We start from the raw sequence: 72,089 nt of genomic DNA, 5'->3' as shown, positions 1-72,089 counted from the left end.
TTAAATTATTTTTCTAAAATAACTAAAATATGAACCTGATTTGAACCTCTTTAATTAATTAAATATATAAAGAAGAGTACTTTTTTACCACCTTAATAAGTTTTAACAGCTAAACCAACCAATACGTACATAATTCATCACTTATTAAATTGAAAAACAATAACAATATTAATGAGTAATTTAATTAACTACTCACATGGCTAATCTGCAAAACGGAGATATTGTAGGGAAACTCAGCCACCGACTTAACGTAAGTAGCGTCAAGCTTGCCATCATTATCTTCGGCGCCAAACCCAACTTTGCCACCTTTAAGATCAGTAATATTCACATACCCAGAGGATCCCGGAGCCGAGCCGGTGGCCTGAAACATGCTCGACGTCAGGGCTGTGCCGTTGGTGACCTGGTGGAGCTTCTTGGAGCCGAAGTAGTCAGTGAGAACATGGAGAGAGAGCACGTTCCTGAGAGTGTAAACGGAGAGTTGTTTGGAGAGGAGTGATGACATGGCGGAGTTGTCGAGTGCGAGGACGGTGATGGTCTGGCGTCGGTTGATTTCTGCGGCGAGGTGGGTGACGGTGAGGTAGTGGTTGAAGGTTGAGAATTCGGGGTGTTTTGCGAGGATTCGGGTGATGTTGTGTGCATGGGAGGCGGTGGAGGAGAGGAGGAGGACGAGGAGTGGGAACAGGAGGAGGGTGGTGGTGAGCAGCGGCCGTTTTTCCATTGCGGCGGCGGCGACGGTGTCGGTGCTTTTGTGGACGAGTAATGGAGTGGAGTGGAGTGGAGTGGGTGTGTGGGCTTATCGTGCATGTTTTTATAAGTGGTGGGGGATTTTTGGAGTGTGTGTCGGATAATGTGGTGCCAGCTTGGCAGTTGGTGGAGGATAAGGGGCCCACCTTTTGATGGGCTCTCTCTTGTGGTCATTTTTTTTAATTTTTATTTTTGACAGTCATGATTCATAACGTTACATTGTGCCGTCGTTCTGATTTTCATGATGTTGACTTAAAGTCGGTTACTTCGATTTAATCGTTGCATTTTTAACAAATTTACATTACTTGAGCACTAATCTTACATCGTACTGAAACTTGGTAACAAAGTGAAGTGGCAGCCGGTTGCGTCAATAAGTATTGAGGGCGTGGCATTGGCATCCAGTTCTCCATAATTGTAGATGGGGATTGTATCATTTTAACTAAGGGATTAGGATTCATTCTTCCCCCCCCCCCCCCCCCCCCTCTCATTACCTATAGAATTTAGTGGAAAAAAAAATAGATTTATTGTAAATAAAGTGAAAAAAATAAATATAAAATTCAATCTTAATCACTTGATGAATAAAAAAGAGGTAGTGATTGAAAAAACAAAATAAAGAGAAAATCTTTGATCTTGAATATGGAAGTAGATGTCCCAATATCTCACTAATATTAATTAGTGTTGAATTTTCGAACTATTTTTTAAGTAGATTTTTGAAATGTATTGTAAGTAAATCAATTCAAATTATCAGTAGACCTAATATTATAATATTTGTAGATTGTAATAATTAGAGCAAAAAATTTGACGCGATGTAAGATAATATGGAGTCTGAAATGATGATGTTATTATTATTATTAATTTTTTCTTGTTGTATAGGCTTTTAGCTTTAATGTGGCTTCATTAGAAAGCAAAGAAAATTGCTTCGCACATGCTAGTGATCAATGTTTAGTATTAGCTCATTTTTGGCATGAAATTGTAAGTATCATGAAGAGACAAAGTTTCAGGTTAACGCCATGTGACTCGAAAAATTAAAGATGTGTCCTATTTATCTTGTCCTAGATGCTACAATTTACAAATTATTATGAGAGTTTTTTTTTTTTTTCCTTCTTTTTTCTACTAGAGGTTTTGACGATTGTGTTAGGAGTTTTTAAGTCAGCACTTCAACTTAAGTATTTGCTCTTAAAAAGATTTCAAGTTAATTTTATAATTTTACCGAGTACTTCAGATTGAACCGTTGCATAATGATATGTGTTTCTGTGATTTCTCATAATTAGTGGTTGGAATTTTTTTTTTTTTTCAACTATGAAGGGTGCGGGTGTAAAGTTTAAATTAATATTTTAACTCCATATCTAATTTATTTAAAACGATTGGTCACACTCCTGGAAGCAATTAGTGACTGAATTTTATTTCTTACGAGCTTCAAATCCTTCATCAGGCTATGAGATCCTTGTATTGATTAATAATTTTGAGATCCTTCACCATGCTATGAGAAATAATTGTCTATTTCAAATAATTGATGGGTCTTAACTCTACATTAAACAATTTAAACTGTAGGGCTACTTATAGATTGCTTACCATTTTGGTTACTCATTGAATTGATTGCCTAACAAAACAAAAGAAAAGACACAGCTGCGTAAGAAGTATGACCAACTAATTAATACCGTAATTAACAAGCTAATTATCACATTTTATGATTAATTTTTCAGTATTAAATATTTATGATTAAACTTTTTTAATATTAAATTCTAACTCAAACACTCTCTTAATTAGTTAAAGTAGCGTTTGTTTTTTTATTTAAAATCTGAATAGATCTGAATTTTTTTAAAGTCTGAATATATATATATATATATATATATATATATATAAAAGTGGCATCTTATTTATTTTTTTAAATAAAAAATATCTTAAACATGATTATAAATACCTGAAAATCAAACCTAAGTTAAAAAAATAAAGTTAAAAAAATTCTGAAATTAATCAAATTTTAAAACTTGAGACTTTTTAACAGATTAACCCAACCTTTGAATAAATAAACTAAATGGGGGGTCGGTTTTTCTCTTGTCAGCTTTGTTCAGTCGACACTATCTTTTCAACCTCTCACGAATAAACAAATCACGAACGATGTGTCCGTTTCTTCTACTTTATAATAATTTTTAATCAAAAGATTATTAAAGTGGTTAGGCTGTGGGAGCCACACGTGTCTGTCGCAACGCCCACCCAAGAGAAGCCAGTCTGGTTCCAAGAAGAAAGTGGACATGAGATGATGAGATGCCGTATCAAATGGGGCCACGTAGACATCGGTGATTCGAGGTGACATGTCAGCAGATACCTCCACCGACGATCTTCAAAATAATTTGAACGGTTGGGATTTTATTTTCAACTTATCTGTGTCCAGGCTGTTGTTGATTGTCCCTTATCCCAAATTGTCCACTTTCGAATTTTTTTTTTAATTTCTCCAACACTCTGCTAACTAAAGGAGTTAATTGATTTCCTGTTCCATATCATTCGATGAAAGATTTCGATATTTTTTTCTTTTAAATGATTTGAAATATCAATATTTTATAATATATTTTTTGGGTCCTATTTTGTCCATAAAATGTTTGGCGAACCTTTAGTTAATTAGTTTCGTGGCTTTCCTGTCAAATTACTACAAAGGTATTAACTGTTCCACATAAAAATCAAGAAAAAAAATAGGTTTATAATTAACGGTGTACGAGCCATGTTGTCGATACGCCGTTGGCCAACTTTCATTAGACTGAAGGTTTTCCTTTCCGGCCCGGCGCGTTTCTTTAAAAGGTAATAGTCAATTTGTCACTCACATTAAAATGAAAATCTATTTAGTGACGTGCAATATGTACATGTGTGATTACTATATTACAAGAGGTTAAGTGTGCGCTGTCGCGCACCTTGTTTTACGTGATAGCACGTGTCAAAGAGTTAAAATAAGGAGCTGTGGGCGCGCAGCATTGCTCCTTAATTCAAGATCTTAACATTCGTGCACTGTAACACGCACCTGATCACTTCCTATTATACATGTAAATACATAAATTCTTGGGTTGGGCGCTTTCATTTTTTTCGTGTCAAAACATTATTGTGGCACGTGGTTTAATAGAGTCAATGTTCAATATGAATAAGAGAAAGACTATATATATTGATCTTGTCCAGAATCTTAAATTTTATTAAAATTAAAAAAAGAAGCTATTAAACTATACGGTTTAATAACTTTCAAAGTCATTATAATATTAAATCACATATTTTAATATTTTTGTTGGATTTTAATAATATATATATACACACACACATATACATACATACTGTTCACGGCTATTATTCATCCACATCAAAAATATCAATTATCCAAAAACACAATAAATTACAGAAATTAAATGACACGAAGATTTTTAACGTGATCCAGATTAATTTATCCCACATCAACGAGGGCACGTTTAGATGAAAAGCAATTCACTAATATTGTGTTTACTTTCTAGAGTGGGAGTGGGAGTGTGGAGTGTGGATTCCTTCCACTCTAGTGTTTACTTACCATTTTTAAGGGGGGAGTGGGACTCCCACTCTGTGGGTCCCACCTAATTAAATAAATAAATAAATAATATTTAATAAAATAAATAATATCATATTTATTAAAAATAATAATTATAAACATATTTATTTTATTAAATTTAATAAAATAAATATTTTATTTATTTAAATAATAATATAATATTATTTTATAAATTAAATTCATTAAAAATAATAATATTAAACATTAATTTTAATAAATATTAATTAATTATTTAATTAATAATAATAAATATTTTATTCTAAGAAAATATTAATTTTGTACTATATTATCAATAATAATGTTTCATTTGTGTTGCTATTATTAATAATTTTTATTCACATAATTTAAATTAAAATTAATTAAAAAATTATGATTTACATAATTAAGAATATTAATAATTATTATTAATTTACAAATATAATAAAATATTTATTTTATTTTTTAAATATATTTTTTATTAATTTTTTAATTACAAATTATAATTCTTTAAATAAGGGTAAAATTGTAATTTAAAATTATTTACTCCCAATCCAAAATAATGTAAACACATAAATTGGGTTCTGGTTTCAATTCCATTCTCCCATTCCAATGTAAATAAACAGCCTACTCTCACTCCCACTCCACACTCCCAATCCTAGGATCCCCACTCCTCAAGATTCCCACTCCAATCCAAAATGTAAACGCTATCTAAGTTGAGATTGTACAACCTATAGATTTACAAAACTTAAGACTCTCGCTTACACTTTATCATCATACAATTTACTCAACCTTAAAGTTTCTCTTGAATAATTACTACCCCTCTTGATCAACGATCATCAAGGTATTTCGCAAAGTGATCAATAACAATTCTTCAATGCCTAGTGATCCAAGATCCACATAGACCTCCACATAGATGAAAAGAAGATAAGAAAATAAATCAACACAACATTATGCTCCAAATCTATATTCTCTATGGAGGAGACTGAATTTTGCTTCTCTGTTTTATGTTATGTGTTGTGTACCATCAATTGTGAATATCTATCTTTATATAGGCACTGGAGTTTCACAAGGTAGCGAGTCTTAAAAGACTTGGATTATTTTCAAATAAGAGTTTTTTTCTTTTTATAATTCCTATGGATTTGAATAGCAATAAATCTTATCTTCTTGTCTTACTTGTTTCCCAAGAAAAACTTAGAGCATTTAATAAACTTTCTATTTGAACTAACTTCTTACTCTAAATAGATCTCATGCGCCCATTATAAAATCTCATTATTAATTGACTTACTAAATTAGATATCTAACTAAATTGGGAAACAAATATTCCTAATAAATTGGAATCTCACTAAATTAATAAATTAATTCCTATTATAAGATATACAATAAATAAAATTTTAATTTAACTAAACTTGTCATAAGATGTCAACTCTATAAATAAATATACATGTGTGTGTGTGTGTGTGTGTGTGAAATGAATTATTTAATACGCAAATAGTATAGGCAAAAATAAAATTGACTTATTGACAATAAAAATTGAATTTTGATTACTTCTTTCCAAAGAATTTTGATCAATTCTTTGACATGAAAGTAGCAGAGCCAAATCCATTAAAGATGTTGAGTTCGTCTACTCCGTCTACTCCATCTTTCTTCCTTTTCTTGCCCTCACATAAGCATGCAAATGCGTTCCAGTAACATGAGAACGAGTTTTATTCCTTGATTGAATTCGTACAGTGAAACCAATGCTTCGACTAGGGGTGGGCATAAACCCATAATCCATGGGTTTAGCCAAACTCAAACCAAATAAAATAGTTTGGGTTGGATAAATCATCAAAATGAGTTGATTTGGGTTTTTATAGAGGAAACCATTTCATAACGGTTTGAGTATGGTTTACCCATGGGCTGGACAAATTCAAGGTGATCTGTGAGTGGAAAATAAATTAAATTAAATTAATTCCATTATTTTCACTTCCATTATCTCACATTCATCACTCCCTAGTTCATTAAAAATGTTGAATCTCGCTAACCTCACTCTATCTCCCACAATCTCTGTCAACAAAAGTGATGTCATGAATCTCTCAGTCGATTTTCATCAATTCTTGAAACCCCCACTTCGATTACAGCCTTTCTATTGATCTAAGGTGAGGTTTTATTGCAAAAGCTTCATTTTTTTTTCCATTCCGATTTGACATCATTAATTGAAAGTGGTGATGATATTGTTTTATCTAAAATGGCAACAAGCATGAAAAATAAATATGACAAATATTGGGGTTCAATTGATATGTTAAATAATTTGTTGCTTATTTCGGTTATTTTTTATCCACTTTATAAATTAAAATATGTGACATTTTACTTTAAAGACATTTTTGTTATTGATGAGGTTGGGAAGAAGTCTGAAGAGGTGAAAAATCTTTTAATACATCTTTATGAATACTATAAAGATCTTGACACTAAGATTGGTGGTTGTGGATCATCTAGTGGTGTTGGTAAGTCGTCAATTGTTGATAGTAGGAAATTTGATAAAAAGGCGGGGTTTTCTAAACTTTCAAGTGTTGCAAAGTTCAAACAAAGAATAAGAAATTATGATTGTATTGAGATGAAAAATGAAGTAGAGAGGTACTTGTTGGAGCCATGTGAACATGTTGATGATGAGGACTTTGAGATTTTGGCACGGTGGAAAATGAACTCAATAAAATATCGAGTTCTTTCACATATTGCAAAGGATGTGTTTGCAATTCCAATATCTATAGTAGCTTCAGAATCTGCATTTAGTATTGGAGGACGCATCATTGATTCATTTCGTAGTTCTTTAAGTCCAAAGATGGTGGAAGCTTTGATATGCTCACAAAATTGGTTACGTACCACTTTTGTCCCATTACAAGATGAACCAACGATGGAGGAGCTTGAGTTTTATGAAGCCATGATGTCAGGTAACTATTGTTTATCATAACAAGTGAAAAACAATTATATATTTGTTTATCACTAGTCCTTTTTTATTAATTTATTTTTATTTAATGTCGAGTTTGGATCAAGTGCAACAATGGAGGCAATGACTTTAGATTGATGTTATTCTTACGATTTTGGTATGAATCATGTTCCTTTTTAAATTTACTCATCTTTATAACTATTCAACATTATAAATTTTTTTTTGTTATTTATTTGTTGGCGAAGGAGTAGACTTAGTTGGTCATGGGATCTTTTGATTAAAGTGCTGCAGATGGAATGATTATGATGGATTGCTTTGATACTTGATTTGGATGTCTTTTCTTATTTTGATTTGTATTAACATTATTAGAATTTTTATTGTAATATGATTAATATTTAAGGACGAAGTTATTGTGAAATCTATTATTGATAATTTTTTGACTATATTTTCTCATATTTTAATATTAATTTAATAATTATTAATAATTATTGTAATTTTGATATAATTAAATTTATCAAAATAAAAAATATTTTGATTACAAAATTCAAACCAAACCCAAATGAGTTGGTTTGGATTGGGTTAAAAATATTTGGATTGATTTGAGTTGGGTTCAAATTTTTATAGTTTGGTTTGGGTTGACTTAAAATCCAATCCAAACCAACCCATGTCCACCCCTAGTTTCGACCATAATTGTATACATTCTTTTGCTTCGTGAGTAGGGGTGGATCCAGAATTTTAAAGTACTCCAGGCTAAATTTAAAAAAAAAAAGTTATATTATAAAGTGAACATAAAATTTTATAAGAACAAATAAAATACACATAATATGATGAGGACATTAAAAATCTTACACCAAATAGTAATTACTTTAGACAAAATAATTTTATAAAAATAGAAAATAAAAATGCAATTCAAAACAAAAATATAACTAAAGTTGTACTTTTCGCGGCTTCAAGCAATGGAATTCATCAATTATGAATTCTGAATCAATAGTACCTAACCACTTCGTAGCTACTATTGTGGTTTTTAGCCGCAACCTATTTTCTAATACTTGTTGTGAAGATTGTGCATTCATTCTTTTATCAATATGTTTAAATTGATCCTTTAAATTGCTCCATCTACTTTGGCAAAGAATGAAAGAAGAGTTTTCCTTGACTTGGATTTATTGGACATTATAACCTATAAATTACCATAACATGAAACTACATAAGAATTAATAAATTAATTAATAATTACAAGCTTAATTAGCATGCTTAAATAAATTAAACAATTCAAATTTTTTCATCTTTTCCATTTTAAAAAAATATTATTAGTGAAAAAATAACAATAATAAATCAACTCAAACTAATAAATTACAAAACTAATTACAAAAAAAAAGCCAATCAAACATTCAAAATAATAAATTAAAATAATATGTAAAATAAATCAATAAAATCTATCTAAGAAAAATAAATAATTTATGTAAGTTCTAAAAGTATAGTAACATATCAATAGAAAAATGTACATATTGCAAAGAAATTAGAAAATATGAACGAATGATGAATTATGATTTGTGAAGCAGTGAAGGTGAATTGATGAAGAATGAAGAATCGTGAAGGATTTGGATTTTTTTTTTCTAATGGTGTCGGTGGAAGTAAAGGAAAAGTAATAATGATGGATGGTATTTTGTAATTAACAATTGATGGTATTAAGATTAATAATTAATAGTATTTTCGTAATTTTAATCAAACTAATTGATTTTTTTTTCATATACACCAACATATGCGCCCCTGTTCGAGAGATGAATTAACGACACATTGATACCTTCATTATTCTTGTTTTGATTTGAAGCTAAGCTTCAGCTGCTTATGATAAAACTTTTGTACTTTTTTTTTTACTATAACTTTTGTACTTATTCCTATAAGAAAATTAATCTTTGCTTATCAATAAAATAAAGAAGACAACAAACTAAAGTACAAATGATAAAAACATACTTATTTACTTTTTTTTTTCATTTCGTGCGAATAATAATCCTTTTTTTTTTTTAACTTGCAAGAGTCAATGTACTCTCTATAATCTAGTTGAGGACACTATTAGAAAACTAACAATAGATAACTAAAAAAGACTATCATAAAAACGAGTGGATTGTAGAGAATTTATTTATCACATATGCACAGGTCACTCTTTTATTATAGAAAAATATCTATCATGCAATTTATGATAGTTTTTAGAAGTCACAAGTATGTCGTACCTTAATTTAGGGGAAATTTAAATTTATTTGAATTTCCTATATTTGTTTTGCACAAAAATTTCTATATTTTAATTAATATTGTTTAAAATATTATTAATGATATTGTTATTTTTAAAATTTATTATTATTGTTATTTGAATTGTATTATTATTATTATTTTGTAAATTCCCAAATTTTTGCAAATTTTATTTCAGAAAAAAGTTGTAAATCCAAAATAAATTTAAAATCTAATAAATAACAAAATATATGAAATTTAATATATATTAAAACTACAATATCCATTTAAACCACATTAAGTATAACAACTCCAATAATTGAAATATACAAACTACGTCAACACCAAATTCGGCAAAATATCCTAAGATAAGTAGTCACCCAAAACGCTTGCACCAAAGTCCAACATCTTCTATAGGTATACGTAAAACCTTCATTCAGCTACAAGATCCAAATTCAACAGTATCTAAAAGCAAAATTACACAAACAAATCAGATTACAGCACATGTAATTTAAAAATATAATTAACTATAGAATTGGCATTGGTATCTCCAACAAGTGTTGTACATCCAAAAATGTTCTGTGAATGATGCAAGTTTCATGCCATTCAATAAGAATGAAATTATTGAAATAGATAAAAGCACAAAACAAAAATTTCCAAGCATGGGTTGATCTTTTTATTAAACACAAAGGAGACTTTCTCTCCCTAATTTATAACTCGTATGCCAGAAAAGAAGGCAATCCATCTCAAAACATAAGCTTGAATGAGAAGCCACTAAAAGCTAGAGAGCATTTTTATCTCTGATCCTCTATATTTTCATGCTGCAAGCAACAGTAAAGTTATGGGAGTAATAAGATTAGAATCTATTGATTTAAGAATAATCATCACTAGTGCTCTCTCGTGATTACATGAGAGTAGATTCCAAAAGCATATTAGGAAAGCAAGTGTTTGTAAATATGCTCTTGAAAAGATCAACCGAAGAAAGAATGTTTTTCCACTTTCTTCCAAAGCACCGATTATTCTTTTGGCTAAATAAAACACTACCAACAACTTCAACTTTGCTTAAAAAAGCTACTCAATTTATAATTTCTAGTACAATTATGGTTCTTGAGATAAAATTTCAAATACTTAAAAAGAACCAATTATTTTTGGGTATTATTGAATAGAAAAGAGTGCTAAACATATATGCAAAAGGAAGAGAGAGGCGTTTAAAGAAGAGGACAAAAAGTTGGGAATTAAGATTGGATGCCACCTCATTTCTTAAGCATGACACTGTCCCATATTGAAGAAACTAACAGAATCACAGAGGCACCAAAAATCGAAAGCCAAAGAGTAAAAAATACAAAAATTTATTCCATATAAAAATCCAAAGCCAAATCCAAGTTAATAAGTTCCTGCAGTAACTATATGTATCCGATATAGAATACAACAATAGTAAGACACAAAACAAATCAAATAGCTTACTTATAATATGAGCTCCAGGTATAAAAAGAGACATTACATTATCTTACAAATGTTGGTTGGCGTATTCTAATTTCGAGCAGTTTTGGGGAAAATAATAAAGGTAATATTTGGACATGCTGCATAGATAACATGACAATTACAATAAACTTATGAAAGTGTTAATTAAAAATCTTTTAGTGTAGTCACTTTATCAAAGATGTAGGTTCAACTTACAAAAATAAAAAATAAAAATGAAAGATTCAACAGAATATGTTAAGACAATTCTTTTTCTTTAATGCATTCCATCAAACACCTAGCGGGCTTTGTTAGAAACTATTATTTCGTATAATCTTTTTTTTTTACAGTCCACCCCCCCCCCCACCCACACAAAAAAAAAGTGCTAAATATATCATCAAAATGCAAATTTCAAAAGTTGAAGATGCATTCGGCATAAACATAAGGACATGAATGTACATGAACATTTAATAGCTTAGCTTTAGAATGTCGGTGGAGATAACCATGAATCCAGCCCAAAGATCAGAAAAGGAAAAACAAATTGACAAAATTTAGAAGACCTAACAACTTAATCAATTTAAAATCTCACATAGTTCTCTAAGAATCTAAATACAAATCCACCAAAAAAAAAAAAAAAGAAATCTCTAACAAAATCTCAAAAAAAAAAACCAACATATATGAAAATTAATTTACTCAATGCGTTTACTTTTAGAATTAGAAAATCAGAATAATTAAGAGTGTTTATTTCGTAACATAGGGACACAATCGAAATCAAAACTGTGGAACCCACCTAAAATTGAGAATGGGGAACGAGAGATTAATTCCAAGAGGTGATGGAAATCAATTTCTCATTCCCATAATTGACCATTTTACCCCCCACATAAAATCAAGAATACCTATTTTATCCTCAATTAAAAATTACTATAATTAATTCATTATTATTATAATTAATGAATTAATATAATTATTCTAATTAATTTATATATTTTGACTTTTTAATGATGATCATTGTAGATCTTATTCTCAGAAAGATATTTCAGAGCACTGAAAAAGTAGTAAAGAGAGGGAGAGTTGAATTGTAATTGTGACTTTAATAGAAATTTTATTTTCTCTGCCCTTAGATGTAAAATGAAGGCCGAATTATGTTAATTCTCTATGTCTTTTTATTATAACACCCCCACCTAAATTAAATTCTCTAGTTAACCAAAAATCTGCGTCAACAATGATGATGATAATTATTAATTAATTAATATATTATAATTAATTAATTTAATTACTCTAAATAATTAATATATTAATGTTAATTATTATTATTGTTATTATTAATGATAAAAAAAATTTACAATTAGTTAATATATTAAATATTACTTAACAAAAATTATCGTTAATAATAATTTTTAATAAATTATCAAAATTATTAAAATACAAAATAATAATTATGACAATCATTCATTAAGTACATTTAAGTAATTTGTTAAAATGTAACTCATTCCAATTCCGATTCTAAGATAAAGTAAACACATTAATGGCAATCCAACTCATTCGGATTTCAATTCCTACAGTTCAAATAAACAACTTATTCTAATTTCTATTATTCATCCTCATTCCAGCCCATTCTCATTCCCGCCTATTTGGATTTCAGCCCATTCGATTCTAATTTAATAAACGCACCATAAGTGAGTTCGAAGATTTAAGAAAATTTTAGGTTGTAGTTTAATCAACCTTTTTTGATTTTATCATTTACATCTATTTTTTTAAAATTATTTGTCAGTCTAAAATGGGCCATTTTACTTTTCTTTTAATAAAATATTAATTTAAAATTTGATCAAACATGGTCAATATTAAAATTTTATCACAAAGTCTTTGATAGAGTATATTTCTATCACTATCCTTTCATAAATTCTTGATAGACACAAATTATATTACAAGTACATCATTAATCATTTAATAGAAAATAATTTTACCACAACTTTATCATACTTTTATGATATAGTAATTTTTATCATAAAGTGTCAGTCGTTTATTATCATTTTCTTTTAGTGGGAAGTTGTTGAAACAAAAGTTTTTGCTGATATAATCCCATTAAGAAAGGAAGTACATCAAGAGTTAGGATTCTATCTTTTTCTTTTTTTAATTTTAATATGCCACCTCAGCCTTTTTGTTTTTTGAGTTATATACTTAATAAAGTGCTAATGTCATATAAGCAATTACCTTAGCCATTAGATTGAACTAGTATATATATAATACACACACACACACACATATATATCTTGAATTTATTAAAGTTTGGAAAAACTATTAAACTGTGCGGTTTAGTAGTGTAATGATTATGAAAGTTATTAAATCACATGGTTAATAGTGTAATGACATTATATTATTAAACCACATGATTTAATAACTTTTCTGGATTTTAATAAAGTCTAGGATGTTAGACCATAGCAACATTACACACACACACACATGCATATACATATACATACACATACACTAATTGATAAAAAAACACATATTTCAATATACTAATACAAATAAAAAAATATAATTTCTAGTATATCAAAATATGTATTTTTTTTAATATTTTAGTGATATCCTCACTTTGTTAGAGTAAAGGTGTCCTCATTAAATATATATATATATATATATATATATATAGTAGTTTTCTGATCCGAGATCTTAAAGTGCGGGAAAAGTCTGAGAAAGCTTTAAAATTGCGGAGTTTCAGAGACTTACAATTTAGAGCACTTAAACCAGACTGTTTATGCGTTTTCTTGGACGTCCCCACACTTTATAATTCTAGATTAGAACATTTCTAATGGTTTAAGCTATTAAATTATATAATTTAATAACTGTCTCGAACTTAAATAAAGTTCAGGATCCTGAATTAGATTAGAAATTCTAAGATGGAGGTGTCCTCATTTTTTTAATGCAGACACACTATTAAATTGTGCGGCTTAATAGATTTAATTTTTAATATTTTATAAAATCATGCGATTTAATATCATTAAAAACTAATTCTACTGAACCATATGATTTAACTACGTGTTTGCATAAAAGAAAAAATAATTAGGATGCCCGTACTAGAGAAGGAGTGTGTATATGTATATATGTATATTGAGCAATTAGCCAAAAACGTGTGTATTGGTTTAACTAATGTTGAAATATTAAACCCCCACACGTTAGTGTCAATTGACTAATGTATATTTCAGTCAATCAATTAACCTCGGTTCATTTCTTGTCTTTTGACAAGATTTAAGTTTCCCGATAAAAAAATAGATCTCAATTTTTTTTCATTAAATTATTACATTCCATGTAAGAGCTTGAAATATTTGCCCTAAAGGCTTTCTTTTTTTCTGTCCCTCAAAATGATTTTGCTAAAATAATATTTGTGGGAGGAAAACTGAATCGAAATCTCACAAAATTTGGGTGGGCAGAAATAATTTACGTGATAAACAGCAGGATTTAAGATTCCCATCAGCAATGTTAAAACTTCCTATGACTAGATTCTTTTGCAATACGACTATAAAAATATCCACTAAGCTTATTTTATTTTCTAAAAATGAAGTCAGACTTGAATGGTAGTGATGTCATCATTTAATAGAATTATGCTGGATTTTCACTAGTTATTAAATTTAAAATTATCACAAATATAAATTAGAGTAATTTATGATTTAATTTTATATTAAGAAAATCTTTTATTTTGTTAAAAGTAAGAGACAAGTTAAAAGATAAAAAAAAATATAAACTTTAATACACTACAAAATTAATACACTATATTAAATTATGTGTTAATTTTTTAATTTATCCTTAGTTTAAATAAAAACAAAAAATATAAATTTTAATACACTAGAAAATAAATATAATATATTAAAAATGTGTGTTCTTTTGTCTTTTAATTTATACATTAATTTAATAAAAGTAAAAATTAAAAGACTTCCTCAAAATACTCGACAATACATGGGCCAAAAAAAAAAATTTAACTGCGTGCAGCTTGTACTTTGCCTCATTTCTCTTTTCTAACAAAAAGGGGAAAAAAATTGTAGAACAGAAGGCAAAACTCTACTCATGATCTTTGATGCTCAGTATTCAGAAACAATGCAAAATATGTTTTGAGTGCATGCCATGCATGCAGATTTGTAAATTTCAAGAATCTTTTGTTATTCTATAATAGGGTATGAAAATTGTGACGAAAACAGCCTTAAAAATCTTGCGAGTAATGATTTTTCTTCATATAGAAAGTTCAATTGTTATAATTTAACATTTAGACATAGTTTTAATTTTGAATTTTCTCCTTGTGAATTAAATATTTTCAAATCAGCCTATTATTTTTAAAATTCTCAATTTACTCTTATTTTTTGTTAAAAAAACCCAAAAAAAAATCATCAATTCATCCCCATTTTTATCTTATTTTTTGAAAAAAATATAAATAATTTTAAAATTTTAAAAAATAAAAAAAATAATTTAAAAATAATCAATTCATGATGTAGATATATATATATATATATATAATTTTTATCTAATAAAAACATATTTTTTAATAAAATAAAAATACTATTAACAGACAAAAAAAAAAAAACCGCTAATGCATTAAAATTTGTACTTTTTTATGAGGATGTCCTCAGAGAATAGAATGCCATGATGTGTTGATACCATTTATGATCGTGAAATATTGTTGACTACTTTTAAATAAATACAGAGAGCGATCAAGTGCACGACGTTGTGCGCCACATGGTAACTTTTCATTGGTCAAGGATCTACAACTTATCCAATAAAAAGCTGCCACGTAGCTTGTCGGTAACCTGATCCGACCCTCTAAATATTGTTACGGTGCTCGAAGGAAAGCAAAAACATGAGCTCAAAAATGACATCATGAAACAAAGTACACAAAGCTGCAGCAGCAAATCTACAATGGAAAGCTGAAAGTTAATATTACGCTTTCAGTGTCCTTCTCCATTTGGTAAAAAGAACAACTAAACATTGAGAATGAGCTTTGGACAAATGGCGGAACTAGAGGAGTCCTTTCCTAAAAAAAAAATTAAACATGTCCTCGACCTAAGTCAGTGCCTTTCTTAGACATTTGTCACTTGTCAGACCTCTCTCAAAGCAAAGCTATCATCAGCTCATCTATCTTTCCACAAAATTTACAACTTCCATGCACATAGCTAAAAACCCCTTTCATATATCATACAACAACAATTACATCAAGAGGCTATGAATGGAACATAGAATCTCACTCCCCTCAATTAGTACTTAACTATATATATATATATATATATATAATTCTTCACCCACAACTCACATAAATAAACATAGGAAAAAAAAGAATTACCTAATCATGTTCATATATAATTATAATATGATGTAACAATTTAAGGTCTATCTAAATTAAGCTATATAAGTCCCAGAACCTGATGCTCCAAAATAGACCTACCTTGACCTAATAGCTCCACTGCTGCCACCGCCGCCTCTGGCGGAGGCAGAAGCTGATGCAGCGGGGGACCCACTCTTTCCAGCACCCATCTGATGATGATGATGATGATGAAATCCACCAGAGCCATAAACGTGTCCTTGATGTCCCATCATCATCATCCCACCGTACATCCCTCCATTGTAACCCCCACCAGCACCGCCGCCACCACTGGCCCCACCACCAGCCGCTGCTCCGCCACCGGCTGATCCAGCGCCGCCTCCGCTACCACCGCCGTCCTTCTCCCTCCCCATGGAAGTCTTCTCTCCCTCCATCTCCCTATACTTTTGCAAATAGACCTTCAAGGGTTCCACGTACTCTTCGAAGCCTAAAGTCGTCATGGCCCACAACAAATCATCACCGTTGATCGTCTTCCGCTTCTCGCGCTGACACTTGTCAGAAGCTTCGCCAGTTATGAAACTTATAAACTCCGACACACACTCTTGCACTGTCTCTTTAGCGTCCTTTGATATCTTCGCATTCGCTGGCAAAGCCTTCTTCATTATCCTGCTTACATTAGCTATCGGCAAGAACCTATCCTGTTCTCTCGCCGACAGCTCGCTGTTTGCGTTGCTGTTGTTTTGCCCCCCAGAATCGTTGTCCGAATCAGCCATCACAATATTTAAAAAGAAAAAATTCTCAAAATACCCAGATCGAAAGATCGAATTTTGATTTTGTCAGATAATAAAGACTGGATTTTTCAGGAGAGTGGGGAATTGAGAATTATGAGAAAACAAGAGGGGTAAAATGGGAAGTTGATGGTATGCTAGGCAGGATGAAGCCTGAAGGCTGAAGGTGGTGGCCTTTTTTTTTTTTTTCCTCTTCTCCTTGCGGAAGGGAGGGAGAGGGAGGATGTTGGGTCCGTTGGATTAAGGGGGTAATAATGCATCGGACCCGACACGTGGATAATTTTAGGCCGTTTGTTTGTCGATAAGAGAGGAATACGTGGGAACCTTTGGATTGTTGGATTGGTAGTGGGGTCGGTGAATGGGCGGGTAAGATGCATACACGTGGTGGGAGAAGTTGGGTGAGTTTGTTGTTGTAGAATCTTATGGCGGCTCCTGCGGCTAGAAGCCAGTGGAGTCGAGCTGGCGCCGTTTAATCAGCTTTTCGTCATCCATATCTCATCTTTTTATACACGTGGCGTAGCGCGAGATATTTTATAATGGATATTAGCATGGCATCCAAAGCCATGTCGACACACACTTACACTCACCCGTAGAGCCTAAAGTATTTTAACTCTTATTTTTGTTTGACACATTTGTCCTTTGTAGATTTTTATTTTTATTTTCTTATTAATACTGACTACCAGATATTTATATTGTGTTTACTTTTTGAAGTAAGAGTGAGGAGTGTGAATTTTTCTCATTTCAATGTTTACTTCAATATTTTAAGGGAGAAATATGAATCTCACTCTATGAGCCCCACTGATTTTTAGAGTAGGGAGTGAAATTCACACTCCCACCTCTTCATTTTCTATCCTCTTTTTATTAAATTTAATATCTAATAAATTAAATAATATTATATTTATTTAAATAATATTATTATATTTAACTAAATAATAATTTACATTGATTCTAAGCTAAAATTACTTAAAAATAATATTATTATATTAATAGAGAATTAATAATATTACTATATACTATCTTTATTTGAAAATATAATATTATTATATTTATTTAAAAATAATAGTATTATATTTATTTAATATTAATAATTAATAATAATAAATAGTTTATTCTGAGAAAATATTAATTCCATACTATGTTAATAGTAAAAATGTTTCATTTATATTGTCATTATCAATAATTTTTAATTTACATAATTAAAATTAATTAAAAAAATTGTGATGTACATAGTTAAGAATATTAATAACTATTATAAATTTACAAATATAATAAAATAAAATTTTATTTATCAAATATATTTTTTATTAACTTTGTAATTAAAAGATATAATTCTTTAAATAAGGGTAAATTTGTAATTAGAAACTATTTACTCACAATTCAAGACAAAGTAAACACATAAATTAGATTCTAATATTTATTCAATGCTTTCATTCCAGTGTAAGTAAACAACATACTCTCACTCTCACTCCACATTGTCAATCCTAGGATTCTCACTCTCAATCCTAGTATTCTCACTTCAATCAAAAGTGTAAACACTTTTAAAATGAGTTTTACCAAATTATAATTAATGTAACTTATAATCTACCCAAAAAATTAGATTGATTCTATTATCATACTACTTATTTTTATATGTTTCAAATGAATCATGAATTACATTAATTATAACTTTATAAAACCCATTTTAAAATACTTCTTCCCAGCTAAAGTACCACAATAGCTCTTCCATTATCAAAAGAAAAAAAAAATCTCCCGCTATTCTAATTATCCAAAGCGTTCTCAATAAAAGTGTGGATAATATGGGTGTACTTTTCTCTCTTTCTTCTTTGTTTCATTTTTTTTCTTTATTCTTTTTTTTTTGGGAAAGAAAATGGATGTACTTTAATAAAACTTTCGAGCATAAAGGTAGTGAGAGTAAGAAAGAAGATCGAAATACATACCTTCTTTATCATTCAATATAATTTACCTACTTTAAGATTTATCTAAAAAAAGAAAAGAAAAGAAATAAGACTTAAAATGTACTTGGAGGTTGTCAATTTTATTATTAAAATTAATATATATCGCTAATTATCTCTTTATTATTTTCATAATAATATCCAATAACTCTCCTGATATAAAAATTTTAAGGGAAAAGAGAGATAAATGAGTTATTTACTTAATATTTGATATTGATAATGTAAAATATATATTTATTATAAAAAAATCTAAAAATAACAAAAAGTACATGAAAAATAATTTTTTTATTCGCAAAACTTCTATTTCTTATTTTTAATATTTACATTTTTTATTTTGATTTAATTTATATGACTTATTTAATTTATAATAATTATGAATAAAATTATATTTGAAAATTAGGGTAAGATTGTAAAATTATGGTGGCAAGAGGTTATAAGTGTTATAAAAAATAATAAGGAGTAAATGATATATATTAAATTTCAGTAAGAGAAAACTAGTAATTTCCCATATATGTTTTAGGTGAGGTAAGTGTATTATACTATTTTTATCCAACAAATTAAAACTTTGCGATGCACACATTTATTTTGAAATTGACCAATCATAATAGCCATTATATTATTTGAGAAAAATTAAAATATGCGTCATGATTTTTATTGGACTGTCTTATTAAAAAATTATCTAAATAAAAATTTTGATCTAGTGTGTAATGACGCGTGTGGCAAGTTATAATTCCAAACTCTTTGCTATGGACCCAATAGTCTCCGAATCATTATTTATCACGCACAATATGATACATTATATCAACCCTCATCAAATTTTACGCCAATATGTAATGATCATAATGTCAATGTCACATAAAATTTTCTCGCTAAGATTTTCTCATTCTTTTATTACAATATATTTTTTAGATTGTTTACACTTATAACTTTGGGTCAGGCTACAGTGCAATTGTGGTACCGTACCACAGTTGCACCAGCTGTTGGATCCACTCAAATGAGTGGAGTCCACTTGAATAAGTGAGAATTCAACGATTGGGTGCAACTGTGGCACGGTACCACAGTTGCACCACAGTTTTATCCTATAACTTTATGTTGAATTTGACAGACATTGTGGACAGAGACATTTATTATTTATAAGTATGAAAAATGAGTGGTATTTGATTGGTTTCGTTTAATGAAATCCTTACCTTTCAAAAAAGAAAAAAAAAGAAAAGAAAATTAAGTGAGAAGCAGGAAAATCTGGCACCATGAAGCTAGCTAGCTAGATTTTTCGCAACTTTATTAATGGATTCTGGAAAGATCAGAAGTATGACCATCACCTGTATAGATAATCTCAATATTCAATTACCCCATACTGTTTCTTTGTATCATTTAGTGCCCCCCTATTGCACATTTACAAATCAAAAGGAATCCAATGGCCATATATCTTCTCGTATTCCCAAGTCAATATATAAAGGAAAATGTTTTTTATATATCATATTTATAAAAAATTGCATATGATAAATAGAACGAGAATATGAATTAATTTTTTTATCAAAATATTTTTTATTTTTAATGATTTCGTGTAATTTTGTGTGTAATGTCATATGAAAGTATCATTACTCATAGATAGATTTAAAAGAGGGAGAAAAAATAAATAAATGTGTTGATCTTATTAGCTTGATTGCGTGCAAGTTAGAAATTTGGAAACAAATTCTTAGCATTGTATATATGTGTCTCTTTGGAAGAATCAAATATCTTGTTTGACTTCTTCTTGTAGCTGCGACTCTGCATGGGAAGAAACCTCTTCGTCAAATTAATGTGTTTTACTTTGCCCCCAGGTGACGAATGATCGATATATATACACATAGCAAGGTCTATATGCTGCGTGTATAATATACATGCATACATACATATATTTACATATATATAGAGAGATGCTATATGTGTTATATTTGTTGTACTTTTACATTACGAATAGAGAAATTATCCATCGTCCACCTGTTTGTTTTGTCTTTTAAAAAAATATACAAACACTTCTTTTTCAACGCGCCACCTGAAATTTACTTTTTATTATACTCGTTCACTTCCGTCTAACCGTTGTTAGAACGTTGCTAACGTCAGAGGAGTAAAATGGACATTTTATTCAAATACCTAAAATTATGTTGTATTATGCTTTTTTAAAAAAAAAAAAAAGAGTAAAACGACGTCATTTAACGCGATTTGAAAATTAAAAAAAGAAAGAAAGAAAACTGATGTTGTTTAACTTAATTGAAAGAGAAAAAATAAATACAAATTTTCTAAATAAACAAGCAACAAACACTATTTTCCTCCAATTTCTAGCATCCACCTTTGTGGATAACTCTGTTGCTTGAAAAAACTTAAATTCCTCCAATTTATCTCCAATTTTCATTTATTTTGGATTAAATTGTAATTTTACTTTGAGGGGTAAAAATGTTATTTCATTAACATTCTATTAAATCCACTAACGAAAATCAAACGGAAGTGGACGAGTGCAATAAAAGACAAACTTCAGGTGGCACGCTAAAAAAAAGAGTGTTTGTGTATTTTTGAAAAAAGTAAAATAAATAGATGGACGTGGATAATTTCTCTTACTAATAATAAGTCTTTTGTCATTAATAATAATTTTATCCTTATATTTTTTAAATTAATATTGCATAATACTTTTTAAATGCATAAGTAACAATAATACAAAAAAAAAAAAAACTATTACCCATATCAAGGGGAAAAAGAAATGACACGAACTCACGAATTGTAAACGAAGAATAAGAGATTGGAACGAGGAATAAACAAAACTGCAACGAAAATATCTCAGAATCACTAAATATGAATCAGTGAAGATTACTGACGAAGAACTACATACCTGTAGATGAATGATCATCTAATTATTGTTATTTTCAGGATCTTCCCGGACAGGAAGGTGTCATTGTAAAGTGTTTCTGGGTTGATTCTATGAACATTATCTTCGTCAAGGACAAAATCTGCTTTAAAACTTTTGTCAACTTTCTTCAACATATGCGGCAACAGATAATTCTTCGAATTTAAGAAAGAATATAGTGATAGGTCACATCACATCACGTAACAAATTATAAGTTCAAAGAGCAATCGACAGATTATCTGCTTATTACAAGCTTACAACCAGGCAATATCGAAAAGTTTTGCAATTGGTTAAAAAGTAAAAAATATAATTACACTACATTTCTCAATTATCACACCGAGTTTTTTCATATCCAAAGTGATCTGATCTGCTTACAATGTGTGGGAAATATTTCATATGATATAGGGTAATCTTGGCTCAGAGTTCTCCAAGGACCCACGAAATGTCAAGCATTAATTTGATTGCAGCACAATGTGATGTGAAATAGAGAAAAATAAATAAATAAAAAGGATCCGTCAATTCGAAATAAAAGTAAGTAAAGCAAGTAAGTGGAATTCCATCAATTGGCTATACATGCATGACTCCTTCACACTTTAATGTGCATCAATTGACAAACAAAGAAAAGGTCCACGGTACAAGTTCTTTAATGGGGTATCCAAAGTTTTTGAGCTAAAGATTGACAGCATAATTAATTAGAAACAAAGCCCAGAAGGATTAAAAAAACAAAAAGTAATTGTAAATTGTAAAATTAAGAAAATTAAAAATCATTAATTTCATGCTTCAATTTCAAACCTTGGACACTTGATGGAGCCCATGGAAATGTCAATTTCGATCAAGTTATCTTCCTCATTCATGTCATTAATCTCAGCTGCTAATAGCTCCATTAAACCATGTTGCTTGAGATGTATCGACGGGGTCGAGAAATCTGGCACTGGCAAATGAAACTTATTATTGGGAGCTTCTTCTTTATTATAATGACCAACAGAATGCCCACTTGGAAGTGAGATTTCAATGAGATCGGTTTCCTCATCAGAAATCGACGCATCAGAGCAATCAGGGCTTTGGTACACAATGTCTCTAAAAGGCCACTCCACTTCCGATTCTTCACTACTTGACAAGTGATTCAGGCTCTGATCACTTTCTGAGAGAAAATCTTGTGATGATGTTTTAATTGAGTAGTCTTGTTGAATCTGTTGCTCTTCATCATCAGCTTCTCGCAGTTCTTGCACCTTCTCATTCTGTGGCTTCACTGCTTCAGTTTCATCTGGCTGTTGTTGCATTGAACTTGTTTCCTGATGAATAGTCTCTTGATCTGTGACTGGCTTTTGCTTTGTGAATAATGTAAAGAGAAGAGTAGATACAATCAAAAGTAAAGATGTAACGAAGACTGATGAGAACCCGAAGCCAAAGATAAAAGAAAAAATTAGAGAAATAATAAGAGCAGCAGCAATCAAGGGGGAAGCCATTTGATGCTCAGCTGTAGTGTTTTGCAACTTCATGGACTAATAAATTAAGAAAACCTAAGCTAGCTTAGCTCTTTGAGCTGTTATTATTAGTAGTTTACAGAAAGGGCGTTAAATTATTTGTGCCCGTTGTTGAAGTTGAAGATGAACAAAATGGATTTTAATTATTGGAAACTTAATTATAGATCAATGAAAAGGTTATAACTTGATGATCAGTGATGGAGCCAGGAATTTTGTTCCGGAGGGACGACCCAAAACAAATGTGAAATATCTAGAACCTTGAAAACATGAGAAGGAAAAAAAAAATGACAATTTCCAGTGATTTTCTTGCGAAAAGGAAAGGTACATGTGAGATTTGACCCCAATGTGCAGATGATATAAATAAGGATACTAAAAAAGGGATGAAGAAGAGAAACAACCGTGTGAGATTTGAGGAATAGATAGTACCTGAACTGGTAAAGTACAGAAGTTGTGAATAATAAACAACATATCAGGTGACGACTAAGCTCGAAGAAGTAGTCAACCTGCAGTGAAAGAAAACTACTAATGGGGGAAGGTTGTTTCTGCCATCACGAATTCAGACTCGAGACTCAAGAGTACTCACACACAGTTTCCCAAGCAGCAGGCATGGCAATGGCGATATGGGCATTGCTCCTTCACCTCAAGTACTGGGGTTATGTAATCTTTTTGTGAACCAATCAGATGGTGTTCTTTCTGTGACTTGATTCTCTTGAAAAACCCAAAACCTCTCTGGTTTTCTCAAAGCTTGGAAATCAGAGCAGCCATGTGCAGACACCTGTGCTCTCTGCTCACACATGCCACTTCCCATCCAACTTCAATGACCCCCTTCAATGACCCCCCAACCCAAGGAAAAAAAAACCTAGTCAGTACTGAAATATTTTATGTTATTATTTTTGGCCTTCTGCCAATATTTTTCCCCGCTGCAAACCCCAAGAAACCTGATGACAACCCTAACTATCTGAAATATTTTTTCTGAGATCACTCTAGCTCTCACTCAGTCACTCACCATCTTTATTTACTATTTCGAATAATATAATTAAATTACTCACAAGCCCTGCTGCTTTTTCTCTGCAGAAAGTGAGCTGGTACTTTGTCGCTCACGTTTTCGTGGCACTAGCTTGAAAATTATCATTGAAACCTCATGTGTTTGCAATGCAGCATCAACAAAGATGATATTAATTCTTTAGAGCAAGCAGCTGCTAGCTTTTTTAAGCAGTCAAAACTTTCGGTAGTTTTTTTTCAGTGACATCAAAACTTTACATGATCTCTCAAGAGAGTTCTGGTATATTGCACATGTGTTTCTAATTAATTTCCTAAAATATGTTAGCTAGCTAGGAGATGACCAACAAAAAAAACCAAAGGCTATAGATAGAGGAAAAGCAAAACCACTAATTTTATTGTCAGTTAAAAATTGTTGTAAAGGAAAAAAAAAAATATATATATATATATATATACACACACACAATTTTACAACACTACAAACTGATTTTTCAGTAATTTACAATGATGTAGAAGCTTTTTACAGCATTGAAATTTGTAAACCCCAAATCCTCTACATTTAAAAAAAAATGATTGCCAGAGATTAATTAATATATATAATCCAGATATATCAATGACTTCGACTCTCACTATCAAAATATTCCTATTAATTAGTTAATGAATCTGAAGATTGCATCAGATGTTAAATTCATTGTAATAACTCATGTTAATGATTATAAGTTAGGTTTGTTAGTACTGATAAGAAAACAAAGGAGATTATTTTCCCACTAATTATTTTATAGCAAACTTTTCCTCCTAATTATTTTATAGCAAACATGAAACGAAAAATTGTTCATTATTAGTTAGTTTTGTAATTATGAAAGAAGCAAGCGCAACAATATCTTATTACAGCTAGTATATTCTATTTGCCTGTAAAATGATTCATACCAATCAAAATTGATATATCAAGAGATCACAAAAACAAAATTTCAATCACGGACAAAGGGAAAAGAAATCTAATCTTTAAAATTTATAACATTTCAGATCTATTTGAGATGCCATAACATTATTACTTTAGTATTTATCAAATGCTTTAATTTTTGTGTTTTCAAAATTAATTAAACTGATACACAATGGTTACAAAATTTCAAGTACTTTTCAAGTTAATTAATAAAAAAGAATACTGTAAACATACAATTAGTAAGGGGGATTGCCACTTTCTCCCCTATAGTAATTAACATACTATTTACCCCCTTTCTGTTTTTATAATGGCCAAAAACCCTCCTAACAACATAAGTTTACAATATTACTCTTATTTTTAATTACTCTTTTATTTACATTTATTATAAATTAAATAAATTACATGAATAAAAACTAAATAAAAAAATTAAGTATTAAAAACAATAAATATATGTTTTGATATGAGCAAAAAAATTAATAATAATTTTTTTTGTAATTATTTATTTTGTGAACATTTTCTTATAATAAACATTTTTTAATATTTTAAAATTAAATTTAAAAAGTATAGGCAAATATTTTATTATTTATCTTATAATAAATTTTTATTTGTCATTCAAATTTTCTTATTATAATTTTTTTTTATCATTTTATAATAACTTTCTTATATATTTATTATAAGAAAATTTGCACAAAATAAATAAGTACAAGAAAAAAATTTTATTATTAATTTTTTTCTCATATCAAAATATATATTTCTTGTTTTTAATACTTAATTTTTTATTTAATTTATATTCATGCTATTTATTTAATTTATAATAAATATAAATAAAAGAGTAGTTGAAAATAAGAATAATATTATAAATTTATGCTATTAGAAAAGTTTTTGGTTATTATAAAAATAATAAAAAAATAATATATATTAATTACTGTAGGAGAAAATTGACAATCTCCCCGATTAGTAAATTTGCAAAAGAGAAGAGGTCGTGATTCATGCTTGCTGGCACTCGGTCTACCCAAGGGCAGAAGAAGTCGTGATTCATGCTTTTGTGTTTCCAGTTAGCGCCTCAAATGATGGCTTTCAAGAAGTGCTTTTATTAGCTATGGTCTATAGGCCATCACTTTGTTCCTTTATTCTACCTACCAAAAGTGCTTTTCTTGCCCCACCCATTGGATTAACCGCTGCAATTATTAATCAAAGCAAAAGCAGAGGTCGCCTCAATTTTTGATATCTATATATCGTGTGTGTTTTCAATCTCTCCCAAATTTTCAATTGAAAATTTTTAACATTATTTTACACTTTCACCTATATAAATACCATAAGAATCAGGATGACATTTAAAATAACCAAAGCTCAAATAATCAAGAATTGTATCTCAAAGCAAGGCCCGTCTATGTTGTAACTGTGACACCATATTATGTTATTTGTCTTTATCTCATGTAACCATTGGGTTTAAAAACAAGTGATTCAACGTGCAAGAGATGGACACGTTTATCTTAAAGCGTATCGAGAAAGTCAGTTAAGATCGAGGTAAACTTACATGTAACAGAACTCATGGTGACTGTTGGCTATTGCATATGGAGTGCCCCCAAAGCAGATTATTTATTAATATTGACTCACAATGCCACAACCATATATTTTTTTTCAAATCCCAAAATGACCTTTTGTTTCCACATAAAAGTTGAATTCTTTTAGTGGGTTAATTACAATTATAATGACCTTTCAATATGGCTTCATTGTCACTTAAAAAACTTTTTGCATCCAATATTTTTTAAATACAGTAAAAACTTAACGATGTTAAGAATACTTCTATACGAATTCTTATAATATTTTTAATTCATCTACAGGGGTTGGTGGTGCTAGTAAATATTAAACTTTTGCTTTCTTAAAAGAAACAAGTGAAATATAAATTATATAATGGTGCAAAGAGGATGGTGCCGCTCGTCGGCAAGTTGTGCTAGTAAAGCAGTGCCGCATGAAACCCTAACTAGATTGCCTTTTGCTCAACAATTCGACTACAAGACATTGGAAACAAACTTATATAATATCATTTGTTAATTTGTTTCCATTAAAATGTTTTCACTCTTGAAGAAGCATTTGTCTTGAAATAAGAATTGAGACCAAGAAATCCGACAAGTGTTGGGTTGTGTAATTAACTTAAGGAATGTTTGAGCTGTGAGTTACTAATACTGGGAGGGGACCATTTCTAAATTTTGATGAATGTTTCGTTTTCCATTGTGTTTGTGAATTAGGATAATAAAATCTTCCCTTGAATCAAGAGCTATCGCTTTGTCACTTTGGTATGTGATATATTATGGTTAATTTGATAGAGAAAATAACTCCAACTTCTCTATATTTACTTTCCGAAATGGTTAAATTAATTTTTATCATACACAGTTACGATGAGGCCAAACATCAGTATTTAAAAGGATAGATTGAGATAAAGTGAATTCATTGGGGGTTTCAACATAAAACTGTAACTATGATACTTTACGTTAAAGAAATCAGCTTAAGCTAATTAATAAGAACTAAACATTAGCCTTAATGACGAATCAAAACTAATATCAAAGAAAATTTACCAGGATTATTATTAGCACCAACAGAGATTGGCTCCATTTTTAATCAGAACACTCACCAGGTCGCCCCAACTCCTAAAGCAAAGTTTAGGAGCACCAACTCTATGTGGGCTATTAGCCCAATGCAAGCTATGAGAGGCAACTTCATATCTTTATTGTGTGCACAAACTCTCCTTTGAATCAATGGTAGTTTAATTTTACTTTGTCCCCTTTAGAAATTAATAGAATTTTTTTACAGTTAGAATATGGGATTAATTTTCCGTGTGTGACTTAAAAACATTGAAACCAAAACAAGATCTCAACCTAAGAATGTAACATCTTTTTAAGTGAGAATATGAACGCTTCCAATAATCCAAGCGAAGATCATCAAATTGGAAATTTTTACATCATTCATCATAAATATTGATTGATCAATAAATTCTTTAAAGACGATAATTACTGTTATAACATCGAGAAAGGAGTGGGGCTATTTACATTAGGAAATTTACATCAATAGCCATAAAAATTTTGGCTTTTTTCATCTTAACCCTCCAAATAAACTTCTATCAACATTAGCCATAAAAAAGCCTTTGAGACTAAAATACCCCTCTCTCTCGTCTCTCCCCCAACAATCTCTCTTTCTCCCATCTCTCCCAAACCGAAGAACCTCCCATCGTCAGCGGCTAGCGTGAAGCAACCCATCTTAAGGGAAAGAACTTGGCATAATCTGTTCAAACTGCAAATATGTTCCTCAACAGAGCCAAATATATACCCTATTTGTGCCCTCTCTCAGTCTTTTTCTTCTCTCTCACTCAAAATACACTGCCCCTGCCCCTGCCCATGCCCGTTCCCATAATGCTTCCAATTAAACTCGTCCAGCTGCACAAGTTGTGTAATATTTTATATAGGTGCACAATAATTTTATTTTTTATTTTATTGGGGTGAGAAAGGGTATAACTTCAATTAACTTAAACATGTGGAATCGGCAGTTTCCATATTCATTTTACTTCCATGCGCTCGATGAATGAAGGTTGTGTTGAAAAAGAAGAAAATTTTGAATCTTTTGTTTTGTTTCTTTGCATGTAAAAGAAGCAATATTTTGACCCTCATTGAGTTAAAAGTATGAATAGTTGTAAAATGGCTCATTCCATCGGACGCCAAGACTTCTGTAATAATTTGGGGGTGTCATAAGATAACATTAGACTTCAATTTCATTTGTTTCTTTTTTTCCTTTGGCAACCAATAGGAGATATATTGAACGACGAAGATCTGGGAATTAGGGCGTCAATAATTGATTACTGGAGTAAGCAGATGTCTCTAGTCGCAGTTCATTAGCAGGCGAGAAGGCAGAGGAGGATGATAAGGTCATACGGATGACTAGGAGACTGCACTGAGAGAGGAAAAGGAGAAAATAAGGGCTGCCTGTCGCTCGAAGCTTCGTGCGACAGACAGCTTGTCGCCAGATTCACCCCGACTCGCAGTTCACTGAAACTCTCGAGCAAGTTGAGAAAATAACTCATACCACTATGTGATGCCAATTAGTGTTGAATCCGGATAGATTATTGTCGGATTTCACTTTTATCGTTGCCTTTTACCGTCGCCGTTGGTTGATGATTCAAGAGTGGAAAACTGCCTTTGGTTTAACGAAATGGGAGAAATGAAGTTGCTTTTGGTTTGTAAAGAAGGAAGGGTAATTTGGGGAAAGAAGGAAGGGTAATTTGGGGAGAGAAGCGTGTGTTTGGCTAATGTTGATAGAAAAAAGTTGAGAGGGTTAATTGTGAAAATAGCAAAAGTTTTATGGTTATTTTTGTAAATTTCCCATTTACATTTTAAAAGTTACTCTAAATACTTATTCTTATAAAATTATTTATTATAAAAATATTCATGATATAGTTTACATATTGTTAAAGATAATGTATTATTAATAAGTATAATATAATTACTTTAATCACCAATCTAACACATCATTCAAAAAGAAAAAGAAAAATTTAATATTATTGTACACGTCATCAATCATCATCCTTTAAGTTAGAGTTAAAAAATTCTTTTAAGTGAAATTGTACGCCAACCAAGTTGATCGAGAAAACTACCATCCATGTTTTATTTATCTTCTATTGTTGTAAGTTGCAGTCTTGGCATTAATTAAATAAGTGAAGTATTCATTATTAATACCTCCAGAATTACTTTGAAAGAAAACATGCAGAAATTATACTCCTACTTATCTACAAGATATTAGATGAATTATTTTAAATGAATTATTAAAGTATAAACTTATCCATAACAATTTTGAGTGCTTCAACTTTTTATTGTATTTTATATAGGTGAGTTGAGTATTTTTATAAGCGTGCAGAGTAAATAAAAATAATTAATTTAAGTAGTTTAAGTAAGGATTTTTTTGACATTTGAAAGAGTGTATAAAGTAAAATATAATTTTTCAAATTTAATAGATAAGTGTTCAAGTTAATAGATTATTGAAAATAATTTTTAGAATACAAATATCTTCATTCCAAAAAAAGAATTTAAAATGACAAAAAAAGTCACTTATGCAATTTGTTGGTAGCTACTAGCTACTAAAAGATATCCCCTGAATGGTTGGTCAATTGTAGAAAAGCTTTGTAAATTTGTATATATAAGAGTTAGATTTTTGTATTTATCTCTTGCAAAAATTTAATTTTATTTAAATTTAGTCAAATAACTCTTAGTACTTGGAGGTAATTAAACATTGTTAATTACGAGATTAAAAAAAATTGCAAAAGTTATTGCACATCTAAAATTTAAAATTTGAACTACATATATATCGACATATACAAATTTCTGTTATAGTGAGAAAACAATCATAAACAACTATTAAACAAAACTATCTTGCAACGGTGGCACCGTACTACAATTATACTCTATTACACAACAATCCTTCTTATTTTCTGAAAATAATAAAAATGACAAGTTTTGAAATTTTAACATATAAGCCCTAATTTAAAAATTATTTATTATTTTCTCTCTTGTTTTCCATAGTTTAAATTTTTATCTTGGTTATCTTTTTCTCCTCCACGCTTCTTCTTCTTCTTTTTTTTTTAAACTGGTTTCTTCTTCTCATTCTTTTTTTTTATATATAATTTCATAGATAATTTTATATTTTTGAATTTTCAAAGATAATAAGAGGATTTATTTTTAAAAAAAGAAAATAAAATAAGAGCAATTTATAGCAAATCAATCAATTGGATTCGATCTACTATTGATTGTGCTTAGTCTTTTGTTTTTAAGTTGATTTTATTATAATTATTGGATGGTGGTCTTTCAAAGATAATAAGCTTATTTGGTAAGTTTTCGATACAATCAATTGATTTAATGATCAATTTTTGCCAATAGCAATAAATATTTCTTATTTTTATTGATTATAAAGAATGAAAATTCAACTTTTATCTTTCTTTTCATGCTTTCTAATCCTTTCTATATCTCAATTGAATATGAGTTATCTTAGGGTGCGTTTGACACACTGTATTATATTATACTGTATTGCATTAGCGCTATATTATAATAATATTGTACAATGTTTGGTGCTACACTGTAATGTATTAATTTTTTTTATTAGCTTAAATTATGTAGTTAGAAAATAATATTTATTAGTACCTAGAAAAAGACTAAATATAGAAATCTTAAATTTTAGAAATTTAACATTTTATGTTATTATTTTTATTTGTATTAATTTTAAATTAATATTATTTAAATTTATTCATATATAAATATTTATTGTTAGTTATATTAAATTATTAAATATTAATCAATTTTTAATTATTATATAATTAAATAATACATTATTTAGTTATATTTTTAATATAATAAAAATTAAAATATGAATAATAAATTATAAAATTATTAATTTATTTTAATAATTATGATGTAAAAATAAAAATAATATTATATAATAATATGTCAAATTAAAAAGTTATATTTAATTATTATTATTAAAAAAGCAAAAAAAAAAAAAAGAGAAGCAAAAGGAAAAGTGCAAAACGTTAAGCGGCAACTGTCGCACTAGCACACCCCCTTTATCCCAATACAATTTCTTTCCAAACATGGCCTTGATATTAAATTAATATGAATATTATTGTAATACACCATAATCACAACCTTATGGTTTTAAAGATTTTGTGACACTTGTCGTTTAGTGTTCGTATATGTTAGAATTTAATTATCTTTATTTTTAATTTATTAACTAGCAATTGCTTGGTTTTTTTTTTTTTGTGTGGAAAATATTAGACCATGAGAGAATCCTGATTCAACCACTGTAAATCACAAAGTTTCGATCATTAGCGTTAGAAAGAAAATCCTATTAAAAGTTCATTAGGATTTAACTACCTTTATTTGAATTTGATTGAATACGTGCAAATACTAAAACAACTTATCCACCTCAAATTGTATTATTATTATTCCATATATTTTTGGCTTAATATGAAAGAAGTTAACTAAATACTGAGTAACTCTTGTAGGTTTTGACTAATTAGACGAACTTTACTTTATTTGTTTCTATCCCTTATACCAAAAAAAAAAATTCAATTCTTATTTTGTTTCATAAAAATCAAATTGACAAGTTATTAAAAATATTTGCATGAATTATATCATTGTTAGATTCATTATAAGTGTCTACAAATTCTGCTAAATATACATAAAATGATAAGAAAAAAATAAGTCTGCCAATACTCAGCTCTGAAATGTTCCCATAATAAAACTACAGAAATAAAACAGAGGAAACAATAAATCCTCTTCATCCATTCAATTTTAATGTTATTTACTTTCTTAACATTATGGATAATTAATTATAAAAGTAGATATGGAAATGATATCAATAATTCGAGAATTATGAAATATTGATGTATTTGTGGAATAATTCAAGAGACTTATCTTTCTGAAGTTACGAAGTAATCATAGGATTTATTTTGTATTTAAGGAGTTGTGGCTCTCATGGATGTGCAATTGAATCATGTATTATAATTACCCGATATTAATAATAAAAATCCTCTCAAAATTCTCTACATCTTCCTTATTCATATTATTTAATAACTTAACCAATAAATAAAAATATTTACTAAAAGAAATAAGATAAACAACTATGATAGAAGAAAAGAAAAATGAAAATCTAAAGATTACTCATGGATCGCGTGAGAAGGAAAAAAAAGGATGATTATTGATGGGGGTGAGAGAGTAAACTAATAATAATTATGTTTTTTTGCCTGAATTTTTAGGAAACTAGAGGGATTGGAATGTTAATAACCTAAGCAAACCCATCCTGCCGTTGCCTCTACTCTTGCAATTCTTGCTTTCGATCCAAAGGTTGGATCAAAAAGACAAAAAATATGGAACCATACTACTGTAGCAACATAGCTGAACTCCACTAATAAGTTAAGGACTTTTCTTAGAGTTTTCTTACACTTAGGAAGTAAAAAAATGAATAAATATAATGATAATTTTTCACCATTGTAGTAAAAATAAAGAAAAATATGATAAAGAGTAATTTTAATATCAATATGAGTAATATTACACTATAAATACTTGTATTTTTTAATAAATAAAATTAATGTGACATAAAATAATATTAATAAATCATTTAAGTCAAGTTATATTTTCATTCGATTAATTATGTTGTATTATATCAATTTATACATGAAAATTTATAACTGTACCGTTACTTTTTCAACTTTGAAATGATGTTCTTTCGCCTCAATCGTTTGTATTTCGTTTCCTATAAACCATCACTCACTGATTTTGTCAACCCAAGTGATGAGAAAAATCACTTGACCACAATTATTGTGGTTGTTACAACATGCAACCTAAGATGCATCTTCTAGAAGAACCGAATTAATTAAATATCAATTTCATTTTCAAATCAAATGACACAATTAATAAATTTGTCTTGAAAGATTGTGCTGCAAGACTATGTATATGTATTTTCTTGTAAATGTTGCTATCATTAATGGGCAATGGAGAATCTCTCTTCCATTGTGACATCTTCAAAAATAGGATGCTTACATTTAACTACCGACTTCTTTTTTTTTTCCTTTCTCGCTCTTCTTAGTTTTCCTCTCTGTCTCTCTCTCTCGCTCTGTATGCTTTGGCCTACGTAAATTTTCTTTCTCTTTTACCTGCATTGCCAAGGATCCTCAAGGGAATATCATACCTCTCTCTCTCTTTTTCTTTTCATTTTTTTTTGGGGGGAGAGAGATAATATATCACTCTCATTAGATTCTCATCCACACAATGTCTTTTATGTGGGACATATGAAGTGAAAAATTTGTGCTAAAAAGTTATACATAGAAGAAAAGAAGAGCAACTTTGCATCACCTTGAGCTTGTTATCATTTATTGGATGAATATAAAGAGATACCCACTTGATCACTTAATTCCTTCCTTTATTTTCTTTCAAGTTACTAGAGATGGTCAATGGGTCGTACCGGTATCAAAGGAAGACCCACGCGTGTTCGTATTTGTGCTCTTATTTTGTTGTAATTTTTTTTTTGCTTAAACCCAGTCTAATACACGTGTCGTGCCCACTCGTATCGTGCCTACACATGTCGTGCCGTGGGCCGTGTCATGCCATGCCTAAGAAAAAAAACCGATAAACTTTTTTAAAAAAAAAGCGCATACCAATTTGTCGGCATACTTTTTTCAAGCTTGCATATTTTTTTGGGTACATGTGCCTTTATTAAAATTTAATATAATAAAAATTTTAAAATTTAAGTTAATATTCAACAATAATAAACTAATAATAATAAGGAAATGTAATATTAATTATTAAATTTGACCTTATAGCATTAGAATTCTTTTTTAATACTTAACAAAAACAATAATAATTTTTTCTTAAGAGTTAACTTAATTGTTATCTTAGACTTTCATAGAGTCATAAATCATAGTTCACAACAAATATTAATACAAATTTATAAAATCATAATATTTATAATTTTATTTATTAAAATCATGATATCAATATTTACTTAATAAATTATAAACATAAATCAATTATAGTATTTTTTTAACTAAGAATTAAATGAATTTAAAAGATTCAATTTCAAGTTATTTATATAATCATAAAATTTTACGTTTACTTTAATTAAAAAGTGAAACATGCTAATTGCGAGTTTCTTCAAGTGCTGTACATTAGCCCATCTCTAATTGTACCATTCTTTTAAGACCTGCATGCGTAAAATTCTAAGTCCGGCTAAGCCCACGTGCGTCCCGTGCTGTGCAACGTGCCCTACCAAAAGGTGCTTGTGCCGTGCCGTCCGGTTTATTGGCCATTTTTACACGGTACTACTATTAATTACACATATAACCATCAATATTATTTTTCCCCTTTTATAAAGAATATATCTCAATTATTCAAAATTCATGTCCCAAGCACAAATTGTTAATCGTGGATAATTATAATAAAATGAACTAATAAATGGCTACATTTTACAAAATTTGTATCCTAATATGTGACGTTGTTGATTTTTAATTTGGTATTTAAATTATTAATATCCGAACTACTAACATATATTTCTTAAATTCATCTTTGCTTGCAATTAGGGATGGGTAGAATTGAACCGGTTTTGAAAAAACGAATTTGATCATTTTCTTCAGTTCTGGTTCGATATTTTTCACCAAGAAAATAAATTTGAAACTGAACTAGAAGCTTTGATTCGATTCTTGGTTCAAATTCTCCGAATTGGAATTGAATCGAAAAAAAGTTAACATTTTTATATTAAAATAGTGCCATTTGGCATGATTTAAGAGAACATTAGAAAATCTAAAAAGATATTAAATTTTGTGAGAAAATAAAAAAAAATTATGAAAATGTGAAGAACCAAACTGAACCAAACAGAAAATTTAGTTCTAATAGGATTTATTTTTTTATTCGATTTTTATCGATTCTTAAAAATTTAATACCAAACTGAAACTACCCATTCCCCACCCTCACTTCAGATGACTTATCTTTCATAAATTTACAGACAATATGCATTGGGAGAAAATAAAATTTACTTGTAGCCGAGAAAGGTCTTGCCCCCCTTGGTAGAGTTAGGACGCAGCTACAAATTGGTTAAAAAAATTAGAGGTAGAATTTAACAATTTGTGCTTTCGAAAAAGAAAAAAATGAAAAAGAAAAAGAGTTAAACCATTTGTTAATTCAGAACAACAATCTCCAGGCATGTGGCAAAATCCTAAAGATTACCATGTCCAAAAGAAAAAGAAAAGATTCCAATTAGTAGCTTTTCTTTTCTGTTTTATCACAAGAATATGTGCCTTTACCTCTAAATAAAATTCTTTATAGATTGTAATTTGGATTCCAAAATATTTTAAAATTCTGTACCAATAATGTGTCTTATGAAGAAACTGAGGATGAATGTGGATTCAATACAGAATTAAATATTTAAGGCAATTTACTAATTACTACTATAATTTAATAACCTATTTGTTGATGCTTATACTTTATGTATAGCTTAAGAAAAGCTTGTAACACATTATAAACTATATTTCTAAAGACTTTAGTATAAGTTCTTTATATTTCTTTCTTCACAAATGCAATAGTTACAAAACACATGAAACTCGTTTTCCCTAATTTAAAAAGTAAAGGAATTATTAACACTTCTAATTTTTAATCTTCTCATATTATTGTCCAGATTAAATTCAAATACCCGTAACATTGTATTTTACTAAAAATCAAATTCAATTATGATAATTTTCATGGAGATAAAATTATAAACCGATCATGTTGTTGGCAAAGGATTTACCCTTTTTTTTTAATTTAGGAAAATAAAGATTTTATTGCTAAGACGTCAATAAATAGGGTGACGTGGCAAACTGGTTAACTGTAAAAACTGTAAAAACTAAAAAACAGGGCTATAGTTGGCAAATCAAACATAACATTACATCCCCTTTAAAGACCAAACATAAGGAGTCCACCATAGGACCTTCATTCTTCCAAACTCATTGGAGAATAAAATTTAGTATTTAATAATAATAAAAATTACTATTTTATTATTTATTTACTTTTCCTTTTTAAAGCTATTGTTGTATTTCTGGAGAGAGAAATAGTCTATAATAGAGAGGACAAATTGCACTTTCCATTAAAAAAACATACATCAGTCAATCAAAAAAACAGCATACATAAATTAAAATAAAGCTGCAAAAAAAAGTAAAACAATAAAATAAAATTAATGTTGCCTTCCCTTGGCCTCAAGTTAATTAAGTGTTTGCTTTCTTGTGTTTGTTCAATTCAAATTCAATTATTATAGAGTAATGGGTATGTCACTAAACTGGCAAAGATCATTTATTCAATTTCAAGCCCTTTTCTGCTTCTGGGATTGTCCTGTTTTATGTTTTTGACATGGTTAATGGCCACAAGTTTTGATTTTTTGCTTTTACTTTGCGTAAAGTTTGGAATTTTTTTTTTTTAATTATTGAGTTTAGTTGAAGCGTGAAAGTGGGTTTTGTTTATTTTTTGCAGTAATGGGCAATGTTAGTGGTAGACAAGATGGAGAAGGTTGTTCAGGAGTGAAGAAGAGAGAATATGAAGAGGGTTTTGAGCAGTCTTTAACGGAGCTAGGGCATGGAGACCCCATGCTTCATTCTCCTCCTCATCAAAGCCCTAGAGCTTACCAGCCTCCTCCTATTTTCACTTCACAGGTCAGTCTCTTTTGACTGTTTTCATGTTAGTGGTCATTTTTAATTTGGAATTTCAAGGGTAATATATGTCAGTGATTATAAACCGGAAAATTTCCTCTTCTGTGAAAGATTAGGGAAATTAACTCATCAAGGAACAATGATAAAAGTACAATGAATGTACAGTACATGTTTTAAACCTTCAACTGGGGCTAAACTTATTGATGCTGCCTTTTTAAGGGGAATTTCCTTTTTATGGTAGTTATTTTTATTTATTAAATAATATACATAGAGTACTAATGAATAATGCGGTAAGTTGTGTATATTAATGCGATTCATCTTTGAAATTTAAGTTCTGAATGTAGATTAATGCAGAGTGAGTTCTTAGGCTTTAGAGATATAAACAATATGATATGGGAAGTTCTCTGTGTAATAAATAAGAAATTTTGATTAATTTTGGGGAAAAATATTTACTTGCTCAGGTCATGTGATGACTATAGAAGTAAGGTATTTCCACTGGGTGTTAATGCTACTGCATAATTTTATCAAAAAGGACATAATTTTAGTACTTTTGGAAATGTGAAACTGCTTCCTCAAAAAGCAAGTCCATTTTTGCAAGATTCTGGCTTGTAGTAGTAACAGAGATACACATTGATTTGGAACTCTGAATTTTATATAATTGCAGGTTCCCATGGATCCCTTGCCAAGATCGGGTGACCTAATGCAAGTTCGAAATCATGCAGCTGAGCGTAGTATGGCATATTATGAGGAATTAAGTTATGAGAAACAGGTAGCTGCAGCAATAACATGGAGTCTTGGTGGCAAGCAAGTGGCTGTTACTGGATCCTGGGACAATTGGGAGAATGTGTATGGCATTTGTCGCGACTTCTCTTTTAGTCTTGACTTGACTTTGTAATTTCGCTGCCATTCTCTTGATGTAGAAATCTTTTTTAATTCTTTCCAACAGTGATCCCTTGTGGCGTCTGGGCAAAGATTTTGTTATTATGAAGATGCTCCCATCAGGTGTTTACCACTACCGATTTATTGTTGATGAATGCTTGAGATATGCTCCAGACGTTCCTTGGGAATGTGATGACTCAGGGAATGCTTACAATGTTTTGGATTTGCAGGTAATTTTAAAGAATCCACTTTCATTATTAGAACCTTTCTGGTTGGAAGGATCTCCTGTTTTTGCTTATGATAAACCTCCTACTTCAGCTGAGCCAAACACATTGAAGCAGTATCAGAAGACAAATATTAGGAGCATTAGCATAGTTCTGATCTCCCTCTTTGTTATTAATATGCCTAAATCAAGTGGCATACTGGAACATCTTGGTTTAGACAGAATATCTTACATCACATTAACCCAGAAAATTCGTCATTCGTAAATATCGTTTAGCCTATCAGTTAGGATTTTTTTCTCCCGAATACAAAGGAAAGTGGGTGAGGGGGCTAGGGGGAGAGGGAAATCGTTAACATATACTTCCCTTTTATACTGACAGCTATTCTAGACTGCATGGATTAATGCTTGCCTTAATGCTTATTCCTTTGGAATGGGGGTTACTTCATAGCCAGCTGGATGCCTTGGAGAAAAGAGAGAGAGAGAGAGAGAGAGAGAGAGAGGAAATGAATGGGGCAGACAGGGCCACTCCATATCTCTCAATTGCTTTCCTGAAGGCTTCAAGATGCTTCGATGGTGGTTTAACCATCATGCAACCATTAGTAATTAGATGATGACTAATGTGGCATCATGCTTATAAAACATGTTTTTCTCGAAATGTATTTGACTTTCATTTGAAGCAATTGCCTGATTCTAATAAACAATTGACTGTCCAAAATAGTGGAGATTAGAGGAATCTGAAATATAAATCTCGTAGAAACTCTGTTTACCTAGATATACGTGGAGAGCAAAGCATGCAGGATCCGCGTACTCAAATATTTGCAGCATCTTTGTCACTTAAATCTCATGGAATGTAACTTGTCAACTACTGCTGCATTTGTTTTGTAACTTTTATTCGATCTCTTAATAAAATCATTTCTTGAAGTATAACCCTTGTAGTGGTTGGCTCTTCAAGGTGAATTTAGAATATGAGAGTCATTCCTGGTGATTATAAGCTCTGAGCTCATGAAGTTGGAACCTTTTATGGTGGAATTAGATCTTGCTTCACCCAAAAAGTTCAATATTTCACTCTCTGTTGCACTGTGCTGGGTAATTTTGCAAAAAATTTTGCTCTTGCCATTAGACAGAAACCTAGTGGCCAAGTTACAAATGACTGCTATTCAATAGTGGAACAATTGAATTAAATCCAACAGCCTTTTATTTTCAGGCTCATATTTTAGCTAGCAATTTAGTCATTGGTCCGTTATTTATCTGTGCCATGTGTAGTTGCCAAAATTCTCACTGTTATCTTGTTTTAATTCCATTGCAATAGGTCCTGAATACACACCTAAGCATATCACATGTTATAGTTTTTTGGGTTTATTTCTCAAGCTTTTGTGTGCACTTCTCTTTTTTCATTTTTGCATCATAAAAATCTTTAATTTCTTTAAAAGACTAAGTTTAAACTGAATCTGCAAATAGTTTGTAAATTACATTGCCTAGAAATAAGGCATGGACTCTGGATGTAGATCTTTGGAATCCTTGAATACTTTGTTCTCTCGGCAGTGTGGTACAAAATTCTTTCATAGACAATCTATGTCTAGCTAGGCAGAGAGAGGAAATTCTGGAACCTATGGATAAATAAATATAGCATAAGACCCTTTTTCTTGATACTTTCCCACTCTATTGTGATGCTAGTTTGCTGATACTGGTTTCTTTCATAATCCATGTTCTGGTTATAGTTGTATCTATTTATTATAGTCAATTTTAATTCAACTTGCTCTTCCCAATATCAGTAAAAAAGTGTTATTGTCAGTTCTCAACATCCTTGCTGAATAGATTATAGCGTCTGCATTTAAATTTTCTTCTTCATCTGGCATGGTTTCACTCAGCTTCATCCATAAATGTGTTGTACAGGAGTATATTCCAGAAGTTCCTCCAAGCTTGTCTGAGTTTGAGCAGCCTCCTTCCCCACCCTCAAGTTATGACAATCAGCCATTAAGTGATAGTGATTTTGCAAAACTACCACCTGAACTACCTCCACAACTTCAAATCACATCATTAAATAGGCCATCATCTTCTTCTAGTGACCAATCTCTGCTAAGGCCCCAACACACGGTGTTGAACCACCTTTTCATCCAAAACACCGATGGCAGGCAGCCTATGGCGATTGGCTCAACTCATCGCTTTCGCCAAAAGTATGCGACCGTTGTATTATACAAGCCTTCAGGGAGGTGAATCAATTGTTTATAGAATATCTAGATGTGGGTTTAGTTGATGATAGTGGCATTGTCAAGAAAATTTTACTGCTGTTTCAAATGGTAGATTAAGAAAACAGGCAGTTGAAGCAAAAGTAGTACTATTTGCTGTAGAAACTTACTGATGGAGTTGCCATATATAAGAATATGTATTTACTTTTTGTTTCACGTGTAAGCTGCTTCCATTGCATTAAAGGAATTTAACTAGTTTAATATGTGCTCATTGATTGGGCACCTTGATCCATTTGTTGGTATTTGAACATATGGTTTATACTCAAGAAAACAAGAAAACAAGTGTTGCAGACTACAAACATATGCTTACAACCCAAATGATTGAATAAAAGATGATACTTTCACATAACTAAAATCAAAAGATAAATGTTATATCATCTCTCTGAGTTTGCTGTACTACTTATTCATCGAACAGGCATCTTAATCCAGCCGTTGGCAAAAGCAAAGGCCAAGATTACAAAAGGAGTTGACATACCAAATATGATTATGTAAGGGATAGGTGTCTTCATGGGATTCTCCCCTTCCTTTTCTCCTGCTGTTTGCCAAAACCTGCAACCGTCAGGAAGCCCTTCAAATCAATCTCTGAATACATATGTTTAGTGGGTTAATCACAATGCTCAAGTTACACCAGCAAATAATGCAAAATGCTTACTCGTCTGGTTCTTCCTCCCTCGTAACAAACTTCCTTTTTCCTTTAGGCTTGACTTCTCCATCTCTTCCCCCTAGTAGCACCAAAACCCCCCAAGCAATCTCAACAAGAATCAAAGTACATTGAAATATTAATGCAAATATAAGATGCTAGCTATCACTTACCTAAGTTCGCATAGACTTTGAACTGGCCATGTGCTTTTGGCTTGGGTGGAGAACTAAGGGAGTATTGCTGAGTAAAAGGATTATGAGACCATGAGCTTGGCCAGGTTGATGCTTTGCCACTAAGAGAAGAATACAGGGCCACTCTGGCTGCCATTTTTGCAGAATTTCTATGTGTGGTAGCTCTCTCTGCCCATCTCTTGACAATCACATAGATTATGTTATTAGTTTTGGATATGGATATGGGTGGCACTCAGATATTTGCATTTCTGGACTCTAACCTTATCCAGACGGCAACTGACTTATATGCCAAGTGGCCGTTTTTGCCTCTCACTCTATGATTGCCCCACCCCCTCTTTTGGGTGGCATTTGCCTGTTATTTAATTTGAGGGTGCATCACATCTCAAATGCACCTGAGAGGGTACTGACGTACCTATACAACACGTGGCTGTCTGTCATTGGTTGAACAATCAACAGACATGAGGTTATGTTACATAATATCGCTTTGCTTGTAATCTACGGAGGGAGTTGTAATTTGCAAAGGCTAAAACTGGCTGACTTTTCAAAATTTATTAAAATTGATTTTTGAAAACATGTCTATGAAAACGCGCTTTTAAAACTCCTAACTCACAGCTGGACATACCAAGAAAAAGAACAGGAAGTTGACCAAGATGGCCTAATTGATCGAAGTTAAAGCTAGCTCAAGTTTATTATGAACCAAATAGTCCAATACCCCAGTCAACAAGCTATGCAGGCTCAGACATCTCTCTCTCTCTCTTTTTTCCCCTCCTAATTATACAAATATAAATCTTAAATAAATTATCAAAAGATTTTAAATTTTAAACTCGTATATTTGGGAATCAAGTAAAGCGTTACATAAACAAACTAACATTTATTAATTTCTAATTACTTACTAAATTCTCCTACAAATTTAAGTATGTAATTGACTCAACTGCTAAAAACTCCCAATTAGAACTCGGGCTCCACTGTTGCAATTATTATTTTCTTATTAACATCACTCAAAACAAAAGTCTTGAACTTTCCGCCTCCAGGGAGATGACAACGTAGCTTGCACTCCAAAAATGACCACATTTCAGTCAAATGTTGCCGTTTTTCCTCTCTCAAAACGAAGGAAACAGATGGGTGTTTCCAAAGATCTGAGCTTTCCTTAGAAACTTTGGTGACTCATTTTCTGATCCTCAATCTTTGATCTTCAGCTCCACCACAAAACCTGAAACCCCTGTGTTTTGGTAAGTGGTTTAATGATATTTGGATGGTGAAAGGTTGATCTTCTGTTATTGATTTCGGTTGCAGCGACAGAGAGACGTCGAGTTTCAGTGAGCAACTTTGGATGCTCCAATCTCACTGTGGTGGAAACGTGTTTTGAGGTTTTTGAGACTGACCCTTTTACTTTTTTTGTCTGTTCTCAAACGGGTAGTTGCAGATTTGTGTTGCTTTAGTGTATTTCAGTTTCAAGCTTATGGTATTAATATTTATATGGAGTAATCTGTGGATGATGCTTTAGTGATAATTGTTTAAAGAGGTGTTTGGTGATTTGTGGCGTTTTGTGTTTGTGTTCATGGCTGCTAATTGCAAGAAACCCCAGTTGAGAGCTGCGGCTTCACGCCGTTTGTTGTCTATAGTTTCAGTGACGGTGTTAGGGGTTTTGCTATTGATCTTTCTCCTTCGAACCAATTCAGATTTTGTAGAACCACCTTCCAATAAAGTTGACAATACTTTCAATCCAATTTCTGATGTTCCTCATTTTACAGCAAAGTCAAACCTCCCTAAACAGAATGAATTATCTATTAAGTTGGAAGAAAGAAACCAGTTGCCCCCGAGAAATGTAGATCTCTTTCCAAATTTAGCCAAGGATCATATAGTTATTGTTTTGTATGTTCATAATCGGCCTCAGTATCTCAAAGTGGTTGTGGAGAGCTTGTCCAGTGTCGTGGGTATAAAAGAAACTTTGTTGATAGTTAGCCATGATGGGTACTTTGAAGAAATGAACAAGATTGTGGATGGTATCAAATTTTGCCAAGTGAAACAGATATATGCCCCTTACTCACCCCATTTGTTTTCTGCCGGATTCCCTGGTGTATCGTCCAATGACTGCAAGGATAAGGATAATGCAACGGAGAAACACTGTACAGGGACTCCGGATCAGTATGGGAACCACCGATCATCGAAAATAGTGTCCTTGAAGCATCATTGGTGGTGGATGATGAACACAGTGTGGGATGGATTAGAGGAGACAAGGGGGCACACGGGACATATTCTTTTCATAGAGGAAGACCACTTCATTTTACCTAATGCATATCGCAACTTACAGATACTCACAGAACTCAAGCCTAAGAAATGCCCTGATTGCTACGCTGCAAATTTAGCACCTAGTGATGTCAATTCAAGGGGAGAAGGAGGGAGTATTTTGATTGCGGAGAGAATGGGAAATGTGGGTTACACCTTTAACCGGACTGTTTGGAGAAAGATCCACAGGAAGGCAAGAAAATTCTGTTTCTTTGATGATTACAATTGGGATATAACAATGTGGGCAACAGTTTATCCCTCATTTGGTGCTCCTGTTTACACATTAAGAGGGCCAAGGACTAGCGCAATTCATTTTGGGAAGTGTGGTTTGCATCAGGGCCAGGGGGACAGTGGTGCTTGCATTGATAATGGTGTAGTAGGCATCAGAGTAGAAGATAGTGATAAGGTTGCCAACATCAAATCAGAATGGAATGTCCGTGTCTTTAAGCATCAGCAAGGTTATAAAGCTGGGTTCAGGGGTTGGGGAGGCTGGGGGGATGATAGAGATCGCCGGTTGTGTCTGGCTTTTGCTCAAATGTATCACTTGACAAATACTGCTTCTTCTGGTAGAGTTGAGACATCTTGATTTTTACAACAGTTGTAACTGATGTGGTGTATGCTATTCTTGTCCGAGTATAGAAGAAAGCAGTAGTCAATTTTGTATTTGTATTATATTACTGACATTCTATTTTTTTCTTCCCACTTTTACGTAATTCAGATCAGATTTCCTTAATAGTTTGGCAAATTCATTTTGGTTTGCTCATGCAAGGTGTTTTTAAGATCTAAACTCCTTGAAGAGCAAGTACAAAAAATTCATGTTTGATATGGATTTCTTGTCAGTTTATTCCACATATTTTAATGGACAAAATAGTTTCATCTATTCCAAAATGTAAAATTGCCTATATAATCTTGATTTCTTGAAAATTGATGCATGTAGAACCTCTTGCTAGGGTTTTTTGCACTTTTATGTTATGTTCATTTGTATCAGCCTGTTTTTAATTTATGGAGGCAGAAATTACTTTATTTTCATATTTATTTATTTCTGTTTCTGGGAATATCTATGCTTGCTTGGTTGTAAGATATGACTTGTTAAACCTACATTCTTATGAATTTTGATTTATGATTTGCTTCTGAAAGATGCCATGTAAGACGGTAAAGATTTGGAAATTGTTATGTCAGCAACAAAAATAGGATTTATGCGCACAAACACAAGGAGCAGATTGAGCAAAGCTAGTTATGGGCATCGGTTATGTGAGATGCAATGTGCATCCGGAAGTGGATTGTTTCAGGCAAATAGTGATGACCATAGAAGTTATTATCCACCGACTTCTTTGATGGCCATGATGATGATAGGGCACATAATCAAAATCGAAGTGCTTAATGTACTTGTTTCACAGCATTTGAAGCTGTTGTGATTCTATCATCTTGAGGGCAGATTTTTTTCATTCTTGCTGTAACCAGATGCTTGGTTAATTAATTACGAAGAATAACTTTGTAAAATCGGGTGCATTTATGTTAAATTCAGTGGTTTTGAAGTAAGTCTATGCATTATCCTTTTTCCATTCTTTTGTACGGGACACTGGTACTGCTGTTGCTGGCATTTTGGGCCTTTAGTTTTGATTCCATCAGCTTTAGATAGGAGTAACTGCATTCTTTGCATAGCTAGCTATGATACATTCTTTCTGCTTGTCCCTTCGATGGAAAGAACTGTACAAGTTTTTAGCAGCATGGTTTAATGTGACTCTCAGCTTGTACAAGCAGCTGCCTTAACTACTTACTATGATGGTAAGTGTTTTTGACAGCGGTATGTTTGCTGTTGAGATAGCAAACGCTTTAATTATTGCACTTCCTCCGAAGGTAAAGCGCAGGCAAGCAGAGACACCTTAAAAGCATATTCAAAAGACTTTATTAATTTTATTTTTTAAACATCTATTTGCTTACCAATGTGGTAAAAAATAGAGTGAAAAAATATGTTATTTTCCAAAAGATTTTTAAATAGAAATAAGTTAATATTATTTTAATCAAATAAATATTTTTTTGAAGGAAAAATAAATGGTAATTAAAGCACTTCTATTATTTTAATCAAATAAATATTTTTTCAAAGAAAAAAGAAAAAGGTAATTAAGGCAGTGTTTACTTTTTAGAGTGGAAGTGTAGAGTGTGGATTACTCCCACTCCAGTATTTACTTACCTTAAAAAATGGAGGAGTGAGAGTGAGAATCCATGGGTCCCACTCAATTTTGGAGTAGGCAGTGGGATTCCCACTCCCATGCGGGGAGGTGGGAGTGGGAATCCACTCCCCCCTCTTCCCATTTTATCCTTATAAAAATAAATAAATAAATAATATTTAATAAAATAAATAAATAATATTTAATAAAATAAATAAATAATATTTAATAAAATAAATAAATAATATTTAATAAAATAAATAAATAATATTTAATAAAATAAATAAATAATATTTAATAAAATAAATAACATCATATTTAATAAAATAAATAACATCATATTTAATAAAATAAATAACATCATATTTATTAAAAATAATAATTATATCATATTTATTTTATTAAATTTAATAAAATAAAAATAAATAAATATTATATTTAAATTAATAATATTAAACATTAATTTTAATAAATATTAATTATTTATTTAATTAATAATAATAAATATTTTATTCTAAAAAATATTAATTTTGTACTATATTATCAATAATAATATTTCATTTGTGTTGTTATTATTAATAATTTTTATTCACATAATTTAAATTAAAATTAATAAAAAATTATGATTTACATAATTAAGAATATTAGTAATTATTATTAATTTATAAATATAATAAAATATTTATTTTATTTTCCAAATATATTTTTTATTAATTTTTTAATTACAAATTATAATTCTGTACATAAGGATAAAATTATAATTTAAAACAATTTACTCCCAATCCAAGACAACGTAAACAAATAATTAGGATTCTGATTGACAATCCATACTTTCATTTAGTCTAAGTAAACACCCTACTCCCACTCCCACTCCCACTCCCACTCCCACTCCACACTCCTAATCCAAGGATTTCCACTCCAATCTAAAAAGTAAACGCAGCATAAAACACTTCTTTCTCTCTCTCCAATAAAAAGTAATAAAATAAAATTGAAGAGGGAGAAAGCAACTCTACAAAATTAAAAGGAGAGAATCATTTCTTATTTGAAAAATCTTAATTAGAATGTCTTTTAAAGTCTTAAACATAAGTAATAAAGTTTTATTTGAAGAGTTTTTTGAAGATGCTCTAAGTTTTCATTTCCTTTTGATATATGGCTATTCGCTGTTTCAATTCAAGTGGGATCAAGTCCCGTTCACATTATATGAGTGAAGTTAATTAAATGAAAAAAGAAGTTTAGTTGGTGAAAATGCAAGACAAAGGCAAAGTAATCCTTTTTAGTATTATTTTATTCAAGACTAAGTCTATAACAATTTTTAATAAAAACACTTTGAAACTTTTATGTAATTAAACATTTAACACCCATTATAGAGATTTAAGGGAAGTTTCTTTTGGGAAACAAAACAAAAGAAAGTGTTTCATTTTTCACACTTAAACCTAAACTCCTTCTCGAAACATAAAACAAAATAGTACATAAAATTTTTTAGGTTGTCATGACCCAGTTTTGCTTTGAGTTGTTATGACTCAGTTTCCTCACTCATCTAGTTGAGTATTAGTTTTCTTTATCTTTTGACCTTAGGTTTTCAATAGGTTAAAGTGAAGATTAGTAATTGTGAGACTCTAAAATTCAAGGGTAGATCCATTATTAAAAATTGCAGTTAGTGTGAGGTTGGTGGGGATTTATGAGGTAGATTCGAATTCTGTTGCTCAGCATTGACTGTCTTACTTTGGGTCCATTAATCAGTGCAAACAGGGGAGTTAATTAAACAATGCTAAGATATAACATCAGAATCAGAGGAAGCAAATAAAATGACTTTCGTGAGTAGCATGAGGAAGAACAAGGCAAAGGTGGTAACGAGATGTTTGGTGGGAAAAATATTGCACAACAAAGGGGTTAATAGAGAAAGACTTAGAATTGCTCTCCAATAAGCATGGAGTACTATAAAGGAAGTGAAGATTGAGAGTTTGGGTAGCAATATTTTCATGTTCAAGTTTGCCTCAGAAGATGAAAAACAAAGGGTTATGGCTGGAGGACTTTGGCATTTTGACAGAGTCCTCATTATTTTAAAAGAAGCTAGTGGAATTAAAGACATTACCAAGGAAATCTTCTCACAAGTTTCATTCTGGGTACAAATTCTCAACGTGCCCCTGATATGTAAAGCCATAAGCACCATATAAAAGATAGTGGAAAAGATTGCGAACGAGGGGGAGGTAGCCATTGATGCAAATGGTGAATGCCTTTGGGAAATTGAAAGAATTAGAATTTCAGTAGACGTTACTAAGCAATTGAAGAAGATCTTGTTCTTTGAAGAAAATGGAGAAAAAAACCCTGATGTTAGTGCAATACGAACGGTTACCATACTTTTGTTTTTGTTGCAGTTACATTAGATATCAATATAAAGAATGTGTTGTCTATAGAGGTCAACTAGAGAAAAAATTGGTTTTTAAGGAATGGTTAAAAGCAACTTCATAAATAGATCGAAATAAGAAAATAAAAAATAAGGAGAGATAACAGAAGGAGTAAGAGGATAATTGAGAAGATAAAAGTTTAGAAAATGCAAAACCCAGCAACTACAAGTTTCTCACCTAAACTCGGTTGCAAAAACCAGACAAAGGTCAATACATGATCAACTAGGGACAATCAACACACAAATAAGAGAGTGCTATGTGAAAATTGCATTTCTTCATGCAAAACTTGAAGAAGAAATTTATATAATCTAACCAGAAGGCTTTGCTGAAGTAAGAAAAGAGAACTTAGTTTGTAGGTTGAACAAATCTCTATATAGTCTCAAACAGGCGCCAAAGTGTTGGTATAAGAGATTTGATTCTTTCATTATGAGCCTTGGATACAACAGACACAATTCAAATAATTGTGTATATTACATGAGGTTTAAAGATAATGATTTCATCATTTGCTGTTGTATGTAAATGACATGTTGGTAACACACCCCATCATAGATCGAGTCCAAAAATTAAAGGCACAATTGGCTAGAGAGTTTGAAATGAAGGACTTGGGACCAGAAAATAAGATTCTAAGGATGCAAATTTACTAAGACATAAATAATATGAAGATTTGGTTTTCTCAGAAAAATTACTTGAAGAAAATCTTGTGTTTCAATATGCAAAATTGCAAGCCAACTTTTATCCCACTTTTTGTTAATTTCAAGTTATCCTCAAGTATGTGTCCTAGTAATGAAATAGAGAGGAATGAGATGTCTCGAGTACCGTATGCATCAGTAGTGGGAAATTTGATGTTTATTATGATTTGTAAAAGACCAAACATTGCACAAGCAGTGAGAGCAGTTAGTCGATACATGACGAATCTTTGTGATACATGGTAAATCTTAGTGGAGAACATGAGAAAACTGTACAAAGGATTCTGAGGTGTACCAGAGGAACATCAGATGTTGCATTGTGTTATAGAGAATCAAAATTTACTGTCAAAAGCTATGTGGATTTAGATTTTGCAAGAGACCTTACTGGTATGCTTCACCTTTTCTCCCTTCAATAATACAAAACAAATAGGGAAGTAATGGTAGCCCTGTGTTAGGTAATCTAGACAATAAGAAATAAGCTTCTGTTCAAAGGAAAAAGAGAAGATCTAATCAATTTGGTGGTTAGAGCTGAGTCTGTTGTTTAATCTTTCAAGAGAATAAAACAACCTGAAATTGATTATGCTGCAAAAAAGGAAGAAGTCAGACATCAGCAATGGTATTCTCCTCCTAAAGGCTGGTTAAAAGTAAATGTAGATGTTGTTGTGTTTGAAGATGAGCAATTGATAGGCTTAGGAGTTGCTATTAGAAACTCTACTGGTAATCTAATTACAACTGCAACTAGAACCTCTAGATACCATGGTAATGTGGCTTTAGCTGAAGCTACAGTAGTAGAATGGGGAATACAAGTGACCAAAAAAAACAGGCGAGACTCACTTAATTATTGAATCTGATTCACAAGAGGTTGTAGACTTGATAAACAACAAGGTAGGGAGCAAATCTGAAAAATTTTCAGTAATAGCTGAAGTTCAAGCAAGGAAACATGATTTTTAAGATTTCAAAATCCAGCATGTTAATAGATTTTGTAATACATTAGCACACTCCTTGGCCAAAATGGCCTTGGAGAGAAATGATGAGGTATGGTTGGATCACATTCCTTCATAAAATTTGTACCTTGTTAATTGTTGAGCAATGAAAGAATTACTTTCTATTTCAAAAAAAAAAAGCTTGATGCTGTAATTTATTCTTGTTACTTTGGGAAGGGCATACCCAATATATCCTAATGGATCCAATCCAACCCAAGCTAAATTTAATTGGTTGAGTGGATTATTGTAAGTTAATTAGGTCAGTTATTTTGAACCCAATTAATAATTGGCATAGGTTAGGTTAATTTTTATGAACCCGTCTAATCTAACCCAACCCATGAAAACAACAACAACAACAACAATAATAATATTATTATCGTGGAGACGTTACCTGGTTTGGTCCGGGTGGTGCTTAAGTATAAAGTAGCGCCTTCTCCTAACAGCTTAAGCTTTTAGGGCGAGTGGTAAGCGCCTTAAGTGGTATCAGAGCCAGCCAGGGTTCGAAACTCGGGGGGAAGGAATGGGCTTAATATATTATCCCAGTATTGGAACTGGGGCCCGCACCCTTGTGGTGACTCCTGTAAGGCCGATGTGGGGTCACGATGTCGTGGCATAACGTGGAGACGTTACCTGGTTTGGTCCGGGTGGTGCTTAAGTATAAAGTAGCGCCTTCTCCTAACAGCTTAAGCTTTTAGGACGAGTGGTAAGCGCCTTAAGTGTTTTAAAACAAATAGAAAATCATTGGGTACAGACTCAATGTTTTCTACTTTAATATCATCACCATCATCAGGATTAGATTCATTGTCTGAATTGTTGCTGATTGGTGAGGCTCCTCGCCTCAAGATCAAGGATGAATGTGTTTCCTTCTCTGATACCAGAAGGAAATAGGATCGAAGGATGGATGCGTTTTCGTAAAAACTCTTTATTGTATACTTTTAATAAAATAATTGAATCGTGGTTGGTTTATTTTAAATAAGCTTTACCAAATTTGGTTATAGAATTCTTTGGAGCATTCAATGATCAAACAAATTTGAACGCGGTTGGTCAATTTTATGTTTGATATGGTACTTTGCGTTGTTATCTGAGGAATCGCTCCGGCTTAGCTATTTTAAAGCCAATATTTGATAGCGCTTTGGACCAGTAGTCTGCATCCTCGAGTGTCCAGCTTATATACCAAAATCAATTATCTCTTTACCAAATAGAATTAAGTTGCTTTAAACGTGGTTGATTCTTTTTATTGGGCTATTACCAGATTTAGATTAGATACTTTTAAAGGCTTGGGTACATACACAGTACCAGATCCGGATCCCGGAAATGGTGCTCTGAAGGAATGGAGGGAGAAGAGAAGATTTACAACTGAGGATCGAGATCCGGTCTCTTTGCCTCAGAGGAACGTACAAATTTTATGGCAGATCTGATAAAGACCAGTCTGCAAGCATGCTTTGAAAAGAAAAGTGCTTTTAAAAATAAATTGTTGGAATTTAAATGTGCATAAAATTAAATTGCAGAAAAGTAAATTGCAGAAATTTAAAGTACATGGAATTGAAATGGCTTTAAATAAAATTATAAGTGCTTTAATGAAACTAAAAATGGAATGCTTACATTGATTGCTTTTCTTTGTAGAGAAGAAAGGGAAATTATGGGAAATTAATCTGAAGACAGGAGAAATTCCTTTTTGTCTTCGGATTCCAGATTCCTATTCCCGGAGAGAGAGAGAGAGAATTCAAGAGAGAAGGGAGAGAAGAAGAGAGAATTTCTAAACTTAGAAATGAAAAACCTGAGGAGTCTGAGTCTTCCTCTCGGTTTTTATACAAAGATCTTTAAACTGTTCACTGTAGCGGGATTTTAAGTGCACAGTAACATCTGGAAATCTGCACTGTTCACTGTAGCGGGATTTTAAGTGCACAGTAACAATTGGATCGTATCTTTGAATAGTAGATGCTTTGTACAAAAATTGAAATACGATACGGGTGAAGAGACAAAAAGCCTAAAGTCCAACAATGTGGTAAACGGGTCTCAAAATTTAAAGGAAAGGTTTTGAAATTGTGGAGTAGATCACCCCACTGGTTTGGGCTCAAAACTTTTAAGATTGTGGCCGTAGAATAAGCCGGCTCAGAATGGATTTTATCAAGGAAGAAATGCTTGAATTTAACGGATTCAGTTATTTCTAAAATGCTTTGATAGTAAGACTGGGGTTTTGTCAAATCCCATGGTTTGAAAAACCAGCCTTTGGGAAAAAACTTTGAAATGCTTTGAAAAGGATCAGTATGGTAAAATCCATCTTCCATAGAAAGAATGTTTTGAAAATGGGTTTTCTCAAACCAATCGGAGGTTTTCTTTGAAGGTGTTGGCTGGGAAAGCACAATTTGGGAAGATGAGCTTTCAGCAGACACAACAATATTTTGAGAAGAGGGTTTATCAATTTCTTTTTTAGGAGAAGTTTGGCTTTGAGAAAGGTTTTGTAGGGCGAGCATGAGCTCTGGAGATTTTGTAATGGAACTCATCCATTGCTTTACTTGGTCATCAGAAGAAATAGATTTGTATTGGGCTCCATGTTCTTCAACCATTTCTATCCAAGATTTAATGGGCATGGCAGAAGAAAGTAGTTTTTCTTTAGAAGGGGTTGACTGGGGTTCTTTAGAAGGTTCTTGAGAACCAGTATCTTTGAGAACTGCTTTACCTTTATCTTTCTTCTTTGGCGGCATTATCTGTTTTGAAGAAATTCTCTGGTTAGAAAATCAGGAACAAAATTTTTGTCACCTTTAATAAATTCAATATCAAAATCAAAAACACTTAAAATAGCTTGCCATCGTGCAAAAATCTGTTTTGATGCAATGTTTTGAACATCTTTTTCTAAAACATGTTTTGCAGCTTTGCAATCAATTCTAAGTAAAAATTTTTGATTTAGTAAATCACTTTGGAATTTAGATATGCATAAAACAATAGAAAGAATTTCTTTTTTGATAGTAGAATAATTTTTCTGGCAATCATTCCAATGTGCAGAAACATATTGTACTATCTCTTCTTTGTCATTTTCCTTTTGTTTTAATATACCTCCATAACCTATATCAGATGCATCAGTTTCAACAATTTTAGGTAATGCAGGATTTGCAAAAAATAAGCATGGAATATTTTTCACAAATTGCTTTATTAATCTAACAACTTTGGTATGTTCTTCTGACCATGCAACAGGATTCTTTTTCAACATATCATGCAAAGGTTTAGACATCCTATTGATATTAGGGCAAAAATCGAGAACATAATTTAAACTACCAAGAAATCTTTGTAATTGGGTTTTGTCCAGAATTTTGTCTGGGAATTTATCTGCAAACAAAAGTGATCTCTCTATTGGAGTGATAGTTCCTTTGGAAATATGATGACCAAGGAACCGAACTTTTGTTTGGAATAAAGAAATTTTTGAACTAGAAATGGCTAATCCAGTCTTTTTTATAACAAGATAAAAAGTCTTTAAATGTTTGAAATGTTGATCAATACTTCGAGAAAAAATCAACACATCATCAATATAAACGATGCAAAACTCAGAATAAGGATTATAAATATCGTTCATGATTCTTTGAAATTCTGAGGGTGCATTTTTCAAACCAAAAGGCATTACTGTCCATTCGTATTGTCCAAAGGGAACAGTAAAAGCTGTTTTATATCGATCTTTAGGGTGAATTTGTATTTGTCAAAAACCAGACTTCATATCAAATTTAGAAAAAATGAAAGCTGAACAAAGTTTTTGGAGCAAATCTTTTTTATTAAGTATTGGGTACCTAATCCATTTTAAAGCTTTATTCAAAGGTTTGTAGTTTATCACAAGTCTGGGTACGCCTCTTTCAATTTCAGAATTTTTATTAACATAAAAAGCGGCACAAGACCAAGGTGATCTGGATTTTACAATCAGTCCTTTAGTTTCAAGATCATTTATTTCATTTTTACAATGTTGTTCCAATTCCATATTCATTTGGATTGGACGAGCTTTGGTGGGTATTTGTCTTTCATCAAACGAATTTTCATAAGGCAAATCTATCAAATGTTGTTTTCTATTCCAAAAAGCAGATGGTAAATCGGCACATATTTCTTTTTCAATAAGGCTTTTGAAATCGGAGATTTTTCTTTGTATAAAATCATTTTGTAATTGACTTCCAATTCTTTGGAAATTCAAATCTTTTTGTAAACAAAATAAATCATCTTGTTTGGACTTAAGAATGGCATTAATTTTGTTTTGGTAAACAGAACAAGCTTTGACAATATTTAAATTCCTTGTTTTAGGTTTTTCAATAAAAGGGAAAACAAGTCTCTTATTTGTTGCTTTGAAGGATATACTATCATAATTGACAGTATATGGAGTTATAAGATTTATAAAAGGAGTTCCCAAAATGATGGCATGATGAATATCATTTGTGAGGACAAAAGAAGTTTTAAAATCAAAACCATCATTATGGATTGAGGCTTCAACCTTGGAACTGACATTCAGTTTTGAATTATTAGTGGCAGAAAGTCTTTCTTTTGTTTTTTCATGAAATCTTTTGGGGGCGATGTTTTCTCTAATGCAATTTAAATCGGCGCCAGTATCAAAAAGGGCAATGGCGTCCATTGCAAAATCATCAGAAAAGATTAAAGTGACTTTAATCAAATACTTTCTTGTGGTGATTTGTTTTAAAACAAATAGAAAATCATTGGGTACTGACTCAATGTTTTCTACTTTAATATCATCACCATCATCAGGATTAGATTCATTGTCTGAATTATCCTGCAATTGTTTTTGTAACAGGAGTTGGATAGTATCAGAATCACTTTTTTGTTTTTCTTTTAAATCTCTGATTTCACATTTGATTTCTTTTATCTCTTTCTGAAGATCTTGGATATTAGGAACCGTCTTCTTTGTTTTCTTTTTATCTAAAATTTGAGTAAGATCATAAGAATTCTTTTTAACAATTGGGACTTTAGAAGTCTCGGCTTTATTAAAATCCAAAGTTTTCAAAAGTTTATCAAGATATTCTTTTTGAAGATTTGGATCAGAAATATGCTTTACAAGTTCAAGAAAAGTTTCTTGGTCTTTAGTCAAAACATTGATTTTCTTTAAATATGAATCAGATTCAGATTCACTACTGCTAGATACAGAGTCATCTGAGTCAAAAAGCTCATCAACTTGATATGGATCACTGTCTCTCGACATGGAAGATTCGGAATCAGAAGATTCGACAAGAAGGGGGGCTAATTTGGAAATGATCTCTTCATCGAGGTCAAGTTCATGAAGCTTTTTGTTCATCTTGCAATAATTTGCAGTATGACCTTTCATGCCACATTTATGGCATATAGCTTCTTTGTAATTGAAAGGGGTCTTTGGTTTGGCTCTAAACTCTTTTCTTTTAGAGAATTTGAGTTTCTTATAAGGCCTCGAAGGTTTCTTATAAGGAAGTTCTCTAAAATTACGAAAGGGTTTCCTAGAATTTTTTGATTTGTAATGTTTCTTGCGGGGTTTAGTAGAACACTCGCCATTACAATCTTTAGAATAAGAAGTTTTAAAGGGGTCATAATTGAATTGTTTGCAGAAACCGCCTAATTCTTGTTTAGACTTCTTAAGCTCCCATTTAAGTCGTTTCTGTAATTTCAAATCTTGACAAATCTTTAAACCTTCTTTATTGACGAAACTGACAAGTTCACCATAGGTAAGCTCGTCATAAGGAATACGATTATCATAAAGGGCTTTGATGGAATTTCTTACTTTTTCACCTAGAAGGGTAGGTAATCTAGCAAGAAATTTTTCTTTCCAGGTTATATGATTTGCATCATCCCTTAGAAATAGTCTGGTGAAAAAAGAGGTTTTGTAGCTCTGAAATTCACTAAGTTTTCTACATCTTAAATTATGTAGTAACTCAGCGTTTTTATCCCGGAGGTGTGAAGGATCACCAATGAAATGGAGGGAAATGGTCAAAATAAGAGTAGCAACAGCATCCTGAATAGGGTTGTTGAACTCATAAAAAATAGGGGCTCCATTTTCATCGACTTGAATGGAATTTAGAATGTCTAATTGTTGCTAATTAGTGAGAAGATGATCCCACCAACCTTTTAGTTGACCAGTAAAACCAGCAATTAGGATTTCTGATATAGCACGATTAGAGGTTCCTGCTTGGGTTTTATAGGCATTGGCTGCCATTGTCATCTGTTGCAACAATCCTAGGATATTGTATTCGGACATGCCGTCAATATTCCACTCATAGACAGAAGATGTATTATATCGAGATTGATTTAATGCACTTGGTCTATTATCTATTGCTAGATCCAGTGGAGTCCTGACAGTGGGAATGGCTAATTCCCAATGGATTTTGTTGGCTTTAGGAGTGGGTTCCTCTTGGAAGGCTTCTACGTCCGAAGAGGCTATAGAAGTTTGGTCATCTTTCTCTAATACTCCAATCTTGCTAGATTGAGGAGTATCAGGGGCTATCTGAACTTTGCTAGATGAGGAAGAAGCAGCTTCTATCCTATCTAATTGTTCTCTAATGGCTTTAGCAAAATCTGATTTTGACTCTTGAACAAGCTTTTGGCTAGTTTTCGAAACCTGAAAGGGTTTGAAAATAGGTTCCTTAAGCTTTTTGTCAGAATCCGATTTTGTTGGAATATGAGAAATTGATGGAACAGTAATGGTTGACTTCTGGATTTGGTTTTCTATCCTAGTCAACTGCTTTCCGATTGTATTTAAGTTAGTATTACAAAAATTATTCTGTTGGATAATACTACTTAAATTTGCCTCAGAATCATTTGGTTTTGGAATTTTGTAAGGTGAAGCTCGAATTTGGACAGGAGGTTCACCGTGATCAACGGTTACACTCCGAAGAGGTGGGTGTTCAGATTCTATAGTTCTATCACTATCAAGAAGCTTCCATTCAGAAACTTTCTTCCTAATAGTAATAGGGTTTGACTCTTTAAAAGGATAAGAGACGTTGTTATCAGAAGAATATATTTCGAACCAATCAAAAAACAATATATGGACTTTATGAAGGTTCACAAATTCATAATAAGTTTGTTGGATTTCTTTTCTTTGGTTTAAAAAATGTTTGAAAAACCAAAGTCTTTTTTCTTTGTTTAAATCAGAATAAAAATCATTATGCAGAGAAGTCTTATCTAATTCAAATTCTTTTTCAATGACATTAATAACATTTTCTGTAACAGCAGAAAACGTAGGAGATGTTAGAGGAGAAGGTTCCTTCTCTTCCTGACTTTGTACATGTTGATTACTAGTGTAGATCGGATGAGGAACACTAGTAGTGTAATCAACTGATCGAATGGAGGTACTAGGTATATCTGAAGTAGAAAACCTAGGTTGACTTTTTATCGACTGAAAATAGAGATTTATAACAGAGGGTACTTTTGTAAATTTCCTTTCCAATGAAGGAATGCTTGAGCACGATGCTCTATCAGAAAATCTGGATGAGGTAGATCTCCTGAATGACAGTTTGACCTTACCATCGGAATACTGAGTCACATTTTGTAACTCTGTATTGGGCTCAAGTTGTTTCGGAATCACTGGTGGAGCGGCTCCTTCAAGGATCTATTCTTCTGGAAGATTTACATCTTTCCATTGAATTGGTTTACGAATAACCGTGTTTGCTTTGGACAAATCAGTCTGCAAGAGAAGGGTCACATCTCTTTTCGACTGGTATTTATGCTGTGTGCTAAATGCAGAAATCATGGCTTTGTAAGAAATTTTAAAAATTAATGCAACTGGGATGGATCCCTTAATCATATGGTAATTATGGGTTTTGATTTGTAAAATCATGCTCTTTAAAATATTTTTGTCTTTAAGAGAAATTGTTATATTTGGATAACAATCAAAAGATATGAGACCTTTACATAGACTAGATTCGATACTACTTAGTAAAGAATCATCAAAAGAGATGAATCGCTCATCTCTAAGGACAGCAAGGATAGAAGTATCCAAGCCTTCTTTGGTCAAAGGTTTTATTCCTACTTGGATTAAACCAATGTGAATATATTTGAAATTCTTTTCTTTTAATTTCTTTAAAGATTTTTCTGAAAACAAATAAATTGTTTCAAAAGGTTCTGAAAGAGTTATATCATGTTCTTCAGTTTTTATAATATAATCATGCTTTAAAAGATCAAGCATTTTTGTTTTGTAAATCTTTTCTTTGGAAATTTTTGGAAGTTCCCAACAATCAATTGCTTTATCAAAGTTCTCAATAACGAATTCTTCTGAACTCACAACATGCTTTGACTCACTAGTCTTCCCGGAAGAAGAGCTAGAAAAGGACGATGTTCTACAGATTGGAGGATCCATGGTCAAGACCTTATGGTCAATTTTTGGTTTGGTCAATATGGCTACAGGTATGGATTTACAGCCCTCAGCGGAATCCTTATCCTAAAACGGGACTTACAACCAGTAAAAATTCACCACAAAACAAAACTTCAAAATAAAACACAAGATCTTTAAACACGAAACTCTAAACAATAAAACACTTTCCTCCCCTTGGCTCTGATACCAGAAGGAAATAGCCCAATAAAAAGAATCAACCACGTTTAAAGCAACTTAATTCTATTTGGTAAAGAGATAATTGATTTTGGTATATAAGCTGGACACTCGAGGATGCGGACTACTGGTCCAAAGCGCTATTAAATATCGGCTTTAAAATAGCTAAGCCGGAGCGATTCCTCAGATAACAACGCAAAGTACCATATCAAACATAAAATTGACCAACTGCGTTCAAATTTGTTTGATCATTGAATGCTCCAAAGAATTCTATAACCAAATTTGGTAAAGCTTATTTAAAATAAACCAACCACGATTCAATTATTTTATTAAAAGTAAACAATAAAGTGTTTTTACGAAAACACATCCATTCTTCGATCCTATTTCCTTCTGGTATCAGAGCCAAGGGGAGGAAAGTGTTTTATTGTTTAGAGTTTCGTGTTTAAAGATCTTGTGTTTTATTTTGAAGTTTTGTTTTGTGGTGAATTTTTACTGGTTGTAAGTCCCGTTTTAGGATAAGGATTCCGCTGAAGGCTGTAAATCCATACCTGTAGCCATATTGACCAAACCAAAAATTGACCATAAGGTCTTGACCATGGATCCTCCAATCTGTAGAACATCGTCCTTTTCTAGCTCTTCTTCCGGGAAGACTAGTGAGTCAAAGCATGTTGTGAGTTTAGAAGAATTCGTTATTGAGAACTTTGATAAAGCAATTGATTGTTGGGAACTTCCAAAAATTTCCAAAGAAAAGATTTACAAAACAAAAATGCTTGATCTTTTAAAGCATGATTATATTATAAAAACTGAAGAACGTGATATAACTCTTTCAGAACCTTTTGAAACAATTTATTTGTTTTCAGAAAAATCTTTAAAGAAATTAAAAGAAAAGAATTTCAAATATATTCACATTGGTTTAATCCAAGTAGGAATAAAACCTTTGACCAAAGAAGGCTTGGATAATTCTATCCTTGTTGTCCTTAGAGATGGGCGATTCATCTCTTTTGATGATTCTTTACTAAGTAGTATCGAATCTAGTCTATGTAAAGGTCTCATATCTTTTGATTGTTATCCAAATATAACAATTTCTCTTAAAGACAAAAATATTTTAAAGAGCATCATTTTACAAATCAAAACCCATAATTACCATATGATTAAGGGATCCATCCCAGTTGCATTAATTTTTAAAATTTCTTACAAAGCCATGATTTCTGCATTTAGCACACAGCATAAATACCAGTCGAAAAGAAATGAGACCCTTCTCTTGCAGACTGATTTGTCCAAAGCAAACACGATTATTCTTAAACCAATTCAATGGAAAGATGTAAATCTTCCAGAAGAATGGATCCTTGAAGGAGCCGCTCCACCAGTGATTCCGAAACAACTTGAGCCCAATACAGAGTTGCAAAATGTGACTCAGTATTCCGATGGTAAGGTCAAACTGTTATTCAGGAGATCTACCTCATCCAGATTTTCTGATAGAGCATCGTGCTCAAGCATTCCTTCATTGGAAAGGAAATTTACAAAAGTACCCTCTGTTATAAATCTCCATTTTCAGTCGATAAAAAGTCAACCTAGGTTTTCTACTTCAGATATACCTAGTACCTCCATTCGATCAGTTGATTACACTACTAGTGTTCCTCATCCGATCTACACTAGTAATCAACATGTACAAAGTCAGGAAGAAAAGGAACCTTTTCCTCCAACATCTCCTACGTTTTCTGCTGTTACAGAAAATGTTATTAATGTCGTTGAAAAAGAATTTGAATTAGATAAGACTTCTCTGCATAATGATTTTTATTCTGATTTAAACAAAGAAAAAAGACTTTGGTTTTTCAAACATTTTTTAAACCAAAGAAAAGAAATCCAACAAACTTATTATGAATTTGTGAACCTTCATAAAGTCCATATATTGTTTTTTGATTGGTTCGAAATATATTCTTCTGATAACAACGTCTCTTATCCTTTTAAAGAGTCAAACCCTATTACTATTAGGAAGAAAGTTTCTGAATGGAAGCTTCTTGATAGTGATAGAACTATAGAATCTGAACACCCACCTCTTCGGAGTGTAACCGTTGATCACGGTGAACCTCCTGTCCAAATTCGAGCTTCACCTTACAAAATTCCAAAACCAAATGATTCTGAGGCAAATTTAAGTAGTATTATCCAACAGAATAATTTTTGTAATACTAACTTAAATACAATCGGAAAGCAGTTGACTAGAATAGAAAACCAAATCCAGAAGTCAACCATTACTGTTCCATCAATTTCTCCTATTCCAACAAAATCGGATTCTGACAAAAAGCTTAAGGAACCTATTTTCAAACCCTTTCAGGTTTCGAAAACTAGCCAAAAGCTTGTTCAAGAGTCAAAATCAGATTTTGCTAAAGCCATTAGAGAACAATTAGATAGGATAGAAGCTGCTTCTTCCTCATCTAGCAAAGTTCAGATAGCCCCTGATACTCCTCAATCTAGCAAGATTGGAGTATTAGAGAAAGATGACCAAACTTCTATAGCCTCTTCGGACGTAGAAGCCTTCCAAGAGGAACCCACTCCTAAAGCCAACAAAATCCATTGGGAATTAGCCATTCCCACTGTCAGGACTCCACCGGATCTAGCAATAGATAATAGACCAAGTGCATTAAATCAATCTCGATATAATACATCTTCTGTCTATGAGTGGAATATTGACGGCATGTCCGAATACAATATCCTAGGATTGTTGCAACAGATGACAATGGCAGCCAATGCCTATAAAACCCAAGCAGGAACCTCTAATCGTGCTATATCAGAAATCCTAATTGCTGGTTTTACTGGTCAACTAAAAGGTTGGTGGGATCATCTTCTCACTAATTAGCAACAATTAGACATTCTAAATTCCATTCAAGTCGATGAAAATGGAGCCCCTATTTTTTATGAGTTCAACAACCCTATTCAGGATGCTGTTGCTACTCTTATTTTGACCATTTCCCTCCATTTCATTGGTGATCCTTCACACCTCCGGGATAAAAACGCTGAGTTACTACATAATTTAAGATGTAGAAAACTTAGTGAATTTCAGAGCTACAAAACCTCTTTTTTCACCAGACTATTTCTAAGGGATGATGCAAATCATATAACCTGGAAAGAAAAATTTCTTGCTGGATTACCTACCCTTCTAAGTGAAAAAGTAAGAAATTCCATCAAAGCCCTTTATGATAATCGTATTCCTTATGACGAGCTTACCTATGGTGAACTTGTCAGTTTCGTCAATAAAGAAGGTTTAAAGATTTGTCAAGATTTGAAATTACAGAAACGACTTAAATGGGAGCTTAAGAAGTCTAAACAAGAATTAGGCGGTTTCTGCAAACAATTCAATTATGACCCCTTTAAAACTTCTTATTCTAAAGATTGTAATGGCGAGTGTTCTACTAAACCCCGCAAGAAACATTACAAATCAAAAAATTCTAGGAAACCCTTTCGTAATTTTAGAGAACTTCCTTATAAGAAACCTTCGAGGCCTTATAAGAAACTCAAATTCTCTAAAAGAAAAGAGTTTAGAGCCAAACCAAAGACCCCTTTCAATTACAAAGAAGCTATATGCCATAAATGTGGCATGAAAGGTCATACTGCAAATTATTTCAAGATGAACAAAAAGCTTCATGAACTTGACCTCGATGAAGAGATCATTTCCAAATTAGCCCCCCTTCTTGTCGAATCTTCTGATTCCGAATCTTCCATGTCGAGAGACAGTGATCCATATCAAGTTGATGAGCTTTTTGACTCAGATGACTCTGTATCTAGCAGTAGTGAATCTGAATCTGATTCATATTTAAAGAAAATCAATGTTTTGACTAAAGACCAAGAAACTTTTCTTGAACTTGTAAAGCATATTTCTGATCCAAATCTTCAAAAAGAATATCTTGATAAACTTTTGAAAACTTTGGATTTTAATAAAGCCGAGACTTCTAAAGTCCCAATTGTTAAAAAGAATTCTTATGATCTTACTCAAATTTTAGATAAAAAGAAAACAAAGAAGACGGTTCCTAATATCCAAGATCTTCAGAAAGAGATAAAAGAAATCAAATGTGAAATCAGAGATTTAAAAGAAAAACAAAAAAGTGATTCTGATACTATCCAACTCCTGTTACAAAAACAATTGCAGGATAATTCAGACAATGAATCTAATCCTGATGATGGTGATGATATTAAAGTAGAAAACATTGAGTCAGTACCCAATGATTTTCTATTTGTTTTAAAACAAATCACCACAAGAAAGTATTTGATTAAAGTCACTTTAATCTTTTCTGATGATTTTGCAATGGACGCCATTGCCCTTTTTGATACTGGCGCCGATTTAAATTGCATTAGAGAAAACATCGCCCCCAAAAGATTTCATGAAAAAACAAAAGAAAGACTTTCTGCCACTAATAATTCAAAACTGAATGTCAGTTCCAAGGTTGAAGCCTCAATCCATAATGATGGTTTTGATTTTAAAACTTCTTTTGTCCTCACAAATGATATTCATCATGCCATCATTTTGGGAACTCCTTTTATAAATCTTATAACTCCATATACTGTCAATTATGATAGTATATCCTTCAAAGCAACAAATAAGAGACTTGTTTTCCCTTTTATTGAAAAACCTAAAACAAGGAATTTAAATATTGTCAAAGCTTGTTCTGTTTACCAAAACAAAATTAATGCCATTCTTAAGTCCAAACAAGATGATTTATTTTGTTTACAAAAAGATTTGAATTTCCAAAGAATTGGAAGTCAATTACAAAATGATTTTATACAAAGAAAAATCTCCGATTTCAAAAGCCTTATTGAAAAAGAAATATGTGCCGATTTACCATCTGCTTTTTGGAATAGAAAACAACATTTGATAGATTTGCCTTATGAAAATTCGTTTGATGAAAGACAAATACCCACCAAAGCTCGTCCAATCCAAATGAATATGGAATTGGAACAACATTGTAAAAATGAAATAAATGATCTTGAAACTAAAGGACTGATTGTAAAATCCAGATCACCTTGGTCTTGTGCCGCTTTTTATGTTAATAAAAATTCTGAAATTGAAAGAGGCGTACCCAGACTTGTGATAAACTACAAACCTTTGAATAAAGCTTTAAAATGGATTAGGTACCCAATACTTAATAAAAAAGATTTGCTCCAAAAACTTTGTTCAGCTTTCATTTTTTCTAAATTTGATATGAAGTCTGGTTTTTGACAAATACAAATTCACCCTAAAGATCGATATAAAACAGCTTTTACTGTTCCCTTTGGACAATACGAATGGACAGTAATGCCTTTTGGTTTGAAAAATGCACCCTCAGAATTTCAAAGAATCATGAACGATATTTATAATCCTTATTCTGAGTTTTGCATCGTTTATATTGATGATGTGTTGATTTTTTCTCGAAGTATTGATCAACATTTCAAACATTTAAAGACTTTTTATCTTGTTACAAAAAAGACTGGATTAGCCATTTCTAGTTCAAAAATTTCTTTATTCCAAACAAAAGTTCGGTTCCTTGGTCATCATATTTCCAAAGGAACTATCACTCCAATAGAGAGATCACTTTTGTTTGCAGATAAATTCCCAGACAAAATTCTGGACAAAACCCAATTACAAAGATTTCTTGGTAGTTTAAATTATGTTCTCGATTTTTGCCCTAATATCAATAGGATGTCTAAACCTTTGCATGATAGGTTGAAAAAGAATCCTGTTGCATGGTCAGAAGAACATACCAAAGTTGTTAGATTAATAAAGCAATTTGTGAAAAATATTCCATGCTTATTTTTTGCAAATCCTGCATTACCTAAAATTGTTGAAACTGATGCATCTGATATAGGTTATGGAGGTATATTAAAACAAAAGGAAAATGACAAAGAAGAGATAGTACAATATGTTTCTGCACATTGGAATGATTGCCAGAAAAATTATTCTACTATCAAAAAAGAAATTCTTTCTATTGTTTTATGCATATCTAAATTCCAAAGTGATTTACTAAATCAAAAATTTTTACTTAGAATTGATTGCAAAGCTGCAAAACATGTTTTAGAAAAAGATGTTCAAAACATTGCATCAAAACAGATTTTTGCACGATGGCAAGCTATTTTAAGTGTTTTTGATTTTGATATTGAATTTATTAAAGGTGACAAAAATTCTGTTCCTGATTTTCTAACCAGAGAATTTCTTCAAAACAGATAATGCCGCCAAAGAAGAAAGATAAAGGTAAAGCAGTTCTCAAAGATACTGGTTCTCAAGAACCTTCTAAAGAACCCCAGTCAACCCCTTCTAAAGAAAAACTACTTTCTTCTGCCATGCCCATTAAATCTTGGATAGAAATGGTTGAAGAACATGGAGCCCAATACAAATCTATTTCTTCTGATGACCAAGTAAAGCAATGGATGAGTTCCATTACAAAATCTCCAGAGCTCATGCTCGCCCTACAAAACCTTTCTCAAAGCCAAACTTCTCCTAAAAAAGAAATTGATAAACCCTCTTCTCAAAATATTGTTGTGTCTGCTGAAAGCTCATCTTCCCAAATTGTGCTTTCTCAGCTAACACCTTCAAAGAAAACCTCCGATTGGTTTGAGAAAACCCATTTTCAAAACATTCTTTCTATGGAAGATGGATTTTACCATACTGATCCTTTTCAAAGCATTTCAAAGTTTTTTCCCAAAGGCTGGTTTTTCAAACCATGGGATTTGACAAAACCCCAGTCTTACTATCAAAGCATTTTAGAAATAACTGAATCCGTTAAATTCAAGCATTTCTTCCTTGATAAAATCCATTCTGAGCCGGCTTATTCTACGGCCACAATCTTAAAAGTTTTGAGCCCAAACCAGTGGGGTGATCTACTCCACAATTTCAAAACCTTTCCTTTAAATTTTGAGACCCGTTTACCACATTGTTGGACTTTAGGTTTTTTGTCTCTTCACCCGTATCGTATTTCAATTTTTGTACAAAGCATCTACTATTCAAAGATACGATCCAATTGTTACTGTGCACTTAAAATCCCGCTACAGTGAACAGTGCAGATTTCCAGATGTTACTGTGCACTTAAAATCCCGCTACAGTGAACAGTTTAAAGATCTTTGTATAAAAACCGAGAGGAAGACTCAGACTCCTCAGGTTTTTCATTTCTAAGTTTAGAACTTCTCTCTTCTTCTCTCCCTTCTCTCTAGAATTCTCTCTCTCTCTCTCCGGGAATAGGAATCTGGAATCCGAAGACAAAAAGGAATTTCTCCTGTCTTCAGATTAATTTCCCATAATTTCCCTTTCTTCTCTACAAAGAAAAGCAATCAATGTAAGCATTCCATTTTTAGTTTCATTAAAGCACTTATAATTTTATTTAAAGCCATTTTAATTCCATGTACTTTAAATTTCTGTAATTTACTTTTCTGCAATTTAATTTTATGCACATTTAAATTCCAGCAATTTATTTTTAAAAGCACTTTTCTTTTCAAAGCATGCTTGCAGACTGGTCTTTATCAGATCTGCCATAAAATTTGTACGTTCCTCTGAGGCAAAGAGACCGGATCTCGATCCTCAGTTGTAAATCTTCTCTTCTCCCTCCATTCCTTCAGAGCACCATTTCCGGGATCCGGATCTGGTACTGTGTATGTACCCAAGCCTTTAAAAGTATCTAATCTAAATCTGGTAATAGCCCAATAAAAAGAATCAACCACGTTTAAAACAACTTAATTCTATTTGGTAAAGAGATAATTGATTTTGGTATATAAGCTGGACACTCGAGGATGCGGACTACTGGTCCAAAGCGCTATCAAATATCGGCTTTAAAATAGCTAAGCCGGAGCGATTCCTCAGATAACAACGCAAAGTACCATATCAAACATAAAATTGACCAACCGCGTTCAAATTTGTTTGATCATTGAATGCTCCAAAGAATTCTATAACCAAATTTGGTAAAGCTTATTTAAAATAAACCAACCACGATTCAATTATTTTATTAAAAGTATACAATAAAGAGTTTTTACGAAAACACATCCATCCTTCGATCCTATTTCCTTCTGGTATCAGAGCCAGAAGATCTTGATAATTATTTGATTATTATTATTATTGTTGTTGTTGTTGTTGTAAAATCCCAAAGAACTAAACAACTAACCTAATTTTTAATTCTTTTTTTTAGAAGAGACAATTTCATTCTCATATCTATTGTTTCACACTCAGATTTCAAGATTAAGATCATTTTCACATATAAGTAAATTTATTACCTTGCACGTTTAATTTTGAAAGTAAGTTGGTTTCAAATTTTCAGTTTATCTTTATTTTTGGTAAACACTTAATAGTACGTAATTATGTATCATTTTCATTTTGTTACTCGACACTATGCTAGATGATTATCTAAAAGATCTGAATTTGGAATTCGAATGAGATATACAGGAAGCAGGGAATAAAGTCTAGAAGTTCATCATCGAAACTTTCTTAATTTTAAGATAGTTGGTATCATAAATTTTTTTATTATCGAACATTAGACAATGAATAGAATTTTTATGTATAATAGATTAATATTTGATTTTAATAAGTTACATCTCAAATTTCATATATATATATATATATATATATATATATATATATATTTATTTATTTAATTTTTAATTTTGATTTGACATTCAATCTAATCAACCCAACCCAACTCAATAATTTAAGAATGAGTTGAATTGAGTGACATGTTTATTTAATTGGATTGGGTTGATTTTATCTCAACCCATTTAATAAAGGATTGGGTTACATTTTCATAAATCCTATTCAATTTAGGGTTAGATTTTCACAAACCTTATTCAATTCAACTCATGTCTATTCTTAGAGAAACGTTGGTATAATATTTTTCGGTATGAGTTCTTTCTTTAGTCGCAGAATTAGCTTGTTGCTCAGGGAAGGATCTATATATTAATAGTTTAATGAGGATTCAACTCCTCTCTCAAGGAGAAGCGAATTAACACCTACTCGAACGGTTCACTCTCATTCAAAATAAGTGTTTTGAGGAAAGCCCGATCCATAGATGAATTCCTCCAGTCTTTCTAATGAAGTGTTCTACTAGATTGGCAGCCAGCTCGTACCTGCTTTCAAGCTTTAGTGCTCAAGCAGATTGGCAGGGCAGGAAAAACCCACATTGTCACAGAAAATTGTTGCATCCGCATATCCAAATTTATTTGTGGGCGAGCAAACGAATGAAGCGTCTAAATCTATTGCACCTGTGTTCTCCCTTCCATCTTATGATTGTTACTAAAGTCTTGATTTTGTTTTGGTTGAAAAAAAAAATAGATATTATTATTTTACTTTTTTTTTTTTATGTATCACTTTATCACTAAATTTCTCTAGGAATTATATTTTCTCATTTAATATTTTAATTACTATTGTTCTATCATTAAATTTATAAAATATTAAGTAAAAAAATAATTCTTATAAAATTTTGATAGTAAAATAATATTTTCAAAAAATTAACGGAAAAGTCAAGTAGTCCCTCCTTTTACTTTTCCCGCATTGGTGTCAAGACACCCGCCGCCAACTAGGGGTGGGCACGGTTCGGTTCGGTTCGAAATTAAGTAGAATCGATTTAAATCGGTTATTTTATAAAAAGAACCGAATAAGAACCGAACTCAAACGGTTCTTTTCGGATCGGTTCGGTTTTTTCGGTTCTGGGCCTATTGGGCCTATTTTGAATTTTTAAATTTTTAGCCCATTGGGCCTCATGAATGTAATAATTTTTTTCAACAATTAATTTATCCTAATTTTATTACAAATATTAACAATAAGTACAAAGTATTCAAAACACATTTTATTACTAATATTTTACTAAATATTAATAAGATACTCCCAAAATATGAAATATTAAAATTTCAAAATACATAACCAAACTCCAATACTCCATCTATATAAACATAATCATAATGTTATAAAGAGAAATAAAAATAACAACAATTACAACTTACAACACAAAATAAATAAAAAATTGCAAACAAACGCCAACAACATTCTCCCATCTTCATCAATATCAACATCAACTTTAGGCATTTTTCAACTCAATATTTGGATCTATAAAAAAAAAATTTAAAATAAATAATTATGAAATTGTAACACTAACATATATATATACTCTGATTGTGTGTATGCAAGTTTATGTTAGCTATCTTACACAATCAGTTAAAAATTAACACATATTTAATTTAATAAAATTTAAAAATAATTCGATTTTCGGTTTGATTTTTCGGTTCAATTAAATGAATCGAATATTGAACCGACATTTTTTTTAGGGAAATTTACAACCGTCCACCTGTTTGTTTTGTCTTTTTCAAAAATACACAAACACTTTTTTTTTTTTCAGCGCGCCACCTGAAGTTCACTTTTTGTTGCATTCTTCCACTTCCGTCTAATTTCCGTTAGCAAATTTAACGGAATGACCTTTTTACCCCTCAAAATTACAATTTAACCCAAAATAAATAGAAATTGGAGATAAATTGGATGGATTTAATTTTTTTTCAAAGGTGGATGCTAGAAATTGGAGGAAAATAATGTTTGTTGCTTGCTAAATTTAGAAAATTTGTATTTATTTTTTTGGAGGAAAATAGTGTTTATTACTTGCTAGATTTAGAAAATTTGTATTTATTTTTTCTCTTTCAAAAAAATAAATACAAATTTTCTAAATTTAGCAAGCAACAAACACTATTTTCCTCCAATTTCTAGCATCCACCTTTGAAAAAATTTAAATACATCCAATTTATCTCCAATTTCCATTTATTTTGGGTTAAATTGTAATTTTGAGGGGTAAAAAGGTCATTTCGTTAACATTCCGTTAAATCTACTAACGGAAATTAGACGGAAGTGGAAAAATGCAACAAAAAGCAAACTTCAGGTGGCGCACTGAAAAAAAAAAAAGTGTTTGTGTATTTTTGAAAAAGGCAAAACAAACAGGTGGACGAGTGTAAATTTCCCTTTTTTTTATTTTATAAATGGTACCGTTCATTTTTTTTTTAAAAAGACCGAACCAAATTAAAAAAAATCGTCGGTTCGGTTCGGTTCGATTTTTTTAAGACTACGATTTTTTTACCCACCCCTACCGCCAACCCTTCCCGATCGCTCTACCGTGATAACGTCTCAGTATATGCGTGCTTGCGAACTGTCTCATATACACGTGTGATGAAGTTTGGTTGTGATGGTGACACGTGTCCGTCTTCGCCGTGATTGTGCCCCACCTATCTAGCTCCACGTACTAATGTAAAGATTCGGGAACCGCGTTGCTGTTGTTACTTGCGTATTGAAAACGTTTCTCTGTCTCTAGAAACTTCTAAGTTGAAATACAATGTGATAACGAACTTGACATTTCAAATTTTCAATAGATCGGCCTCTAAATAACCTTAATAAATTATTTCCCAATCCGTAATTTGACATCAAATACAAAGGTGGCGACAAACAAGAAGAAAAAAAGAAAAATACCAAACAAGCCTTCTCCAAAATAAAAATCAAAAAATAAAAAATTACCAAAACACAAATACTCACGCATAAATAATTTTTTTTCTTTTGGCGGAGCATTTTGGTTAATGCTAGGGACTAGTAAATTAAACTCAAATATTCCCCAAGAAATTATTTGTAAATTTACTCTTACTGCTTACACAAGAATCAGAATGGAGCCCATCCATGTCAAAAGTTTTATGCAACACGTGAGAAATTAACCGTTAAACAAGAATATGATAATAATAGGTATAGGCATTGTGAAAATGTAAGTATCATCTGTCATCCCCATTTAGTTATTGGATATACTTTCCTTAAAAATTATCTTAGTCAAGCTGCTTAAGCAGTGATTTGGTTTGGTATGATTGAGTTTGGGTTAGAAAGATGAAAAAAAATTTTTTAGGGGCACATTCACTTTCACTCCCACGCATGGCACCAATAAAATTTTGGCGGGAATAAAGGTATTTCCCACGTAGGCCACAGCAACTGGGTCTGTTGTTATCACATGTTGTTTAATCCATACCCTCCTGCAACTTGATGGTCAGTCACCCGCTTAATCTTTCGCTCACACACAAAATTTTCTCTTAACAATTACATGATATAATGATATATTAATAATATCTCTTGGATCGGTGGAATTTTGTGCGGTGATTGTTGCCATTTTGGGACTTGGTTCTCGCACACACGACACAGGGATATATAAATGACAAGTTTTTAACTGCAACATACAATTAGTTTGGACGTATGTGAAGTGGGTATTTGTAGATTTTGTATTTATCCAATATCTGGGTTGAGTTTGTGGGATTTGTTCATCTGGTTAGTGAAAATTTTATTAGGGCTCGTGATCTGTGAAAGCAATTGAGGGTAAACCCTGATAGAAAAGTTAAGAGGAGTATCAATTTTCTGGTGTCCCCTTTTGTTGGCTTTATTGATTGGAGAATAGAATCTCCTGGCGGATTATCAGCTGCGTGACTTTTTGGCAAGCATTTCTATGGATTCATGGGATAATTCAATATGAAAAAGAAAAAAAGAGATTGCTTTACCGGTAGTGATTTGCAGATGGGTTTCAACTCTTTTTTCAACTTTCATGGCGATTCCTGGTCCAGAAGAATCTCGGTGGCAATAATTGGATAATTTGATACGGGTTTTTTTAGCTTTTCTGATCTAATTATGGTCTATTGTGAGAAAGTTTTGTTTCTTGTGTTAAAAGAACAAACTTTGGATTCCATATTGCGGGTTTTAAATTCTAGGACACTGGTATTGCTCCTCTGGTTTAGTTGGGTTGTTTTAGATTGATTGGTTGAAGTTGAAGAGGAAGGGATGTCTTCAAAGTCAACAAACAAGACTAATTATTCTAGGAGTAGTTCTGCTAGATCGAAACAAAATGCTCGAGTGGCTGCCCAGACCTCCATTGATGCAAAGTTAGCTGAAGACTTTGACGAATCTGATTTTGATTACTCTACTTCAGTCAACATATCAAGTTCAACAAGCAATGTTCCTTCTTCAACTGTATCAGCTTACCTCCAAAGGGTGCAAAGAGGTAGGTTAATTCAACCCTTTGGTTGTATGATTGCAGTTGATGAGCAGAATTTCACAGTTCTTGGCTACAGTGAAAACGCCCCCGAAATGTTGGACTTGGCTCCACATGCCGTTCCAAACATTGAGCAGCAAGATGCTCTGACTCTTGGAATTGATGTGAGAACACTCTTTACGTCCTCAGGTGCTGCTGCCTTGCAAAAAGCAGCCAACTTTGGAGAAGTAAATCTTCTTAATCCAATATTGATTCACTGTAAGACTTCGGGTAAACCTTTTTATGCAATTTTGCATAGAATTGATGTGGGGTTAGTTATAGATTTAGAGCCAGTGAATCCAGATGATGTGCCCGTGACGGCTGCTGGGGCATTAAAGTCGTATAAGCTTGCTGCTAAAGCTATATCAAGATTGCAGTCCTTGCCTAGTGGGAATATATCATTATTATGTGATGTTTTAGTCAATGAAGTTA

General features: G+C 31.6%; 7 protein-coding genes across 14 annotated transcripts in view; 3 read left to right on the top strand and 4 right to left on the bottom strand.

The window, feature by feature from the left end:
• The window catches only part of LOC102615967 (fasciclin-like arabinogalactan protein 2), a 2,200-nt gene extending 1,401 nt beyond the window's left edge, over window positions 1-799 (bottom strand). Inside the window, exon 1 of the mRNA XM_006469388.2 lies at window positions 197-799. Coding sequence (XP_006469451.1) covers window positions 197-718 — 522 coding nt within the window. The 5' untranslated portion in view covers window positions 719-799. The remainder of the gene's footprint in view (window positions 1-196) is intronic.
• A 15,237-nt stretch (window positions 800-16,036) lies between these two features.
• On the bottom strand, window positions 16,037-17,202 carry LOC102616254 (nuclear transcription factor Y subunit B-3). Its single transcript, XM_006469389.4, has one exon. The coding sequence runs from the start codon at window positions 16,956-16,958 to the stop codon at window positions 16,305-16,307; it is 654 nt and encodes a 217-aa protein (XP_006469452.1). The 5' UTR covers window positions 16,959-17,202; the 3' UTR covers window positions 16,037-16,304.
• Window positions 17,203-22,308: 5,106 nt separating this feature from the next.
• LOC102616544 (uncharacterized) lies at window positions 22,309-24,563 on the bottom strand. 6 transcript variants are annotated; one of them, XM_052434036.1, is made up of 3 exons: window positions 23,871-24,563; window positions 23,714-23,809; window positions 22,309-23,131 (listed from the first exon to the last, which is right to left on the bottom strand). In XM_052434036.1, exons 2-3 carry the CDS (start codon window positions 23,753-23,755, stop codon window positions 22,577-22,579), a joined length of 597 nt encoding a protein of 198 aa, XP_052289996.1. In that variant the 5' UTR covers window positions 23,756-23,809; window positions 23,871-24,563; the 3' UTR covers window positions 22,309-22,576. The 6 variants fall into 6 exon arrangements, with proteins under 6 accessions (XP_052289996.1, XP_015382888.1, XP_052289994.1 ...); XM_015527402.3 differs by having other exon boundaries at window positions 22,309-23,095; XM_052434034.1 differs by having other exon boundaries at window positions 23,714-23,790.
• Window positions 24,564-36,839: 12,276 nt separating this feature from the next.
• LOC102617730 (SNF1-related protein kinase regulatory subunit beta-2-like) lies at window positions 36,840-40,980 on the top strand. 3 transcript variants are annotated; one of them, XM_052434822.1, is made up of 5 exons: window positions 36,840-37,051; window positions 37,256-37,434; window positions 38,096-38,277; window positions 38,378-38,540; window positions 38,982-39,454. In XM_052434822.1, the coding sequence occupies exons 1-5, from the start codon at window positions 37,048-37,050 to the stop codon at window positions 39,138-39,140; spliced, it is 687 nt and encodes a 228-aa protein (XP_052290782.1). In that variant the 5' UTR covers window positions 36,840-37,047; the 3' UTR covers window positions 39,141-39,454. The 3 variants fall into 3 exon arrangements, with proteins under 3 accessions (XP_052290782.1, XP_006469458.1, XP_015382921.1); XM_006469395.4 differs by lacking the exon at window positions 38,982-39,454 and adding an exon at window positions 40,427-40,980 and having other exon boundaries at window positions 36,851-37,051; XM_015527435.3 differs by lacking the exon at window positions 38,982-39,454 and adding an exon at window positions 40,427-40,980 and having other exon boundaries at window positions 37,049-37,138.
• A 120-nt stretch (window positions 40,981-41,100) lies between these two features.
• Window positions 41,101-41,900, bottom strand: LOC102617438 (uncharacterized). Its single transcript, XM_006469394.4, has 3 exons — window positions 41,593-41,900; window positions 41,432-41,501; window positions 41,101-41,328 (listed from the first exon to the last, which is right to left on the bottom strand). The coding sequence occupies exons 1-3, from the start codon at window positions 41,744-41,746 to the stop codon at window positions 41,184-41,186; spliced, it is 369 nt and encodes a 122-aa protein (XP_006469457.1). The 5' UTR covers window positions 41,747-41,900; the 3' UTR covers window positions 41,101-41,183.
• A 444-nt stretch (window positions 41,901-42,344) lies between these two features.
• Window positions 42,345-44,629, top strand: LOC102618199 (alpha-1,6-mannosyl-glycoprotein 2-beta-N-acetylglucosaminyltransferase). The gene has a single exon (XM_006469397.4). It carries the CDS (start codon window positions 43,169-43,171, stop codon window positions 44,480-44,482), a length of 1,314 nt encoding a protein of 437 aa, XP_006469460.1. The 5' UTR covers window positions 42,345-43,168; the 3' UTR covers window positions 44,483-44,629.
• A 25,927-nt stretch (window positions 44,630-70,556) lies between these two features.
• LOC102618478 (phytochrome C) overlaps window positions 70,557-72,089 on the top strand; it is a 6,052-nt gene continuing 4,519 nt past the window's right edge. The window contains exon 1 of the mRNA XM_006469398.4: window positions 70,557-72,089. This exon is cut by the window's right edge and continues 1,350 nt beyond it. Within this exon, the coding sequence (XP_006469461.1) occupies window positions 71,408-72,089 (682 nt within the window). The 5' untranslated portion in view covers window positions 70,557-71,407.

The sequence above is a fragment of the Citrus sinensis genome, chromosome 2, assembly GCF_022201045.2.
Source record: "Citrus sinensis cultivar Valencia sweet orange chromosome 2, DVS_A1.0, whole genome shotgun sequence".
Taxonomy (NCBI): Eukaryota; Viridiplantae; Streptophyta; class Magnoliopsida; order Sapindales; family Rutaceae; genus Citrus; species Citrus sinensis.
This window is presented reverse-complemented; position numbering and strand designations above follow the sequence as displayed.

What these genes read in the sequence shown, in the direction of transcription:
- LOC102618199 (XM_006469397.4), top strand. Translation starts at nt 43,169, where the DNA reads ATGGCTGCTAATTGCAAGAAACCCCAGTTGAGAGCTGCGGCTTCACGC.
- LOC102617730 (XM_006469395.4), top strand. An exon ending in CTCCTATTTTCACTTCACAG is followed by an intron (nt 37,435 to 38,095) that starts GTCAGTCTCTTT and finishes ATATAATTGCAG; the next exon opens with GTTCCCATGGATCCCTTGCC. An exon ending in ACAATGTTTTGGATTTGCAG is followed by an intron (nt 38,541 to 40,426) that starts GTAATTTTAAAG and finishes TGTGTTGTACAG; the next exon opens with GAGTATATTCCAGAAGTTCC.
- LOC102616254 (XM_006469389.4), bottom strand. Translation starts at nt 16,958, where the DNA reads ATGGCTGATTCGGACAACGATTCTGGGGGGCAAAACAACAGCAACGCA.
- LOC102616544 (XM_015527400.3), bottom strand. Translation starts at nt 23,302, where the DNA reads ATGAAGTTGCAAAACACTACAGCTGAGCATCAAATGGCTTCCCCCTTG.
- LOC102617438 (XM_006469394.4), bottom strand. Translation starts at nt 41,746, where the DNA reads ATGGCAGCCAGAGTGGCCCTGTATTCTTCTCTTAGTGGCAAAGCATCA. An exon ending in CAAAGTCTATGCGAACTTAG is followed by an intron (nt 41,502 to 41,592) that starts GTAAGTGATAGC and finishes TGGTGCTACTAG; the next exon opens with GGGGAAGAGATGGAGAAGTC. An exon ending in AGGGAGGAAGAACCAGACGA is followed by an intron (nt 41,329 to 41,431) that starts GTAAGCATTTTG and finishes TGACGGTTGCAG; the next exon opens with GTTTTGGCAAACAGCAGGAG.